The sequence below is a fragment of the Rattus norvegicus genome, chromosome 2, assembly GCF_036323735.1.
Source record: "Rattus norvegicus strain BN/NHsdMcwi chromosome 2, GRCr8, whole genome shotgun sequence".
Lineage (NCBI taxonomy): Eukaryota > Metazoa > Chordata > Mammalia > Rodentia > Muridae > Rattus > Rattus norvegicus.
In genome coordinates, this window is record NC_086020.1 from 203,780,693 (window position 1) to 203,852,781 (window position 72,089).

A 72,089-nucleotide genomic window follows, 5' to 3' on the forward strand; every position below is an offset into this window, starting at 1 on the left:
TTTATGTTGGGAGTCTTCACTCTCTTCTATACCTATTATCCTTAGCTTTGATCTTTGCATTGTGTCCTAGATTTCCTGTATGTTTTGGGCTAGGAACTTTCTGCATTTTCTATCATCTTTGATAATTATGTTAATGTTTTCTATGGTATCTTCTGCCCCTGAGATTCTCTCTTCTATCTCTTTTATTCTGTTGATGATGATTGCATCTATGAGTCCTTATCTCTTCCCTAGGTTTTCTATTTCCAGGGTTGTCTACCTTTGTGCTTTTTTAATTTTTTCTGTTTACATTTTTAAATCCTAGAAAGTTTTGTTCAATACCTTCACCTGTTTGGTTGCGTTTTCTTGTAATTCTCTCAGGAATTTTTGTGTTTCCTCTTTAATGGCTTCTATTTCTTTACTTGTGTTGTCTTGTATTTCCTTAAGGGAGTTATTTATGACCTTCTTTAAGTCCTCCATCATCATCATAAAATGTGATTTTATATCTAAATCTTACTTTTCCAGTGTGTTTGGATATCCAGTATTTGCTTTTGTCAGAGAGCTGGGCTCTGATGATGCCAAATAGTCTTGGTTTCTGTTGCTTAGGTTCCTGTGCTTGACTCTTGCCATCAGTTTGTCTCTGGTGTTAGCTTGTCTTGCTGTTTCTGACAATGGCTTGTCCTTCCTGTAAGCCTGTATATCAGCATTCCTGTAGACCTGTTTTCTTTTAGCCAGATCTGGGAACAGAGAGCTCTGTTTTGAGGTATGTAGAGCTGGCGACTAGTTTTTAGCTCTAGGCTCAGGCAGGGACTGGAAGAGTCTTGCCCCTGACTGTTCCTAGTTACTTGTGCCAAGAGTCACAGATGGCACTAGGTGATTTCCTCTTTGGTCAGGAATGTGGGCAGATAGTAGTCTTCTCTGAATTTTCAGGAGTGTGCACACTTCTGAGGGTCCAGCTCTCTCCCCCATGAGATATGGTTACAGAAAGCTATGTGACCAGTTCAGTTCAGATCAGTTCAGGGTGCAGACCAGACCATGAAGGTTTCTGCTGCCGACTGTGCCTATATTCCTGTATCCAGAGGCACTATGCAGTTTCCTGTTGGGTTAGGAATGCGCAAGAGGTTGGCAGAAGCAGCAGATTGTCCTGCAATCTCAGAATTGTCTGAACTTCTGGTTGTTCACCTCTCTCCCCGACAGGATTTGGGTGCAAGAAGCTGTGTGACTGGTTCAGATCAATCCTAGGCACAACCAGAAACCAGAAGTGCCCTGTCCCAGAGGACTTCTGCCTTTGTTTTTCCTGATTCCATCAGGCAGGTGGCTTGGAGCAGAAAAGTGGTCTTACCTCTGCTCTGAGGTATGTAGGTGCTCCTGGCAACTGGCTTTCAACTCTTGTTTTGGGTCTATCCATTTTTGTGACCTGTGCTTCTAAAGAAAACTTTTCTAATGATGATTAAATAAGACATTTATCTATAAGTACATCAATATGTCATTTGGAGCCATTTTATTGATACTCCTTTTTAGAGCAGTAGTTTTTTGTTTTACCCTATGTCTCTGGGTTATGTAGTCTCTGGCGCTTTGTCACTTAAGCTCTTTCAGGTATAGGATCAGTCTTGTGGAGTGGGCCTTACATCGATTGGCTACTCCCATGAGTTTTGTACCACCACTTTACTAGCATATCTTGGGGGCAGAACATACCCTAGGTCAAAGGTTTTGAGGCTGCTTTGGTGTTTATATTTCTCTTGCTATAGTATTCAGAGTTCCTTCCTGCATCAAAGACACTAGAACTTAGCAGTGAGTGTTCCATGTAGCCACCAGCATGACTTCTCCACAATGAATGAGTTGCGTGGATGCTGTCCTCGACAATGGGGTTCTGATGTAGTTTTCAGAGACCAATTCATTTCCTTAGCAACAGACTGCATTGTTTGACATGAGTTCAAAAGAAATGGGTTGCAATTAAATGTGAACATTATACATTGCCTTTGAATAAAACAAAAGGATTTAAATGGGGTTTCTATGTAGAAAGAGACAAATTATGAAACAGATGGCATAGATCTAAGGATGCTGGGTTATATGTTTGACTCTGGGAGTTCCAGCAGACTGGAATTTGTCACCCACTTCTGTAAAGTCTAGCTGATAAAAAAGAGCAAAATTGTGAGAAATCTAGAGAGTATTAGGCTTAGGAGGTTATTGGAACACGACCCTTGCATTATCACAAAACAAGAGCTTATATTCCAAGAACAAAAACTTCTAAGCTCTAATTACTAGTCATAGGTCTGGGACCTGAGCTATGTATCTGAACCTACAAGGATACACGATATTCTGGACTGCCTAAAAGGATATTGCAAACTATCTTAATCCATGACCAGGAGTTTTAAGGCTTATAAGAGTATTACCTAATAGAAGACCCTCTGATAAATAAAAAAGACCTATCATTACCCCTGCCCCAAGAGTCAATCAAATGGGACTGTCAATCACATGGAAATTTAAAACCTTCTCTTAATAACTGCATATTCCTAAAATAATATAAAACCCAAATAAGTGCTGATTAAAACACTGTTCTCTTTTCCAATCAGTCCTCTTACCCCTACTGAGTGTGCTTGATGATAGTGGCTGTTTCCATTACTGAACACTCTCACTCATAGGCTTGTGTTTCACTATACATTAAGCCACCTATTTTTCCAATATACGTTATGGGTTTCATCTGGTTCTTTCAATGGTGTTTACAAGGAGGAGAGAAGATTTAGAAAGTCTTACTGCCAAAACGCAGTGGTGATGAAGTGAGAAAGTTATTTAACGAAAAGCTGATTAAAACTCTGAAAATTCCTTTGCTAATAACTGGACTTGCAGAATTTAAGACATGCTTGTATTCTATGGGAGAACAACTCTCCTCCCCCCAAAAAATGTAGTTAAAATACCTAAGGAAACAAATATATACAAGGTAATGAATGGTTCCACTTCTATCTAGATCGTTATTGGTTGGGAAACTGCAGGGGAGTTCTCTGTAAGAATTAGATCTCCATTATTTGCTTACAAGCTTGGGACAGGGCAGAAAATGGAAGGAGTTGGAAAGGGGTTGAAATTATTCTCCTCTCTTTTTTTGTCCCATAGTTGGCTATGGCTAGGGTTAACCAGTAAGCATTGAGTTAAAGAATGGAAGGTAATCGGAGATTAATGCGCATTTTTCTGGGAGACAGTGACTGGCACCTACTTCAGCAAAACATGAAAGACTTAGAGAACTGCTATTTTATTTCTAGAAACAAAATTTCCAAAGTTAAGAGAATTGCCACAATTCATTCAGATTAGAAGAACTTTATAAAATGCTGTATCTGTGGTTAACACATAGCAGGTTTCAAGCCCAGTTGTGAGTTTAAAAAGGGAATTATCTTTAGCTCAAAAGACAGTTATACCAACATGGCAAATTTTTAAGAGGACTTCTTTAGTGTATGCTGATGTTGATCCTGATGATCTTTAATGTTAATATATATAGTTATAAAATTTATTAATATGCATTAATATTTTGTATTCCATTTTGTATCTTAATGTACTTCAGAGACAATATTATTGCTAGAATCTTTTTTTAGAGATTTTGGGAGTTTTTGTTTCATTTTATAATATGAATGAAGTGTCCCTCAACTGACAGCTAAATCAATGGCTAATTTTGTCATCGTCATCTCCATTATTATAAAAATAATAAGTGAGATGGAAGATATTACTGAAAATTAATTTTTTAACACAGGCAAACAGAAGCCTAAAATAAGAACTGTCAATTAACTGTGCACATGTGAAGACGTTCAAAGATTGGGAGAATTTTAAGTTTGAGGATTTTAATGGAATTTAGATTTGTTAAACTTACAAAGTGTGGGGTGAGGGAGGATGAAATTAAACTATGAAGATTTCATACATTAACATTAGATAAAACATCCTGTAACAATATTAATACAGAGATTTATAGTAAGTGATTCCTAGGATGTCTCCATGGTAATAGATGTTTTTTCTTGCTTGGTTGTAGATATCCTGGAAATCTAGATATAGCATTGAACATAACAAGCCTAATAAGATCTTGATCGGAAGTAACTTTTCTTTCCTGTCTTTTCTAGAAATGTCCTGGATCCACATCAAGAATATCCATAAAACACATTTTATCCTAGCATTGGAAAGGAAAGGCAAAAGATTTCTGGGAGTTCAAGGCATCCTGGTATAATAGTGAGTCCCAAGACAACCAGGAACTTGTAGTGAGACTCTACCTCAGAAAAACAAAAACAAACAAGCAAATAGAACTTCCCTTTCCATAAACCTTTCTCGAATCACTGTAGTATATGGATTACCCGGAAAAATATATATATGAAATGAGAAAATGGTTCAGAATTGCTGCAAGTTTGTGTGTGTATGTCATATTGGTTGGTGTGAACTTTCATTGCATATTCACTCAGTCTTTACTTGTTGTGCCCTGTTACACATCAGATACCTGATGACAGTGTACAAAGCCAGGTCTCAGTTCTGAGAGTCAGTCTTAACAGTGTTATATTGGAAGCACTGACATCAAGGCAGATGTTTTATTTCCACTTATTAAGAAATACTAAACCTCTTGGGGTGTGAGTTGATTCAAGTGTTCCTAGCTGAATGGATTCAGGTAGTCACTATGATATAGCAAAAAGGCTAAGGAAAGTACTATTAAAGCAGGAGATTAACTGGTCTTGATGCCATCGTGCTAGAAAAGAAAAATATCCTGTTGTCTAATATCTCCAGTTGAGGAACTGACAGGATTTCCAGAATTACAGAGGGGGAAGAACAAGAAGTAGGAGACACAGACAGAGCAAAATGGATAAAACAGTCAAGAAGTTTTGATATACCTAATCTACTGGTGTTCAGGGAGAGATTGCCTACAAGGATTACTATACCAGCAATTAGTGATAAACTGGAAAGGAGAAATGATAGTAACATAACGGATAGAATAAGGAGTCATATGGTATTAGCACAATGGTAGATAAACAGAGTTAGTTAGGACAGTTAGTCTTATTTCAGGCTTAAGGCAATAAATATCCACCAATTTCTAAGGGCTGATCTGAAGGTCTGCAGCAGATGTTGTAAAAGTTGGTGGTTGTCTCTATATATCTTGAAACTCTTTTTTGTTCTTATTTTGGTATCTTAGGCCTTGACAGCTTTCTTGTTGCTGTTAATTTTTAGCTTGAGAAAGTTTAAAATTACCCATGAGAACAAAGCTCAGGGCATGTCTGTGAGGAATTTCCTTGGATGGTTTATTTGATATGTGAAGTCCCCAAATTAATGTGGATGATACCACTTGATGTGCTGAAGTCCAAACTGAACAAACAGGAGATAGTTAACCATTAGCACTCTTCTCTGTATCTCTCTGCTTCTTGATTGGTGATGGGCTATCATCATCTACCCCACACTCTTATCATCATGCCTTCTCACAATGATGGACAGTGAAGCCAAGATAACTTCTTTCCTTAAATTGCCTTTGCCATTTCTTTTGTCACTGCCATGAGAAGAGCAGACAACACAATGTTGTATATGTTCCTTTTCTTTTCTATTTTTATATGTTCCTTTTCTTTTTACTGTAACTACCTACTTAACAAGAAGCTAATTGGGCTCCTAGAACATTACAATCAACCATGGTTGGAAACATGTGTGGAAGAAAGCTGTATATAAATTGTTCTGTATACTGGGTACTACTAATGTCCTCATATCTATTTACTGTATGCAGCAGAATTGATCTGAAACAGGGAGGAATTATAAAAACTGAAGGCCTACTCCTACCGACCTATATCCTATAACTGTATTCTTATATCCTAAATGGGTTACAACATTCCAAATCAGCACTAACATTCAGAAACCAATATTAAGACACATGAGCTTATGGGGGACATACCATATTCAAACCTTTACAAAAGGATAGATAAAAGGCTAAGTAATTTTAAAGGCATCAGTGTTATATTGCAGTTTCAGATAGATACTCAGTATATCTTTTATTTTATTTTATTTTATTTTTTTAACTTGAGTATTTCTTATTTACATTTCGAGTGTTATTCCCTTTCCCGGTTTACGGGCCAACATCCCCCTAATCCCTCCCCCTCTCCTTCTTTATGGGTGTTCCCCTCCCCATCCTCCCCCCATTGCCACCCTCCCCCCAACAATCACATTCAGTCTTAGCAGGACCCAAGGCTTCCCCTTACACTTATGATCTTACTAGGATATTCAATGCTACCTATGAGGTCAGAGTCCAGGGTCAGTCCATGTATAGTCTTTAGGTAGTGGCTTAGTCCCTGGAAGCTCTGGTTGCTTGGCATTGTTGTTCACATCTTTAACATTCAGATTTGAGTTGTACTCCTACCTAAAATTTCAGATGGCAGAGAAGATAGATAATTTAATGTTACTTACAATCTTGGAAGGTTTTGTCATGCATTGACGATTTAATTTCTAGATGATTCTTAAATGGAACTTTCAATGGAAAGTTTGGTGGGATAGAGACAGGCCAATACAATAAGTCACCATCAGCAGCCTCAGGCGTTCTTTGCAGTGATGTTCACACTGACAAATGTGAGATTTGTGGATCTGAAGAAAAGAATTTAAGGGTAAGTCAATATAATATACAACTGAATTTTATTAAAACAAAATAAATGACACTGAATAAAAGATGAAAGCATGCCTGAGAATATAGTTATGGATTTCTAATGGCAGACACAAATTAATAATTGTACACTGATGGGATAGCTCTCAAGTTCTAACTCTAAAAATTGATAAACTTCATCATCCTTTTATATAACATTGAAATATTTTTCTTTTGTAAGCAAATTTGTACAATGGACTTAGAAGAGGTATTGTTTAGCTTTAGTAATGGGAAGAAAATGCTTGAAACTCAAGGTTATACATTATTTTTCCACACGAAATCAGTTTCCCATTGATAACATGTCTTTTCAAAAACATTATTTTCATGAGCAACCTTGACTTTCTTTGCGGTATCGAATTTTTTTTGCATTCGTCACCAGAAAAGAAATACAACATACTAAGATGAAAAACTTATTTTTTCTTCCCATGTGCTATAATTCTTTTTTCTTTCTAGTCTATCTCAGATATTCATGTGCAATAGTAAATACTGATTATAGTATTGAGGTGGGTTTGAAAAAATAGTGAGATGATAATCTCTCACATTTCGTTATTATACATACAGAAATAAAAGAAAAAGGAAACTCAATTTCTTTTTTCTATTTTATTGGAGATTTTCTTTATTTACATTTCAAATGTTATCCTCCTTCCTTGTTTTCCCTCCAGAAACCTCCCATCTCAATCCCCAACTCCTGCCTCCATGAGGGTGCTCCCCAACATACCCACCCATTCCCTCCCACGCTCCCCACCTGGCATTCCACTACACCGGGGCATCCGGCCTTCACAGGACAAAGGGCCACCCTGCCACTGATGCCCAGAAAGGCCCAACCCTCTGCTCTTTATGCAGCTGGAGCCATGGATCCCTCCACGTGTACACTTTGGTTGGTAGTTTAGTCCCTGGGAGCACTGATGTGTCTGATTGGTTGACATTGTAGTTCTTCCAATGGGGTTAACAACTCCCTCAGTGACCTCACTCATCTCTCTAACTCATCCATTGGGGACCTCATTCTCAGTTCAATGGCTGAATATGAGAATCCACCTCTGTATTTGGCAGGCTCTGGCAGAGCCTCTCAGGACAGAACTATGTTAGCCTGCACGTCTTAGCATCCCCAATAGTGACTGGATTTTGTGACTGCATGAGGGATAGTTTTCCAGGTGGGGCAGTCTCTGGATGGCCTTTCATTCAGTCTGCTCCACACTTTCCTACTATGTGTTTTTCTCCATATTTCCTCCTATGAGTATTTTTGTTCTTCCTTCTATGAAGGACTGAAGCATACAAACTTTGATCTTCCTTCTTGAGCTTCATGTGGTCTCTGAATTGTATTTTTGGGTATTCTCAGATTTGGGGCTAATATCCACTTATCACTAAGCGCATACCATGTGTGTGCTTTTGTTATTGGGTTATCTCACTCAGGATGATATTTTCTGATTCCATGCATTTGTCTAAGAATTTCACGAAGTCATTGTTTTTAATAGCTGAATACTACTCTATTGTGTAAATGTACCACATTTTCCATATCCATTCTTCTGTTAAATGACATCTGGGTTCTTTCTAGTTTCTGACTATAATAAATAAGGCTGCTATGAACATAGTGGAGCATGTGTCCTTGTTATATGTTAGAGCATCTTTTGGGTATAAGCCCAGGAGTGATATAACTGTGTCCTCAGGTAGTACTATTTCCAATTTTCTGAGGAACCTCCTGACTGATTTCCAGAGTGGTTGTACCAGATTGCAATCCCACCAAGAATGGAGGAGTGTTCCTCTTTCTCTATATCCTCGTCAGCATATGCTGTTACCTGAGTTTTTGGTCTTAGCCATACTGAGAGGTTTGAGGTGGAACTTCAGGGTTGTTTTGATTTGCATTTCAGTGATGACTAAGGATATTGAACATTTCTTTAAGTGCTTCTTGACTATTCAATATTCCTCTGTTGAGATGTCTTCATTTAGCTCTGTATTCCATTTTTAATAGGGTTATTTGATTCTTTGGAGTATAACTTCTTGAGTTCATTGTACATATTGGTTATTAGCCCTCTATCTGAAGTAGTATTGGTAAAGATCTTTTCCCAATTTGTTGGATACCAATTTGTCCTATTGACAGTGTTCTTTGCCTTACAGAAGTTTTCCAATTTTATGAGGTCCCATTTGTCGATTCATAATCTTAGAGCATAAACCATTAGTGTTCTGTTCAGGAAATTTTCCCTTGTGCCCATGTTTTTGAGATACTTTCCCACTTTCTCTTCTGTTAGTTTCATATAGAGGCTTTCTGGTTTGATATAGAGGTCCTTGATCCACTTGGACTTGAACTTTGTACAGGATGATAAGAATGGATCAATTTGTATTCTTCTACATGCTGTTGACCACCAGTTGAACTAATACAATTTGTTGAAAATGCTCTTTTTTCCACTGGATGGTTTTAGCTCCTTTGTCACAGATCAAGTGACCATAGGAGTATGAATTTATTTCTGGGGCTTCCATTCTATTCCACTTATACACCTGCCTATCTCTGTCCCAATACCATGCAGTGTTTTTCACTTATTGCTCTGTAATACTGCTTGAGGTCAGGAAGTTGTCTTATTGTTGAGGATGGTTTTCGCGAACCTGGGTTTTTTGTTATACAAAATGAATTTGAAAATTGCTCTTTTTAACTCTATGATGAATTGAGTTGGAATTCTGATGGGCATCGAATTGAATCTGTAGATTGCTTTTAGCAAGATGGCCATTTTTGCTATATTAATTCTGCCAATCCATTAGCATGGGAGGTCTTTCCATCTTCTGAGATCTTCAATTTCTTTCTTCAGAGAATTGAAATTCTTGTCATACAGATCTTTCACTTGCTTGATTCGGGTCACACCGAGGTATTTTGTGACTATTGTAAAGGATGTCATTTCCCTAATTTCTTTCTCAGCCTGTTTATTTTGAGTAGATCAAGGCTATGATTTGTTTGAGTTAATTTTATATCCAGTCATTTTGCTGAAGCTGTTTATCCGCTGTAGGAGTTCTGTGATGGAAATTTTGGGGACACTTCAGTATACTATTATATCTGCAAATAGTGATATTTTGACTTCTTCCTCTCCAATTTGTATCCCTTTGACCTCCTTTCATTGTTTGATTGTTCTGGCTAGCACTTCTAATACTATATTGAATAAGTAGGAAGAGAGTGGGCAGCCTTGTCTACTCCCTGATTTTAGTGGGATTGCTTCAAATTCCTATACATTTAATTTGATGTTGGCTACTGTTTTTCTCTATGTTTATTTTACTATATTTGGTATGTGCCTTGAATTCCTGATCTTTACAAGACTTTTATCATGAAGGGGTGTTGAATTTTGCCAAGTGCTTACTCAGCATCTAAGAAAATTATCATGTGGAATTTTCTTTAAGTTTGTTTACATAGTGGATTAGGTTGATGGATTTCCAGCTATTGAACCATCCCTGAATCCCTGGCATGAAGTCTACTTGAAGTATGGTTGTTTTGATGTGTTCTTGGATTTGGTTTGGATTATTGTGAAATTGGTAGACATAATTTCAGAATATCAGTCATGTTCTCATTGAATGCTCTCATTGAATCCCATTTCAACACCTATATCTGTTTAATTTTACCCTTAAGCCCAATGTCATAGCTCCTGATAGATGCCATCAGATCAGATGAAAACTGTCTTAGTTAGGGTTTTACTGCTGTTCACAGATACCATGACCAAGCATCTCTTATATAGACAACATTTAATTGGTATTTGCTTGCATCAAGGAAGGAGCATGGAGGCATTCAGGCAAGCATGATGAAGGCAGAGCTGAGAGTTCTACACCTTCATTTGAAGCCTGCTAGTAGAAGACTGACTTCCAGGAATCTAGGATAAGGGTCTTAAGGCCCAACCCAAAGTACTATACCTACTCTAATAAGGCCATATCTAATGCAATAGGGCCTTAACTTCTAATATTGTCACTTCCTGGGCTCAGTATATACAAGCTATCACAATAACCTTGACAGTTTTTACTTTGTTTTTTGAAACTTTTTTATGGAATGAATGTCATAAACTGAGATTCAACCAATGAATATCATTTGATTTTGAATAATGAAGCTGTGACATTACAGTTTACTGTAACTGCCTTCCCTTATAATTTCAATCAATAAAACTAGATATCTCAGATGTACATTTTGAATACTTATTCTAAATAAACAGCTTCCATATTTTTGGTATAAATTTCTTCATTTTGGTTGTATTAAAATTGCTCTGACCATTAATTTATACCTCCTGCCCAATATGAAAACTTGAATTTAGTATCTCATATGTGCTATGTGAATATTCTTATACTGAGTTGTTCTATCTTTAGCCTTCTTTTTATATTTGATTTAGAGACATGGTCTCTCTAAGTTGCTCTGGTTGGCCTTGACCTTATACTAAAATCCAAACTGTACCAAGCAATATTAAAATAATAATTTCGCTTTTGTCAATGTCTCAGATACTCTGCCTTATATGTTCAAATTCAGTGTAACTCACAATTTAAGATAAAAATTATGTTTTGTAGTTTTAATTTTACTTGTGAATGAATTCTTATTAAAGAAGAATAACTTGGAAGACAAATTCCTGTGAGCAGGAAAACACCAAATTGTTCACTAGCAAGAACTACATTTGTAAATATGTATCAAAAAATGGAACTGGTACAAATTTATTGCAAATGACATAGTATTTTAAAGCTTGAAATAATAAGAAAACTGACTTTAAATTTATTGCATCAAGTTTGGCTCATTTTTACAAATCAGCTATAAAAATAATTTATTTATTTATTAAGGACATAACTCACTGAGAATCAACTACTATTGTGATTTGAAATTCCTGAAAATATGATGGGTTGATACTGTGATTTTCCCAGCCTTTGATGACATAAAAACTTAGACCTACTCATTTCATAATCTACTGAGAAAAGAAGAAAAAAACATGATGGAAGATTATAAACACCACATCTAAAACCACATATCCACTGTGTGTGTGTTTGTGTGTTTGTGTGTGTGTGTGTGTGTGTGTGTGTGTGTGTGTGTGTGTACGTATTGCCATGTAAAAGATTTTAATTATGTTTCTTTCTTTTCTCTAGTGTTCTCAAAGAGTTGATAAGGTCAATTCCCCTCACCTTGCCTGTAAAAGGTCCTTGAATGAGAGAGAAAAGAAACCAGTATTATTAACACAAAACATTTAAGAGGAGAGAATTACAAAGAAAGAAACCAGCACTTATTAAAGAACAAATAGAAAGATTACAAGGCTGGGGATCATGAGTCTTTAGCTTTTGTCCACTGCTGTGTTCCACCTCAGCCCCTTAGTTCCCCAGCCAGAGCAGGCCTCCAGCATCTTTCCTTTTTTTCCTTGCCAACCATGAGAGTTAAAAGAGTTTGAGTTTTTCACTGGCTACCTGGAGTACTAGTCCAGTGAATCAAGCTTTGTTGTCTTAGCAAAAAGTTGGCTGAGTAATTTCTATAATCAATGACTGCCAGAGGCAGCAGATCGTCTTAGCAATGGCCCTGTCAGCTGCTTTCAGCACTGACCCCAATAGCTGATGCCATCCTTCGCTGCATGCCTTGGATTAACTTTTGGATATCAAAGATGGTCTTTGACAGCATTTTATGCAACTATAAAAGAAAAGTAAATTTTGAGAAATTATCGTTGTGATTGATGAAATTAGAAAGTATCATACTTCATTACACAGCCCAGCAAAGAAAGGCAAATGTTGCATGTGATCTCTCATATGAGGATGCTGGTTTCAAAATTTTGGATTTGTATGTTTAACTTGGAGTGTGTAGAAAGTTCAAAGAGCTAGATCAAGGCCATTAAAAAGACATTGAGAATAGTTTATACGGTAGCATTGTTAGAATACATGTGTTATGAAGGTAAGAGAAATAAATCACTAGAGAAAAAGTTTGTGGGGATGAAGATTAAAAATATAAGGAAGAAAATGAGAATGATGGAGAATTTACCAAATCTTTGTGAAAAAAATTAAAATCTACTCGCTCAAAATAAATAAATAAATAAATAAATAAATAACTCCACTATCAAACACTGTGCATAGCTCTCTGTACTCAGTTACCACCAGGAAAGAGCTGGTCTCCAAGAAGTGCCAACACACAGGCTTACAGGAGGGTTAAGTCACTGTCAGAGACAGCAAGACCAGCTAAAAAGATGGCGAGAGGAAGGTACAAGAATCTAAGCCATAGAAACTAAGGCTACTTGGCATCATCAGAGCCCAATTTTCCTACAACAACAAGTCCTGGACACCACGACAAACCAGAAAAGCAAGATTCTGACTTAAAATTGCATAATGATGATGCTAGAGGACTTTAGGAAGGACATAAATAACTCCCTTAAAGAAATACAGGACAACCCAGATAAACAGGTAGAAGACCTTAAAGAGAAACACAAAAATCCCTTAAAGAGTTGCAGGAAATCATAATCGAATAGATGAAGGAATTGAACAAAACCATCCATGATCTAACAATGGAAATAGAAACAGCAAAGAAATCACAACCAGAGACAGCTGTGGAGATAGAAAATCTACAAAAAAAAAAAGTGAGGAGTCATAGATAAAAGCATAAAAATAATGGAATACAAGAGATAGAAAAGCAAAACCCATGTGCAGAAGATACCATAGAAAACATTATCAAAATAGTCAAAGAAAATACAAAATGCAAAAAGCTCCTAACCCAAAACATCCAGAAAATCCAGGGCACAATGAGAAGATCAAACCTAAGGATAATAGGTAGGGAAGAGAGCAATGATTGCCAACTTAAAGGGCCAGTCAATATCTTCAGCAAAATTATAGAAGAAAACTTTCTTAACCTAAAGAAAGAGATGCCCATAAACCTACAAGAAATCTACAGAACTCTAAATAGATTGGACCAGAAAAGGAATCTATCTAAGCCCCTAGCCGCTGACATTCCGGACGCCCCAGACTGCACGTACTCTTTTGCTATGTTGTAACCTCATTTGAATATGTCGATATAGCCAATTGGGTGTAACCATACATCTGTGCCTCATTTGAATCCACCAATCAAGTACCTGTAACTATGTATCTGCTTCTGTATGCCTGCTTCTACTCCCCAGAACCCTATAAAAACCCGTCCCTGGTTCTACTGGGCGCGCCAGTCCTTCCGAGCTGACTGAGACGCCCGCATGTACCTGTGTAGACGTCCGCAGGTACCTGTGTATCCTGACAATAAACCCTTGCTGATTGCAAAAAAAAAAAAAGAAAAAAAGAAAAAAAAGGAAAAGAAAAGGAATCCATCATGTCACATAATAGTCAAAACACCAAATGCACAAAACAAAGAAAGAATATTAAAAGCAGTAAGGGGGGAAAGGTCAAGTAACATATAAAGGTAGACCTATCAGAATTAGACCAGACTTCTCACCAGAAACTATGAAAGCCAGAAGATCCTTGGCAGATGTCATATAGACATTAGGAGAACACAAATGCCAATCCAGGCTACTATATCTAGCAAAACTCACAATTAACATAGATGGAACCAAAATATTCCATGACAAATCCAAATTTACACAATATCTTTCAACAAATCCAGCCTTCCAAAGGATAATAGATGGAAAACTCCAACAAAAGGAGGGAAACTACACCCTAGAAACAGCAAGGAAATAATCTTCTTTCACCGAACCCAAAAGAAGAAAGCCATACAAACATAATTCAACCTCTAAAGACAAAAATAATAGGAAATAACAATCATTGGTGCCTATATTCTCTCAACATCAATGGACTCAGTTCCCCAATAAAGAGACATATACTAACAGAGTTGAAATATAAACACTATCCAGCATTTTGCTGCATAAACACACCTCAGTGGCAAAGACAGACACTTCCTCAGAGTAAAAAGCTGGAAAAAAGTTTTCCAAGCAAATGATCCAAAAAAACAAGATGGAGTAGTCATTTTAATATTGAATGAAATCAAATTTCAACCAAAAATTATCAGAAAGGACAAGGAGAGATACTTCATGCTCATCAAAGGAAAAAATTCACCAAGATGAACTCTCAATTCTGATTTTTTATGTTCCAAATACAAGGGCAACCGCATTCATAAAAGAAAGTTTACTAAATCTCAAAGGACACATTGCACTTCACACAATAATAGTGGGAGATTTCAACACTTCATTCTCATCCATGAACAAATAATGAAAACAAAAACTAAACAGAGACACAGTGACACTAACAGAAGTTACGAATCAAATTGATTTATCAGGTATCTATAGAACATTTCATCCTAAAACAAAAAAATATGCCTTCTTCTCAGCACCTCATGCTACCTTCTCCAAAATTGACCATGTATTTGGTCATAAAACAGGTCTCCGGCTGGAGAGATGGCTCAGTGGTTAAGAGCACTGACTGCTCTTCCAGAGGTCCTGAATTCAATTCCCAGCAACCACATGGTGGCTCACAACCATCTTTAACAGGGATCCAATGCCCTTTTCTGGTGTGTCTGAAGACAGGTACAGTGTATTCATATGCATAAAATAAATAAAATCTTAAAAAAAAAGTCTCAACAAATACAAGAAGACTGAAATAATATGACACATCTTATCAGATCAACACAAACTAAGCCTGGTCTTCAATAACTACAAAAAAGACAGAAAGCCCACATATACATAGAAGCTGACAAATGTTCTACTCCATGATAACTTGGTCAAGGAAGAAATAAAGAAAGAAAAGAAAAATATTTTAGAATTTAATGAAAGTGAAGGCACATTATACCCAAACTTATGGAACACAATGAAAACAGTGCTAAGAGGAAAAATCATAGCTCTGAGCACCTCCAAAAAGAAACTGGAGAGAGCATACACTAGCTTGACAGAACACCTAAAAGCTTCAGAACGAAAAGAAGCAAACACATCCAAGAGGGTTAGACAGCAGGAAAATATCTAAGTCAGGACTGAAATCAACGAACTAGAAACAAAAAGAACGATGTAGTAATCAACAAAATCAGGACTTGGTTCATTAAGAAAATAAACAAGATAATAAACCCTTAACCAGACTAACCAGAGGGCACAGAGACAGAAGTATCCAAATTAACAAAATCAAAAATGAAAAGGGAGACATAACAACAAAAACTAAGAAAATTCAAAAAATCATCAGCTCCATTACAAAAGCCTATATTCAACAAAACAGGAAAATCTAGAGGAAATGGACAATTTTCTAGACAGATACCAGGTACCAAATTTAAATCAGGATCAGATAATCAATCTAAACAGTCCCATAATAACTTAAGAAATAGACACAGTCTTTTAAAGTCTCTGAATCAAAAACAAAAAACAAAACAAAAACAAAAACAAAAACAAAAACAAAAAACGCCCAGGACCAGATGGCTTTAGTGCAGAATTCTATTGGACCTTCAAAGAAGACCTAATATCAAAACTCTTCAAATTTTTCACAAAATAAAAACAGAATTAAAATTACCCAATTTGTTCTATGAAGCCACAATTATGCTTATACCTAAAGCGCACAAAACCCAACAAAGAAATAGAAATTCAGACCAATTTCTCTTATGAACATTGATTCAAAGAACTCAATAAATTTCTCACAAACCAAATCTAAGAACACATCAAAATGATCATTCTAAAGATCTAGTAGGCTTTGGCCTAGAAATGTAGGAATAGGTTCAATATGTGGAAATCCATCAACATAATACATTATTTAAACAAACTCAAAAAAAATCATGATCATCTCATTATATGCTGAGAAAGCATTTAACAAAATTCGACACCACTTCATGGTAAAAGTCTTGGAAAGATCAGGAATTCAAATCCCATACCTAAACATAGTAAAAAAAAATATAGAGCAAACCAGCAGCCAACATCAAACTAAATGGAGAGAAACTTGAAGCAATCTCACTAAAATCAGGGACTAGACAAAGCTGCCCACACTCTTCTTACCTATTCAATATAGTGCTTGAAATCCTAGCCAGAGTAATTAGACAACAAAAATGGGTCAAAGTGATACAAATTGGAAAGGAAGAAGTGAAAATATCTCTATTTGCAGATGATATGTTAGAACACTTAAGTGACCCAAAAATTCCACCATAGAACTGCTAACCCTGATAAACAACTTCAGCAAAGTGGCTGGATATAAAATTAACTCAAACAATCAGTAGCCTTTCTGGATCAAAAGGATAGAATGGCTGAGAGAGAAATAAGGGAAACAGCACCCTTCACAATAGTCAAAAATAATATAACATGCCTTGGTTTGACTCCAACCAAGCAAGTGAAAAATCTGTATGACAAGAACTTCAAGTTTCTGAAGAAAGAAATTGAAGAATCTCTCAGAAGATGGAAAGACTTCCCATGCTCATGGATTGGCAGGATTAATTTAGTAAAAATAGGTACCTTGCTGAAAGCAATCTATAGATCCAATGCAATCCCCATCAAAATTCCAACTCAATTTTTCATAGGGTACAATTCTTAAACTCACTTGCAATAACAAAAAACCCAGGATAGTGAAAACTATTCTCAACAACAAAAGAAATTCTGGGAGAATCATCATCCCTAACCTTTGGCACTATTACAGAGCAATAGTGATAAAAGCTATATGGCATTGGTACAGAGACAGGCAGGTAGATTAAAGGAATAGAATTGGAGGCCCAGAAATAAACCCACATACCTATGGTCACTTGACCTTTGACAAATTAAAATCATTCAATGGAAAAAAGACAGTATTTTCAACAAATGATGCTGGTCCCACTGGTGGTCAGCATATAGAAGAATGGAAATTGATCAATTCTTTTCACCTTGTACAAAGCTCAAGTCCAAGTAGATTATTGACCTCCATATCAAACCAGATATACTGAACCTAACAGAAGAGAAAGTGGGGAATGGCCTCAAACATGGGTACAGGGGAAATTTTCCTGTACATAACACCACTGGCTTATGCTCTAAGATCAGTAATCAGCAAATGGAACCTCAGAATACTGCAAAACTTCTGTAAGGCAAAGGACACTGTGAATAGGACAAAATGGCAACCAACAGATTGGGAAAAGATCTTTACCAATCTTATATCTGATACAGGGCTAATATCCAATATATACAAAGAATTTGACAAGTTAGACTCCATAGAATCAAATAATCTTATTAAAATGGGGGTACAGAGCTGAACAATGAATTGCCAACTGAAGAATATCATTCTGATAGTCCTCTGGGAATTGCAAATCAAAACAACCCTGAAATTCCACCTCACACCTCTCATAATGGCTAAGATCAAAAACTCAGGTAACAGCAGGTGCTGGCAAGGATGTGGAGAATAAGGAACACTTCTCCATTGTTGGTGGGATTGCAAGCCGGTACAATCTGGAAAGCTGTCTGGTGATTCTTCAGAAAATTGGACATAATACTTCCTGAGGACCCAGCTATACCACTCCTGGGCTTATACCCAGAAGATAATAACATATAACATGGACACATGTCCCATTATGTTCATAGCAGCCTTATTTACTATAGTCAGAAACTAGGAAGAGCTCAGATGTCCTTCAAAAGAGGAATGGATACAGAAAATGTGGTATATCTACACAATGGAGTACTACTCAGCTATTAAAACAATGACTTCATGAAATTCTTAGGCAAATGGATGGAACCAGAAAATATCATCCTGAGTGAGTAACCCAATCAAAAAAGAACACACATATAAGTGGGTATTATTAGCCCAAAAGGTCAGAATACTCAAGATACAATTTAGAAACCACATGAAAGTCAAGAAGAAAGAAGACCAAAGTTTGGATGCTTCAGTCCTTCTTAGAAGGGGGGTTTGGTTGGTTGATATTGTTGTTCTTATTGGGTTGCAAACTCCTTCAGCTTCTTCAGTCCTTTCTCTCAATTGGGGACGATGTTCTCGGTTCAATGCTTGGTTTCAGGCAACTTCCTCTGTATTTTTTCAGGCACTGGCAAAGTCTCTCAGAAGACAACTGTATCATGCTCTTGTCAGCACGCACTTCTTGGCATCTACACTATTGTCTGGGTTGGGTAGCTTTATAGTAAATGGATCCCCAGGTAGAGCAGGCTCTAGATGGCCTTTCATTCAGTCTCTACTCCACATTTTCCTCCAAAGTTTATTTTTCCATTTTTCCTCTTACAAGTATTTTTTTCTTCCTTCTTATTCAAGAAGCATGATGTCAACGATCTTAGAGAAACTATTACCACCAGTTTATTAGAGCAACACAATTTCTTACTGCATCACAAATATTCATTTTTATGCCCCCAGATCAATGAACATTTTAATCTCTTTTGGATGAAATTTCTCTTTACAACAGAAGAAACCATCACAGAAAAGTACACTGGTCTAAATGCAGAAAATAAAGACTGTATGGTGGCCTACACCAATTGATATGTTGACAACATAACTTCTGCCTTCAAGCCAAATACTGTTATGGAAGAGTGGCTTAAATGAGTGTTATTGCTAGAGACCTAAACAATCTGCTGTGAGATTGTACCCTAGAAATTACTGAGAAATTTTACTCGTGATCACTCATAGTTTGGAATCTTAAACAATAATTGAAGAAACACAATAGGAACAGATATTCTAACATGGAAGGGGGACATCTAGGGGATTCAATCCTAAGTAAAAACATTCAGCATTTAAAGAATGTTGAAAGCATAAGAAATAAACATCCCAACAGTTCAGCAAAGTAATTGGTGATCCAGTACCAAGCGGCTAGCCCTGAAATCATGAGCATATAAATAACCTTATATAAACTGAGCAAGATGTATTTATGCATATATGCATATGTGATGATAATGATAAGTAGATAATATTTGTGTATGTATATGTGTTGATATATGTATATTTTTATACAAAAATTTAACAGGCCTTTACTTCAAGAGGAAGTAATAAAGAAAAGGACTAGAGTAAATTGTGTAATTGCATGTTAATTTAAAAAATTATTAATTTAAAATGCAGTCCACAGACGATATGAAGCTCAAGAAGAAGAACAACCAAAGTGCGGATACTTCAGTCCTCTTAAAAGGGGGAACAAAAGTATTCATACGAGGAAATATGGAGACAAGTTTGGAGCAGAGACTGAAGGAAAGGCCATACAGAGACTGCCCCACCTGTGGATCGAGCTCATATATATACAACCACCAAACCCAGACAATATTGCTGATGTCAAGAAGTGCATGCTGACAGGAGACTGATATAGCTATCTCCTGAGCAGCTTAGCCAGAGAGTGACAAATACAGAGGCAAATGCTAGCAGCAAACCATTGAACTGAGAATGTGTCCCCATTGAAGGAGTTAGAGAAAGGATTGAAGCAGCTGAAGGGGTTTGCAAACCCAAAAGAACAACAAAACCAACCAACCAGAGTTCCTAGAAACTAAACCATTACCCAAAGACTATACATGGACAGACCAATGGCTCCTGATACATATATAGCAGAGGATGGTCTTGTTGGGCACATGAGAAGAAGAAGCCCTTGGTCCTACCAAGGCTGAAAACCTCCCAGTGCAAGGTAATGCCAGTGTGGGAAGGGGGAATGGAGAGTGGTAGGGGAGGGGAACACCCTTATTTAAAAAAAGGAGGAGGGGATGGGATAGGAGGTTTATGGACTGGAAACCTGGAAAGGGAATAACATTTGAAATGTAAATAAAAATATCCAATAAAAAATTATAGTGACATGATTATAAAGGAAGTTACTAATACTTTTGTAATTGAATTTTAAAATTATTTTGAGTGAACCTTCAACCATGGCTAAGAAAATTAAAATATATAGGTTACACTGCGCTACTATTGTTTTGTCAATTGCACACAGAATCCATTTGCCTTCTTACTGTTTCTACATGTACTATTTAAGGAAACTTGTCAAATAATACATGCTTGGGAATAAAGTGGTTTTTTTTGTTTTTAAATCAATATTACCCTGGATAAGTCTACAATCCTCCAATGGAAGACCACCTATCCAAAAATATATGGGAAGCACAAAGTTGACTTGTAAGTATCTTTAACTCTATTAGCCTTGGTCAGTGAATCTTGTATTTGTTGTTGGTGACAGTTAATACAGAAAGTCATCTGATAAAACTAATAAAAATAAGTGATTACTGTTTACTCATTCCTATAAGGAACATCTCTAGAAGCCCTTTAATTTATTAGAGAATATAAAGGAATTGATGATATATAGACTGAAAGATCCTGAGAATGGGAAGGAGTACTTTGAAGTCCACTTATCTGGGTCTGTTTCAAACATGCACTCACAACACTAATGTATTAATGTTTGTTTTCAAGAGTCACTAGGAAGATAAAGAGTATGAGTCAAACAGGATCTTCTAAAAGGCCCAATGTCTTCCTGAAGATTTATTAGCTTATTATTATTAGATGTTCATTATTGCTGGTACATTATTCAGGGTTCTGTAGAGATATATAAATATTATGAGTCTATCTGTATAGAACAGGGACTAGAGCAGTTTATTGTCTGTTTTCCAGCTATTCTAATAATGGCTGTCTATGAAGGGCAAGTCTATAAATCCTGTAGTTGTTCAGTTCATGACAGTGTTGTCCCATTCTTTTTTTTTTTTTTTTGAAATAGCAATTTTTTTTTATTAACTTGAGTATTTCTTATATACATTTCGAGTGTTATTCCCTTTCCCGGTTTCCGGGCAAACATCCCCCTCCCCCCTCCCCTTCCTTATGGGTGTTCCCCTCCCAACCCTCCCCCCATTGCCGCCCTCCCCCCATAGACTAGTTCACTGGGGGTTCAGTCTTAGCAGGACCCAGGGCTTCCCCTTCCACTGGTGCTCTTACTAGGATATTCATTGCTACCTATGGGGTCAGAGTCCAGGGTCAGTCCATGTATAGTCTTTAGGTAGTGGCTTAGTCCCTGGAAGCTCTGGTTGCTTGGCATTGTTGTACTTTTGGGGTCTCGAGCCCCTTCAAGCTCTTCCAGTTCTTTCTCTGATTCCTTCAATAGGGGACCTATTCTCAGTTCAGTGGTTTGCTGCTGGCATTCGCCTCTATATTTGCTGTATTCTGGCTGTGTCTCTTAGGAGCGATCTACATCCGGCTCCTGTCGGTCTGCACTTCTTTGCTTCATCCATCTTGTCTAATTGGGTGGCTGTATATGTATGGGCCACATGTGGGGCAGGCTCTGAATGGGTGTTCCTTCAGTCTCTGTTTTAATCTTTGCCTCTCCCTTCCCTGCCAAGGGTATTCTTTTTCCTCATTTAAAGAAGGAGTGAAGCATTCACATTTTGATCATCCGTCTTGAGTTTCGTTTGTTCTAGGGATCTAGGGTAATTCAAGCATTTGGGCTAATAGCCACTTATCAATGAGTGCATACCATGTATGTCTTTCTGTGATTGGGTTAGCTCACTCAGGATGATATTTTCCAGTTCCAACCATTTGCCTACGAATTTCATAAACTCGTTGTTTTTGATAGCTGAGTAATATTCCATTGTGTAGATGTACCACATTTTCTGTATCCATTCCTCTGTTGAAGGGCATCTGGGTTCTTTCCAGCTTCTGGCTATTATAAATAAGGCTGCGATGAACATAGTGGAGCACGTGTCTCTTTTATATGTTGAGGCATCTTTTGGGTATATGCCCAAGAGAGGTAGAGCTGGATCCTCAGGCAGTTCAATGTCCAATTTTCTGAGGAACCTCCAGACTGATTTCCAGAATGGTTTTACCAGTCTGCAATCCCACCAACAATGGAGGAGTGTTCCTCTTTCTCCACATCCTCGCCAGCATCTGCTGTCACCTGAGTTTTTGATCTTAGCCAATCGCACTGGTGTGAGGTGAAATCTCAGGGTTGTTTTGATTTGCATGTCCCATTCTTATGTCTATTTCAGAATTGCTAAGAAGTAGGCTCTACACCCAGTGAAGAATTGATCAGGCAAGCAAGAGATGAACAAACAAGTAAGAAGCAAAAGCACCCTTCTTCCATGACCTTTATATAGCCTGACACCAGAATATATGGCCTAGAGAAAGGTGAATCTTGACACCTCAAAATATGCAGATTAAAGATGCATCTTCCCACTTCAAATAATTTTAACAATAATAAAAACATCCAACACAGGTGTATACAGACTCTTGGGTTTTACTTAATTTCAAATGTCATCAAGTTGACAACCAAAATAGTCATCACACTGGGGAATAGGAAGACATTTTTTAAGACATTTGAACAGTGGTTCCTTGCTCTTCGTCTAATAAAAAAAACTTCCCACCCACTTTCACAGAAGCAATCTACTTAAGTGTCCTGTTTTATAAAAATATTTGAATATATGTATGTGTCTGGAGTGTGAAGGTATTAAGAAAAGGATAGGCAAGATGAAAGGAAGAAGATAAGAGAGAATCAAACGGTTATAATGTATAACTAATGTACATTATCTATGTGCAAACAGGCACATGCATGTTTTATGACATTATGCAACAAAATTTTTAATTAAGCCATGAACTCTAAAATAAAGGAGTACGTGGAGGAAACGATGCTAATAGTAAAACAAAATATTTTCCAGGATGCCATTCAGAATTCTATGAATTTTCAAGCTAATAATAGTTGAAAGGTTTTTCCTTAATACATAGTAAAATTTGAATGTATCTACCTAATAATTGCATGTAAGCTTTATGTGATTTTCCATTTATTCACACTGATTTTATGTATTTTAATAAAAGGAAAGAAATTCTAATAATTAAGGCATATTTGTGCTGACAACACTGGATAGCAGATAAAAGTGCTTCCTGTGTAAGGCTGGTCTAGAAGTAAAAGACTGATTGCAATCAGCTGAGGAATGCCAAATGGCCGAGAAACACCTAAAGAAATGTTCAACATCTTTAGTCATAAGGGAAATGCAAATCAAAACAACCCTGAGATTTCACCTCACACCAGTGAGAATGGCTATGATCAAAAACTCAGGGGACAACAGATGCTGGCGAGGATGTGGAGAAAGAGGAACACTCCTCCATTGTTGGTGGGATTGCAAACTGGTACAACCATTCTGGAAATCAGTCTGGAGGATCCTCAGAAAATTGGACATTGAACTGCCTGAGGATCCAGCTATACCTCTCTTGGGCATATACCCAAAAGATGCCCCAACATATAAAAAAGACACGTGCTCCACTATGTTCATTGCAGCCTTATTTATAATAGCCAGAAGCTGGAAAGAACCCAGATGCCCTTCAACAGAGGAATGGATACAGCAAATGTGGTACATCTACACAATGGAATATTACTCAGCTATCAAAAACGAGTTTATGAAATTCGTAGGCAAATGGTTGGAACTGGAAAACATCATCCTGAGTGAGCTAACCCAATCACAGAAAGACACACATGGTATGCACTCATTGATAAGTGGCTACTAGACCAAATGCTTGAATTACCCTAGATGCCTAGAACAAATGAAATTCAAGACGGATGATCAAAATGTGAATGCTTCACTCCTTCTTTAAAAGGGGAACAAGAATACCCTTGGCAGGGAAGAGAGAGGCAAAGATTAAAACAGAGACTGAAGGAACACCCATTCAGAGCCTGCCCCACATGTGGCCCATACATATACAGCCACCCAATTAGACAAGATGGATGAAGCAAAGAAGTGCAGACCGACAGGAGCCGGATGTAGATCGCTCCTGAGAGACACAGCCAGAATACAGCAAATACAGAGGCGAATGCCAGCAGCAAACCACTGAACTGAGAATAGAGACCCCCGTTGAAGGAATCAGAGAAAGAACTGGAAGAACTTGAAGGGGCTCGAGACCCCATATGTACAACAATGCTAAGCAACCAGAGCTTCCAGGGACTAAGCCACTACCTAAAGACTATACATGGACTGACCCTGGACTCTGACCTCATAGGTAGCAATGAATATCCTAGTAAGAGCACCAGTGGAAGGGGAAGCCCTTGGTCCTGCTAAGACTGAACCCCCAATGAACTAGACTGGTGGGGGGAGGGCGGCAATGGGGGGAGGGTTGGGAGGGGAACACCCATAAGGAAGGGGAGGGGGGAGGGGGATGTTTGCCCGGATACCGGGAAAGGGAATAACACTCGAAATTTATATAAGAAATACTCAAGTTAATAAAAAAAAAATAATCTGAAAGGTAACCTCAAATATAAAAAAAAGAGTGCATGGAAAAACATAGAGAAGAAAGGCAACAACACAGGCTTGTCCTCAAATATCCTATGTACATGCCACAGCTCACACACAAGCATCACACTTATACACCTGATTATAAGGAAATAAAAGAAAATATTAAAGTACATATTAAAATATAAATAAAATAAAAGAAAGAACTGAGGTATATATGATAGACAAACACACTCCATCAATGTTTTCTGTCTATACAATTTTGAATTAGCATAAATTGTGTTAAATGGGTAATCTACAGAGTTACTAATTGAAAAGCGAGCTTTACCATCACTGCCAACATGGACTTTAATTACAGTGTAATTCGCATCAATATTATCTTCTGAAATAGCACAAAAGTGTGTCCCAACAAAAAGACAAGTCTGCAAAGTTATTGGCAAAGGCCTAAAAAAAGTTAATATTTAAAATAAATTGTATCCATTCAAGTAAAAAAAGATCAATTATGAATAGAACAATAAATATGTCAAAAACATACTCCAGAACAATAATTAGCCAGATATTCAGAGAAAAATTCCAAACCAATTCTGGGCCACTGTGGGTGAGAGAATTCTCTATACTAAAGCTATCATTTAAAATGTTAAGTTAACAGTTGGTGCTGATGGTTACCATACAAGGAAAGACAACAAACATAGTGAAGCTCAGTTGCAATGACTTCCTGTGATGACTACAGTTTTTTAACATTTTTCCTCAGCTGGAATTAAACTCTGAAAACTTTGAAAATATCAATAGCATTATTTTTTTGCCATCTTTATTGAATTGGGTATTTCTTATTTACATTTCAGATGTAATTCCCTTTCCTGGTTTCCAGGTCAACATCTCCCTAACCCCTTCCCCTTCCCTTCCATATGTACAACAATGCCAAGCAACCGGAGCTTCCAGGGACTAAGCCACTACCCAAAGACTATACATGGACTGACCCTGGACTCTGACCTCATAGGTAGCAATGAATATCCTAGTAAGAGCACCAGTGGAATGGGAAGCCCTTGGTCCTGCCAAGACTGAACACCTTGTGAACTAGATTGCTGGGGGGAGGGCGGCAATGGGGGGAGGATGGGGAGGGCATTATTTCTTTAAAAGTTCCTGTATTGCATGAGGCCACAAAGAAGCTGGTCTAGAAGTAAACACGCTTTTTAATTTCTATAAAGACACACAGTTCATAATAGAACACCAAGTATTCTAAGTAATTCTGGTTCTTCAAACAACTAGCCTGTGTGGTCTTTCAACAATAGCAATTTTAAAATGGGATGTATTATGTTTCTTGTATATTTTGTTTTCGGCTACTAAAATATGATTCATGCTAAGGTGTCCTCTACTGAATTAGAAGGTGATTTCAGATGCACACAATGCAACTAATGCAGTTATAGCTTTGGGCTACAGATGAGCTCATCTACAGATAAGCTAATGATCAAAAACATCAGAAAGGTGTATAGGAAATGAAAGTTCAATAATGAAAGTTTTAAGAGGCAAATTAAAAGATCTGCATAAAAATCATAGACCAGGTGTAAGTACATAAGCACAATTAAAATGTCGCAAAGAGAAAAATTGAAGACTGCATTTGATTGAATTCGATTAAAACAATAAGTTATATTCAGAGGTAGTAGGGGGAATTCAGTATTTATACTATACATTGTTTAAATTATGTTGAAACTTACCTTGAATATTTGTTTTTTAAAAAAATGCCAAATGAGAATATGGAAAATAATATATCCCAGTGCCAATCTAAGGATGCAGTAAAAATTCTCAGCAGCAAAATTTTTCACAAAGAATGGAAGAATGTGAAAACAAGCACCAGTTTGACTTCTATAATGCCTTCAGCCTTCATTTTGATTCTTAAATCCATGGGGAGAAATATTCTTCATATAAGAAAGTATACATGAACCGGAAAAAAAGAGAATTATTCAAATTACAGTATCAACACCTGATACCTGATACCCACCTACCAATCACCGTTGTTAAAGATAATGAATCCTGTTTCTTCTGCCAAAAGAGATTTGGTTGCTATCATTGTCCCAGCAGTTTGCAGAAGGCAAACCTGTTCCTAAAAACACAATGTCATGTAAAATGCTCGTACTCTTAAATTCAACTGATCAAAATAAAAGGCTAAACAACTTTATTATTAGACAAAATATGCAGGAGAAATTACCACCTCATTTGACGCCATCAATGTTCAGAGACCCAGTCATTGCCACAAGTGGTGTCTGGATTAATGGTCACTTCCTTTGTTGCTCCATTGTTATTAGGTGGTCCATTCAGTCATTCACATCCTTAATTATTGGAAAAAATCAGGTCATTTGAATGCTTGTAGCTGCCTGAATCCTGATACGACAGAAAACCAAAACCATTCCACTATTCCAATTGTATATCTCTGCAGTGTCAAAGTTTTTGTAAGTACCTCAGTGTTTTAATAGGCCTTCACAAAAGTCTCAACCTTAGTTCAAACAGAGGTTTTCTGAAAACATAATAACATCAGAAACAATTTGCAAACATCCTATTTTCTGCTCAGTATGACTAAAAGCTCTTCAATATGACTAAAACAAGAAAATTAAAGAGTCAGGTAAACTAGGATTAAAGAACAGACTATTACTACCTGAGAAATCTACATCTATATATGCCTCACTTATGCATAAGGGAAATAGGTAGTTTTGTACTAATTAAAGAACATATATGAAAATGCTTTGAATATAATACTTTCTTAGTTAATAACAGTTGATTTCTTACTACTCTGCCTGTCAATGTGCTAATAAAGTATTCTGGCTTTAAATGAACATCTTATGATGGCAAAATAATTACATATATTTCTGGGGAAAAAAATCTCATTCTATCCATGAATCCCCTTCAAAAAGAGAATATATTTAAATACAGAAGAGGGGAACTCTTATATTGAAAGGAAATTAAAAATATTTGTCAGATTTTATAGAAAAGTGATATTTGTATTTTATATTTGATATGTCCTATAAGTCTAGTTTCTCCCAAAGAGAAAGGAAACTTCACATAGGTTTTTAGATAACTGATTGTCTAATTGTTTAGATAAACTTCATAATTGTTTAAGGTTATGCACATAGCAATCAAATATTGCATATAACTAAACTCATGCATGGATTTAGTGAACAAATCACTATAGTGTGATTCTCATAAACTCATATCTCTTATAATTTCCTTGATTACCATTAAATATGCTGCTTTCTCATTCCACAGGGAAAATGAAATTCATAAGATGACATTAATATTACTAAGGGCAGAAAGAATATGAAATTCCCTTTAGTATTAACATTCATAATTCAGTATCAACTCTAAGAGTCAGGGCTTTAACAGCCATAACTGATTCACTCGGTATTTTATCACTTCAACTATGTTTTTCACTACCAGGTATTTCTTCAAAGTTCTCACTTTAGAACACTGTAGCGAATGAGCCCTTAATAATGAGCACACATGGTCTAACATCACATGAAATTTAAACAAAACCAATTTTTTTCTATATTAAATATGCTTCAAACAACTCCTAGACTTACTTTTCCATTCTGGAAATTTCTTGCCCATTGGTAACTTGACATTACTCTTGTGAATACATAAGGATGAGCCAACATAAATCCAACTGCCATTTTATACATTCTGAAAATTGAAAAAGAGTATTACACCAAAGTATATAATACTTTACTCTCATGAAATGCAACCCCCACAGCAGCAATGAACGTAGTCCTACCTAGCATCCCATAATGTCAGGATTGATCGTCCTCCAGCACAATGTCCTCGCTGATTGTCATGGTTGTCCACAAACACAAGGGCTCTGTTAGAAGGCACAAGATCCCAACCTTCTCCCCAGTTCCTGCATTAAAAAAATATTATTATTTTGCAATGCTTACCATAACATTACATACGGCATCCTCAATGATGTGAATAAATGGCAATTTCATAAATTTTTCATATATAGATGTGCACATATATAATTTTCTATGATAACATACATGGGAATTTTATCCACATTGAGGTCTTGCTGTATTATCTTTTGTTTAAATTTCTGTAGATTTTCTAATCATTTTTTAATATTATTGATGAGAATTAAGACATTCATATTATATAATATAGAATGAAAATAAATTTATAACTATGGTTTTTAAATTAGAAATTTTGAAATTTTCAACTAATTCTCTAGTGTCACATAAAGAAATTCAATAGTGTAGTGACATTTCTGAGATTATTTCTGAACGCAACTATTCTTGGGATTCTAATAATTTTAATAGGCAATGAGCAAACATTCTTAGAACTTAATGAGAAAAGCTCACTAAGTGATACTTTGGATTTCCCCTGCTATCAGGTGATTGATGTACCTAATAAAAAACATGATTCATTGAGGGTTAGAGAACAATAAGCCAAAAAGATAATCAACATCATGTTTAGAATATTTGAAGATATGTCTTATTGATGCCAAATGACAACAGGCATATGATAGAACAGGTGATGCAGTGGTATATATTTACTTTAAATAAGACATCTTCTCTCCATTCCACTTGCGGATAACTGTGCCAAGTTTTGCACCAAACTTGAATTCTGTCACAAGGCCATTTCCAAAGTACTCACTACCTTTAACTGCCTCACCACCATTATCAATGACCTACAAAAGACATCGGGGCAAGTGTCACTTTAAGTACATCTTTAAATCATATAATTGAAAGATAGTATTATTTAGAATTATTGAAAATATTTGTTATTGAATGTTGCTGATGGCTTTCTGCATACATACATTTTGACTTTATTCATAAACCATATGTCATAATATTGAAAGAAATCAAATTATCAACCAAATTACAAAGGAGTAATTTTTACCCTCTAGGGTGACTGTCAGAAGGGAAAATTCACTAGTTCACAATAAGGTAACACTTGCTATCTTGTTAACATTAGAAGTTATTAACTTTCTAAGGATATCAGATATAAAAAGGTGTCATCCTCAGTACACTTCAAGTGAAAGTGTGCCTTAGCAAAAGCTTCATCTGTTTTCTTTAAACATCTTCATGTCAGAGAGTATGAGACAAAACTCTAAATTGGAAGATTGGCTTTAGACCATGAGTATTATGATTTCTGTGTCTTCTAAAATGATACTTTTGAACAAAAGAGATAAATTAATGAAGTTACAACTGCCTTGAAACATGTTGTGATAAAGACTATATTGGCACTTTCTGATTAACAACACTCATATTTTTAATGGCAGAATGATAAGTCTACACATGACTGAGTTATTAAACTACATTGTTAATTACATGCTTACAGAAATCTGCTATCAATTATGTAGTTTACAAAATGATGATATTTTAAAAAAAATCCCATGGTACTTTAAACCCTGTGAAATGAACTAAAGAAAATTGAGGAAGGCTAAAAACAGGGAATCTTCCCAAGGGAAAAACACAATTGGTTGTCCAGTACCAAGTCAACCTTGAATGCATATGGGGAACAATAGCTGACCTGAATCACTTACATATGAAGCACTATGAATTATACTAGGTATATTTAGGAAATATATATATGTGTGTGGTATGTGTCTGAGTATATATACATGTATGTAATATATATATGTATATATGCACATATACATTTAATTAGAGTAAGTAAATAACAGAGGACTTGAGAGAAAATGTGGAAGGAAACATGGAAGAATTTGGAGGTAGGAACAAGTGAAAAAGGAAAGGTAATTAAAGTGTATTAACAAAAATTCTAAAAATGTTATATATTGTTCTACCTCTTGGAAAATGAAAGGTTTGCTTCCTTGGGAGAACCATTTTGTATTTAGATTATGTAGTTTGTCCAAAACTGCCTTTATGTCGCCAGGCCACATGTGTTTAGAAGCATCAAGTCTGAACCCTGCTACACCAATGTCAATGAGATGGTTCATGTAATCAGCCACCTTGGTACGAACATAATCTTTCTCAAGTGCAAGATCCAGAAGGCCAGACAGATGACAGTCTCTGACCTGTTGGGCAAAATGTGATTGATTTATAAAAAGTCATTTCTGCCTGAGAATACATTTCTTCATTCAGTTGTTCACACATTTATCAATAGTGAAGATAATGGTTTTGATTAGGACATGGAATGTATTGATTTTCTAATATGGACACAGAATCTAAAATTTCTTGTAACTATAGAGAATATCAGAGATTATAATAGGTGAGCATTTTAGTCAGTTCATTCTAATTTCTGATCCTCCTTCCTCTCTGTCTCTTTCTCTAGCTCTGACTCTGTCTTTATCTCTTTCCCTCTCTGTCTACACTTCCTTTTCCATTTCTTTTTTCTTCCCTCCTTTTTCTTTATTTTGCATTGGTCAAAAGTTGAAGCCAAGAAGTTGCTTATTTTAAGTACATTGTTAAAAAATTGAGACTGTAACTCTGTATTTGAAGATTGTTTTGGTATATGATTTGTATTTCTAATATTTTCCATTTATCATATGTATATAATTGATACAACAAAGGTTTTAATTTTTACAAAAAATATGTTCAGGAGAGCACTCCTACCTTAACATTGACATTAGTCTATCCTTACAAAATAATGTAACGGAAATATAGGACATTATTCTTTCTGTTTTGTAGAATTCTGTCTTAGTAACCTTTCCCCCCCAATGGTATCTAAGTGAAATATTCTGTGGCATTTCATAAATATGTGTGCATTTGCAGAACCATAGACAGTTCTTTATTCCCATCACTATTTCTTTCATTACCTCGTGAGCATCTTGGTAGTTATTAACTTCTCTATCACATTTATTATCATTAAAATCCCAAGCAGAGTAGGGAACTTCTGAGAATTCCCTGTTATTAGCATTATAGTAACTTCCACATGTACTGCTTGTTCCTGCACCATTGCCTGCACCACACATGTGATTAATGACAGCATCCACATAAATCCGGACCTAAAAAAGAGAAGTGCATACTTCAGTTGGACTCAAAACTCTATAGTTTCCTTACAATCTCACAGCAAACCTCCAAAACACTTCCTCTGCTGCTTTGTAGATTCGCTTTAGAAAAGTGAGTCAAGTGAGAAAGGAGACTGCTATGAAAAAAGATCAACTATAGTCATACTATGTGGAAAAGAATATAGAGTTCTTAAGCAAAGAGGAGGAGACATTAACAGAACTATAAACAAAAGTTCAATTTTGGGGGATATAAAGAGTCATAGGCAAATGGAGGGAACCGGAAAATATCATCCTGTGTGAGGTAACCCAATCACAGAAAAACACACATGGTATGCACTCATTGATAAGTGGATATTAGCCCAAATCCTCGAATTACCCAAGATGCACAGAACACATGAAACTCAGGAAGGATGACCAAAATGTGGATGCTTCACTCCTTCTTTAAAAGAGGAACAAGAATATCGTTAGAAGGGGATAGGGAGGCAAAGTTTAGAACAGAGACTGAAGGAACTGCCATTCAGAGCCTGCTCCACATGTGGCCCATACATATACAGCCACCAAACTAGATAAGATGGATGAAGCAAAGAAGTGCAGGCTGACAGGAACTCGATGTAGATCTCTCATGAGAGACACAGCCAGTATATGGCAAATACATTGGCGAATGCCAGCAGCAAACCACTGAACTAAGAACGGGACCCCTGTTGAAGAAATCAGAGAAAGGACTGAAAGAGCTTGAAGGGGCTTGAGACCCCATATGAACAACAATGCCAACCAACCAGAGCTTCCAGGGACTAAGCCACTACCAAAAGAGTATACATGGACTGACCCTGGGCTCCAACTGCATAGGTAGCAATGAATAACCTTGCATCTGATATAAGGCTCCCAACACATATACAACAGAGGACTGTCGGGACTGGTTTCAGTCAGAGAAGATGCACCTAACCTGCAGGAAACTACAGGCCCCAGGGAGTGGAAGGGACTGGTGGATTAGGGTGTAGGAGGTGGGGACATTCTGGTGGAGACCCGGTACAGGAGGAAGTACAAGATGTGGAAGAGTTAGAGGGTAAACCTGTAAGGGGATAAAATCTGGAATATTAAAAAAAGAAACCTTAAAAATATTTAAAAAAAGGAAAAAATTGTAATTTCACATGAACATTATTAGTGGTAAGTAAAACTTTGAAAAAATTAAATAGAGGATGAGTTCAACTTTGGGATGTTGCAATAAAAATGTGACAGGCTCTGAATTGAAATGCAAATCAAAACAATCCTGAGATTTCACCTCACACCAGTGAGAATGGCTAAGATCAAAACAGAGACATCCCACTTACCAAATCCTTAAGTCACAGAGCATTCTTTATTTTTTCTAAAACTCAGGTGACAGCAAATGCTGGCGAGGATGTGGAGAAAGAGGAACACTCCTCCATTGTTGGTGGGATTGCAGACTGGTACAACCATTCTGGAAATCAGTCTGGAGGTTCCACAGAAAATTGGACATTGAACTGCCTGAGGATCCAGCTATACCTCTCTTGGGCATATACCCAAAAGATGCCCCAACGTATAAAAAAGACACGTGCTCCACTATGTTCATAGCAGCCTTATTTATAATAGCCAGAGCTGGAAAGAAACCAGATGCCCTTCAACGGAGGAATGAATACAGAAAATGTGGTACATCAACACAATGGAATATTACTCAGCTATCAAAAACAACGACTTTATGAAATTCGTAGGCAAATGGTTGGAACTGGAAAATATCATCCTGAGTGAGGTAACCCAATCACAGAAAAACACACATGGTATGCACTCATTGATAAGTGGCTATTAGCCCAAATGCTTGAATTACCCTAGATCCCTAGAACAAATGAAACTCAAGATGGATGATCAAAATGTGAATGCTTCACTCCTTCTTTAAAAGGGGAACAAGAATACCCTTGGCAGGGAATAGAGAGGAAAAGATTAAAACAGACACAGAAGTAACACCCATTCAGAGCCTGCCCCACATGTGGCCCATACATATACAGCCATCCAATTAGACAAGATGGATGAAGCGAAGAAGTGCAGGCCGACAGGAGCCGGATGTAGATCGCTCCTGAGAGACACAGCCAGAATACAGCAAATACAGAGGCGAATGCCAGCAGCAAACCACTGAACTGAGAACAGGACCCCCGTTGAAGGAATCAGAGAAAGAACTGGAATTGCTTGAAGGGGCTCGAGACCCCATATGTACAACAATGCCAAGCAACCAGAGCTTCCAGGGACTAAGCCACTACCTAAAGACTATACATGAACTGACCCTGGACTCTGGACTCTGACCTCATAGGTAGCAATGAATATTCTAGTAAGATCACCAGTGGAAGGGGAAGCCCTTGGTCCTGCTAAGACTGAACCCCCAGTGAACGTGATTGTTGTGGGGAGGGCGGCAATGGGGGGAGGATGGGGAGGGGAACACCCATAAAGAAGGGGAGGGGTAGGAATTAGGGGGATGCTTGCCCGGAAATCGGGAAAGGGAATAACACTCGAAATGTAAATAAGAAATACTCAAGTTAAAAAAAAAAGAAAAAACAAAACAAAACAAAAAAAGGTAAAAAAAAAATGAAAGTGCACACACACGAATAACACATTCTTGGATTTTTGTCCAAATATTGTGAATGAAACAACAACTTCCCAAAAGAAACACACAATGTCTAGACAAATGAATCGATTGTTATTTAACCTTTCAACATGAAAAAACGTGGATAAAAATAAAGCGTCATATTAATTTTAATCCACATAGTTTATCTCATTCTCCTTTACTGAATATTTGATTTACTATTTCTCTAAACATAATGCTTTGTTCAAGTAGGTCTCTTGTTCTAATAACAGGACTTTGTCAATGAAAATATCTCACTACTTATAAAACCTATCACAACAACAACAACAAAAAAAGAAGAAATCAGAAAATGGATTGATTGGAGAAAACACTATCCAAGCAGATTAAGGATCACAGAAGTGCATAGTGTCACAGAATATAATAGTGATGATACATCAACATCTACAAATGTCAACAGATTGAAATCAGGTGTCAAAACTGGAAAGTGAAATCAGATGAGGTCATCGAGTTAGGCCAGATCGTAGGCTAATGAGGATAGGGAAGAAGAGAAAATGAAGAAGAGGAGGAAGAGAAGAAAAAGAAGAGACTCTGTAGGTAACACCCAAAATTATAATTAAAATGATGTATTTTTCATCAGTAAGTATTTGTGGTAAAATAACTGTAACATGTTTCAACTCTTAGATAAGCTTCTGCTGTGAGCAATGTCCTCATTTTTAATATAAGTAAGCACCGGGAAAAATTGTTTAATACACCCATTTCTATTCCTTTAAAATCTTGTGTGCATAAAAAAACCTATAAACTTGAGGAAGTGACTTAGTCACATAGGTTCAATTATGTGGTACCAGACAACCCCTGATGCTATCTATTTCTAAGTGAAATTACTCTTCTCTTATTGTACCAAACTCTCTTTGAATTCTACTCTTATATCTATAGTATGTAGTGAATAAAGTAAGTATCAATAATAGGAAGATAAAGGAGATAGTTGTGCAAAATAAACTCTAGGTCATGTTTAGCAGAGTTATTTATAGGCAAACACATTGCAGAGACCCAGGCTCATGAGAATTTTAAGAGGGGACCAATGACTCTAAATGGAGATGGAATTGAGGTTACTTGAGGTGTATTTTTTGAACTGTTAATTTTATTACATATATTTCTTTATTTACATTTCAAATGCTATTCCCTTTATCGGCTCCTGTCCATAAACCTCCAAACCTTCCCCTTCCCCCACATGGGTGTTCCACCCGTATTCATCCCCCTTACCGCCCCCAACACCGATATTCCCCTGCACTGGGGGGCCAACTTTAACAGGATCAAGGGATTCCCCTTCCACTGGTGCCCCAAAAAAGCTATTCTCTGCTAAATATGCAGTTGGAGCCCTGGGCCAGTCCATATAGAATGTTTTGGTAGTGGTTTAGTCCGTGGAAGCTCAGGTTGGTTGACATTGTTGTTCTTACGGGGTTGCAAGCCTCTTTAACTCCTTGAATCCTTCCTCTAATTCACCCAAAGTGTGTCAAACCACTCAGAATGACTAAAATAAAAAAGTCAGGTAACATCAGATGCTAGAGAGGATGTGGAGAAAGAGGAATGTTCCTCCATTGTTGGTAGGACTGCAAACTGGTACAACCACTCTGGAAATCAGTCTGGAGGTTCCTCAGAAATTTGGACATTGCACTACCTGAGGACCCAGCTATACCTCTCCTGGGCAGGTACCCAAAAGGTGCTCCAACATACAACAAGGACACATGATCCACTATGTTCATAGCAGCCTTATTTATAATAGCCAGAAGCTGGAAAGAACCCAGATACCTTTCAACAGAGGAATGGATTAAAAAATGTGGTACATCTACACAATGTAGTTCTCAGCTATCAAAAACAATGACGTCATGAAATTCATAGGCAAATGGATAGAACTAGAAAATATATTCCTGAGTGAGGTAACCCAATCACAGAAAAAACACACATGGTATCACTCATTTATAAGTAGATATTAGCCCAAAACCTCAAATTAATCAAGGCACAATCCACAGACCACAGGAAGCTCAAGAAGAAGGATAACCAAAATGCAGATGCTCCCACTCCTTAAAAGAGGGAACAATATAATGATGTTATGATCCAAGTTTATATTATTGGTATATGCAAATCTTTTTTTTTGCTAGAATGACCTTGTTTTTATTTTTTTATTTATTTATTTTTTTTATTAACTTGAGTATTTCTTATATACATTTCGAGTGTTATTCCCTTTCCCAGTTTCCGGGCAAACATCCCCCTCCCCCCCTCCCCTTTCTTATCGGTGTTCCCCTCCCCACCCTCCCCCCATTGTCCCCCTCCCCCCAACAGTCTAGTTCACTGGGGGTTGCAAATCTTAACAAGAAAAAAAGGATTTAACATCACAGCAAACACGCTGAGAATTAAGATATCAAGAAAGTTCTTTTAGGAACCTTAGTTCCTTTAAGATATCCCTCTTAGAAGAATTTGAAACATGACTTACTTTTAATATATGTACTAGCTCATGTTCACATGGTAGAATGACATCTCTCCAGTATGCTAATCTTTCCATAGCATCAATACTGTTGTTCATCCCTCCTCAGAAACTGAATACAGATCACAAAAAAAAAAAAAAATACAATGTCACTTGGGCATGAAAGGGATGTGCTAGAGGCACAAAGCCAGGGTGGCATAAAAAAAGAGGGAACAAAAATATTCATAGGGGGGAATATGGAGGCAAAGTTTAGAGCAGAGACTGAAGAAACAGCCATTTAGAGCCTGCCCCACATGTGGCCCATATACATACAGCCACCAAAACTAGATAAGATTGATTAAGCTAAAAAGTGCATGTTGAAAGGGACCGGATATAGATGTTTCCTGAGAGACACATGCAGAGCATGTCAAATACAGAGGTGAATGCTAGCTGCAAACCACTGAACATCAGGTGTATTCTGCCTAAGAATCTAAATTATTTTTCATGAGAATTTGATAGAAGCTAATTTACAGTGGTTAAAGTTAATGTTAATCTCTGAGAAAACTTGCATGCAGTGCAGGAGTCAGATTCTGAAATGGCTACTTGTTACCTTTCTTATCCCAGTGGACATTGTTAAAAACTAAGCAGAAGGGAAAGACATGAAAAAAAATCCCCTTTGAGGGGAAAATTGGATAAAGACAGTTACAGCTGAAGACAAGTCAATTGATGAGGAACTGACTGTATCTGTTAAAGAGAAACTGCCTGCTCTACATGGATAGTGTGAGAAATTTGGCATGAAGGAAAGACCTTAACCACCAAAGGCTCCAAACCAGTGAGAGGAATGTTTCTGTGAAAGGGAAGAGTCCCAAATCAGAGGGCAACTGAAGCAGATCCCTAGTCCAGAAAAAAAAATATTGTAATGAGGCATTTTCAAGTATCAGCATCCAGAACATGCTCTACTGTCATCTAGGCTCCATCCTTGTGTGATACCACAAGTCGAAAAGTTGATCTATGTATTTGTATTTTGCAGGTAAATAAGGGGAAAGATTGAAGATATCCTTGCAGCTTCCTCCACAACATTAAGGAATTTCTAATGCCTGGCAACTTGGAACAAATTTGGGTCCATGAAAGGATCTTGAGAGCGTCCTGAGAAGGCACTGCAAGACACTGTGTAAATGGAACACAGAGATCTCGAGTATGAAGGAGATGTACAAATCAGGGGTTATCCTCTGAAAAAGCTTCACATACAATATGTGCAGTCAGTTCAGTAGAGTGTGTGTGTGCTCCAGAAGTAGAGCTGGAGGAGTAGGGATCCCTGTGTGCTTTGCATCTCCCATGATTCCATCAGCATCCTTAAAGAGAGACATAGGTTTAGCGTTCACTCTTCTCATTTTAAACCTTATACCATCTCTTCCTGTTCCCTATATAAATAGATTCTTGGACCACTGTATATTTGAAGCATGTCATTTATTTTTTTAAATAAATTATTGACATTCAAAATTCAAAGGTAATGTTGTGCATCAGAAGAGACCTTATATTATGTAGTATATTATGATTGCTAAAACTAATGGGAAAGGGAAATTCGAACGAAGTTAATTTTGGCTCATGAACAGGCCAACAAAAAATGGTGTCATCTGATGGAAAAATTTTACCCAATGAATATTTGTTTAAAATCTCCATTGCCTCCTGGCTGTACTGTTTAAGAGTTGAAGATTATAGGTGGAGCCTCACTAAAAGAAATAAGATCTTGTGGCAGATTTTGCAGCTTCCAACCATCCCTGATTTATGATCGTAATAATTATGGATGTAATATGATCAGATCAATAACTTTCATCTCCTGCTGCCATGAACTTCTCATAGGGCTATATACTATCCACCAAAAGTATAGTGAAAATTAACCTTAAATGTGTTCCATTGCCTCTCTCCAGTTATTCTGACACAGCAGCAAGAAAGGTGCTAACATAGAGAGGAGAAACGGGAAACAGCAAAAAACGGGACAACGTGAAAATGTAGGGTATATGAGGGTTGATAGCAAAATTGGTTGTCATCATGACAAGATCTGAAAATTAGACAATAAATACCCCACAAGGTTAGTATCTATATATACTTGTAAGAGTTCTAATGATTATGCTAATTTGGAATATAACATAAATGCTAAATGTGGAAGCACCTTCCAGAAGTCACAGCCAGATAGAAGAATGTCTGAGAGATAGCTTGCATTTTTTGCCAACTAATATTTATGTCTTTTACGGAGTCCATTTGTTACAGCAAGCCCTATGACTATATTCATTATAGTTTCTGGCATCTTTTCCTACCATCAAACCCTACCTCTTTGGCCATCCTGTGTTCAGTAAAGATTATTCACTGTCCAGGAATACTTCAGTACTTCAGGGAAAAAGGGAGACCACTTAGGCATTTTCCCACCTGGATTGAACAGTTACCAGTTTTCACTTTATTCAACGTGAAGACAGCCATTCCTGCATTTTCCACATTTTACTATGGAAAATGATTTAAATACTTTTACTGTATATCAATTATATCCATGTTAGGTTTCAGATATCAAAACTAATATGAGGGTAGATAGGGGAATCAGAAAGTAAGAGTTAATAATCCTACAGAAAGGGAGGAAAGGACTTTGGAGGACAGAAAGTTATTTCAGAGGAGCTCAGAAAAAGGAAAGAGTAACAGATTTAGTGTAGACTGACATTGGCAATCATAGCTTTTGAACTTCAGAGAAAAGAACACAAAGAAAATTCCAAAAAAATTCAGGTACTTAATGTTTTGAACAGGAGTATGGCATTGTCCATAATGATTTGGGAATATCTAGTAGGAAAGTCTAAAAGGGAAACATGAAGTATTATTACAGTATTTTGAGGCATTGAACTATCACTGCTAAATGTATGGAACTACAAAAACATATTTCCACAGTGGATATGAATAAATATTTATATTCTGCATTGGGAAAGTGATTGAGGTACATGATTATGAATCCTCAGCACCCATGTAATCATTTGCATGGTTAAAATTACCCTTAATCCCAAAACTGAAGTCTAAGACTAGAGTATCCTAAAGCAATCTTATCAACAAGATGAATCAAAATGCAAGCTTTAGGTTCACTGAAAGAATCAGAGATGAACAGAATGGAAAACAATGAAAGAGGCTATGGACTCCCTCCCATCTATGTCCTGTAAATATGCACAAGTGAGCATAGACACTTACAGATACATGTGTGCATAAATATAGGAACACAATCACACACAGGCACAAACAGACACACAGACACACACACAAACACACACACAAACTCAACATATGAAGAAAAAGGCTGGCAGGATAATGTTATTTTAACTAAGTATTGGGAGTTTTAGTTACGGCGTACAAAACATGTTCTATTAATTTATAGGGACCACAGATGTCCACCCTTGACATTTAACAGGTACAGTTCAATGAATATTGACTATACCATCAAGCTTACATAGCAATGTATTGACAACTGAGAAGGTCCCAGAAAGAAGTTTAATGAAAAATGATACATTTGGGAAAATTCTTGGTATGATACAAGTAAGGGCAAAAATTAGTGAATAAATAATACAGAGAAATTATTCACTACTGAAACCTATTTCAAAAGTAAGCAGGAAGCTTGCTTTACAGAAAGTAAGGAGACTAACTGGCAGTGACTATGTATTCAAATCACATGAGAAGTGTGACTAGATAGTGGGTGAAAGAGTTCTTGTTATATAAAAGCTAGAAACAATAATCCAGACAATGAGCTTGATAATAAAAAGTACTACAGTTTATTTAGGTCTCTATTTTAAAATCTTTAAATGAAATTTTTGAATTTAAATTCTAGATTATGACATAAATATAAGATTTCTTCCTTCCCTGACCTCCTCTGTAACCCTTCCACTTACCCCTCTTTTCTCGCAAACCCATAGCATCTTTTTTCACTGATCTTTTTCATTCGCTTACATGTATGTAACTAACAACATGTATGTTCCACGAAGCAGAAGCCTGAGGATCGCCTCTAGGGTTGATTTAACTACACTTTAAAGTCACCTCTCTGAAAGTACCTTATCTATTGATAAGATGCTAGAACAAGGAAATGTAAATTGCATTTCCAAGAGTTATTATCTTGCTTAAACAGGTGACTGCAAACAAAAGCATTTTCTTAGTGCATGGTTTCACTGAATTTCTGTGTATTTCGTTGCCATGATATTATTATAATCACTATACTGTTCTCTTCACTGTTTGGCCAAGTCATGCAGTTATAAACTCATGCTCATTTTCTACTTTCAGTGCAAACATGTGGAAAGTCTGTCATAACCATCTGTGTTCTCCAAGGTCAAATATCTTCTCAATTTCAAAGAAGGTCTATGAATGCAGAGGAGAACAATGTGGATAAAATCTCCTGCTCGCCATTATGCTGCACACATTTTGCAAATATTCCTTCTTTCATTTTTCTGTCTCTCCTTCCCACCTTCTCTTTGCCTCCTGTGCTCCTGTTCTTCTCTATCTCCAAAGCTCCACTCTCTCTCATTATAGGATATCTATTACACTTACAGTGATTTTGATTTAGCAAATATCTGTTAATTTTGACTTTTTCTTCTGAAAAAGCACATCTAATGTTTTCTTTATCAGTGATTATCAGTGGGGAGATAGGAGAGATGCTAAGAGGGTCAAGAAATAAATAGAAATATACATAGTTTTGGTGTGTGGAGTAGAAAGAACCTATAGAAAATCCCATAAACCTGGGATGGAGAAGGCTACCAGGACTCAATGTGGGTTACTTTAGCTGACTTACTGACCAGTGTTGATATGGAAACTGAAGAGACCATCTCTAGGAGTCAGACAGGACTCCCAGTAGAGGAATGGGGAAACAAACCCACCTAAACATTCTCTTGTCTTAAAGAAATGCAGAAAGAAAAATGGAGACTGAAGTGATGAGAGACCAGTAATTGGTCCAACTTAGAATCCATCCCATGTGTCATCCCTTTCACAATACAAATGATATATTGTGCTTGCAGAGAGGAGGCTAGCATGATTGACTTCTGAGAGGCTCTTTCAGATGACATACAGATGCAAATTCAGCCAAGCATTGGACTGAGATCAGGACCCCTATGGAAGAGTTAGAGGAAGGACTGAAGAAACTGAAGGGGATGGCAACCCCATAGGAAGACCAACTAACCTGGACTCTTGGAAATTCCCAGAGACTAAGCGACCAATCCAACAGCATACGTATATTATAGCAGTGGAATGTCTTTTCTGGCCTCCTTGGAAAAGGATGCATGTATTCTTCTAGAGTCTTTTTCCCTGGGAAGGGAGGATACAGTTTGGGCTGCACCCTCACTGAGGCAAATAGAAAGGGGATTGCAGGAAGACCTCTTGGAGGATACACCTGTAGGCTTATCAATAAATAAAGTAATTAATTTTTAAAAAGCTTCTAGAATGATTTAAAGAATGATTAGAATCCAAATATAAATTAAATAAGTAAGAACAATTTTCTCTTTAACATGAAAAATATTATCATTTTTCTCATTTCTTCTCATGATCATCTCATATAAGCATTCTGAGAAATTGTAAACAACATATATAAATCTTTTAAAGAACCAAATAGCTTTTCTTCCTGAGGATAATGTATAAGGAACTTTTTGACTTCTTTAACATGTGGAATGAATTTTGTAATCTCTAATTACAAACAGGCTTCTAAGATCTGACATAAAAATAAAACAAAATAAAATACATTAGCTAATTAAAATTATATATTTTTCTTCATCAAGTAGTAAATGGAATTGTATATGAATGATTAATACTATCCCCGAAGTGAATAATTTTTAATTAATTTTAATCTTACCTTCACAATCTTGTCCCCCTCCCATTTTGTCCCCGGACTTCCTTTTTTGAAGAGACTGTCCACCACCCACACAGATCCCAACAATTTGAAGGACCCCAATACTTGGGGCCTCAAGTCTCTCATGGGTTAGGTGTATCATTTCTCAACGAAGGAAGCCCAGGCCTCAGAGCAGGTAGTGTATGCAGGCTTGTTGGTAAATAAGTGTTTGAGAGACCTGTGAGGACCACGTTTGTTGAGACTGCTGGTCTTCCTATGGCATTGTCTTCCTCATCAACTTCTTCTAGTCCTTCCCTAAGTCACCCATAGAAGTCTACAATTTCCGATATTAGTTACCGGTAAGTATCTTCTGTCTCAGCCAGTTGTTTGTGGGGCATCGTGGAGGGCAGCCATGCTAGCCTCCTGTCTGTAAATATATCACTCAATAATAATGCCAGGCTTTGGAGACTCCCCTTGAGATTGGTCCCAATTAGAACATGTCATGGACTTCTTTCCATGGATCTTTTCCATTTTTAGTTCTGCTGTTTCAGTAGACAAGAACAATTCTAAGACAGAGTTTTTGACTATGAGATGACAACCCCATCCCTCCACCTAATGCCTATCTTTCTACTGAAGGTGGATTCTACAAGTACCCTTGTCCCACTGTTGGGTATTTCATCTAAGGTCCCTCCCTTTGAGTCTTGAGAGTCTCTCACTAACGAGATCTCTGATCAAAACTAGATGGCCCCCCTCCTAGTTCCCATCTCCCACCTCCTACCTCCCAAGTTTTACCTTTTCATTCATTCTGCTGGCCCTTGGTGATTAATTCCTGCCCCTCTCCCCAATAGCTGATCATATTTCCTTTTTCCCCTGCCCCTTCCTCTTTGCTTTTAAATCCAGATTCCTACCACCCTCTGCTCTCTGCTTTCTTCTCCCTCTGAGTAGGGATTCAAGCACATTCACATGGGCCTTTTGACATGTTAACCTTCTTGAGTTCTATAGATTGTATCCTGAGTATTCTCTGCACTTTTTGACTAAAATCTATATATTAGTAATTACATACCATGCATGTCTTTTGGGTCTGAGATACTTCACTCAGGATGATAATCCCTAGTTCCATCAATTTGCCTGGAAAACACGTGATGTACTTGTTTTTAATAGCTGGTTAGTATTTCATTGTATAAATGAACCACATTTTCTCTAGTCATTATTCAGTTGTGGGACATGAAGAAGGTGTCTAGCTTCTGGCTATCACTGGTAAGACCTCTAGAAGCATAGTGGACCACAACAAATTGAGCACAAGAGTGGTTTGCCTGCTTTATTTCCAATTTTCTGAGGCACCTCAAGATTATTTTCAAGAATGATTGTCCCAGCTAACTATCCCACCAGCAATAGAGAAATGTTCCATTTTTTTACACATTCTCTCCAACATGTGATGTCAGCTGAGTTTTTTCCTCCATCTTTATTAACATGGGTATTTCTTTTTTACATTTGAATTGCTATTCCCTTTCCCAGTTTCCAGACAACATCTCCCTAACTCCTCCCCCTTCCCTTCTACATGGGTGTTCACCTCACCATCCTACCCCCATTACCGCCCTCCCCCTATTAATTATGATCATTCACCGGAGATTCAGTTTTAGCAGGACCAAGAGCTTCCCATTCCACTGGTGCACTTACTAGGCTATTCATTGCTACCTATGCAGTTGGAGCCCAGGGTCAGTCCAAATATAGCCTTTGGGTAGTGGCTTAGTCCTTGGAAACTGTGGTTGGTTGGCATTGTTGTTCATATGGGGTCTCAATCGCCTTCAAGCTCTTTCACTCCTTTCTCTGATTCCTTCAATGAAGGTTCCATTCTCAGTTAAGTGGTTTGCTGCTGGCATTCATTCGCCTTTGTATTTGCCATATTCTGGCTGTGTCTCTCAGGAGAGATCTACATCAGATTCCTGTCTGCCTACACTTCTCTGCTTTATCCATCTTATCTAGTTTGGTGGCTGAATATATGTGGGTCACACGTGAGGCAGGCTCTGGACGGGTGTTCTTTCAGTCTCTGTTCTAAACTTTGCCTCCCTATTGCCCCCCAAGAGTATTCTTGTTCCCCTACTAAAGAAGAAGTGAAGAATGTGCATTTTGGTCATTCTTTGTGAGTTTCATGTGGTCTGTGCATCTAGGGTAATTCGAGCATTTGGGCTAATGTCTACTCAACAATGAGTACATACTACATGTGTGTTTCTGTGTTGGGTTACCTCACTCAGGATGATATTTCCCAGTTCCATCCATTCGCCTATGAATTTCATGAAGACTTCATACCAATACTATCCAAACTAATCCATGAATTTGAAACAGATGGAGCACTACCAAATGCCTTGTATGAAGCCAAATTACTCTTATACCTAAACCACACTAAGAACCAACAAAGAAAGAGAATATCAGACCAATTTCCCTTATGAATATCGATGCAAAAATACTCAATAAATTTCTTGCAAACCGAATCCACATCAAAACAGTCATCCATCGCGATCAAGTAGGCTTCATCCCAGGCATGCAGGAATGGTTTAATATACAGAAAACGATCAACAAAATCCACGATATAAACAAACTGAAAGATAAAAACCAAATGATCATTTCATTATATGCTGAGAAAACATTTGACAAAATTCAACACCCCTTCATGATAAAAGTCCTGGAAAGAACAGGAGTTCAAGGCCCATACCTAACCATAGTAAAAACCATATACAGCAAACCAGTAGCTAATATTAAACTAAATGGAGAGAAACATGAAGCAATCTCACTAAAATCCGGGACTAGAATAGGCTGCCCACTCTCTCCCTTCTTATTCAATATAGTTCTTGAAATCCTATCCAAAAGATACAAAGAAATCACGAAGTTAGACTGCAGGGAGACAAGTAACACAATTAAAAATGGGTTTCAGAACTAAGCAAACAATTCATAGTTGAGGAATGCCGAACGGCTGAGAAACACCTAAAGAAATGTTCAACATCTTTAGTCATAAGGGAAATACAAATCAAAACAACCCTGAGATTTCACCTCACACAAGTGAGAATGGCTAAGACCACAAACTCAGGAGACAGCAGATGCTGGTGAAGATGTGGAGAAAAAGGAACACACTCCTCCATTGTTGGTGGAATTTCAGACTGGTACAACCATTCTGGAAATCAGTCTGGAGGTTCCTCAGAAAATTGGACATTGCACTACCTGAGGACCCAGCTATACCACTCCTGGGCAAAACCCAAAAGATGCTCCAACATATAACAAAGACACATGTGCCACTATGTTCATTGCAGCCTTATTTGTAATAGCCAGAAGCTGGAAAGATCACAGATGTCCTTCAACAGAGGAATGGATACAGAAAATGTGGTATATCTACCAAATGGAATACTACTCAGCTATCAAAAACAATGACTTCATGAAATTCATTGTCACCTGAGTTTTTTATCTTAGGTATTCTGATTGGTGTAAGGCAGAATCTTGGGGTTATTTTGATTTGCATTTCACTGACCACGAAGGAGTTGCTCATTTCTTTAAATGCTTCTCAACCATTTGAGATTTCTCTGCTGTGAATTCTCTGTTTAGTTCTATACCCCATATTTTGATTGGGTTGCTTGTTTTTGTGGAGTTTAGCTTCTTGAGTTCTTTATATACTTGGATATTAGCCGTCTATCAGATATAGGGTTCGTGAAGTTTTTTTCCCAATGTGTAGGTTGATGAATTATTCCCTAGACACTGTTCCTTGCTTACAGAAGCTTTCCAGTTTCATAATGTCTCATTTATCAATTCTTGATCTTAGAGAATGAAGCATTTGAATACTGTCTAGTAAAATTCCACCTGTGTCCATGAGTATGGGTCTCTTCCCACTTTCTCTTTTATTAGATTCATTGTATCTCATTTTGTGATGAGGTCTTTTTTCCACTTCAAATTGAGCTTTTTGCAAGGTGACAAATATGAATCTATTTTCATTTTTCTACTAGAGACTGCCAGTTTGAATAACACCATTCATTGAAGATGCTTTCTTTTTTCCATTTTATATTCTTTGCTATTCTGTCAAAGATTAAGTATTAATAAGTATGTGGCTTTATTTCTGGTTCTTCAGTTCTATTCCATTAATCAATCTGTTTGTCTCTGTAACAATACCATACTGTTTTTATGTTATTGCTCTTTAGTATAGCTTGAGGTCAGGGATGGTGATTCCTCAGAAGTTCTTTTATTGTGAAGAACAGTTTTCGTTATTCTGGATGGTGTTTGTTCCAGGTGAATTTGAGAATTATCTCTTTCTATATCTTTGAAAAATTGTTTTGAGATTTGGATAGAAATACTTTTGAATATATAGACTGCTTTTGGTAGTATGGCCAGTATTACTACATTAATCCTACCAATCCATGAGCATAGGAGAGCTCTCTACTTTCTGAGGTCTTCTCTGATTTCTTTTTTAAAAGACTTGAAGTTCTCATCATGCAAATATATCATTTGTTTTGGTTATAGTTACCCAAACATATTTTATATAATTTGTAACTATTGTGAAGGGAGTTTTTTCCCTAATTTCTTTCTCAGGCTGCTTCTCATTAGTATAAAGAAAGGCTACTGATTGTGTGAGTTAATTTAATATCCAATTAATTTGTGGAAGTTGTTTATCAGATGTTGAAGTTCCCTAGTAGAATTTTTGGGTTTATGTATACTATCATATTATCTGCAAATAGTTACACCTTGACTTCTTCTTTGGAAGTTTGTATTCAGTTCATAGTCTATTTGCTCTGGCTAGAACTTTAATTTCTATAATGAATATATATGGAGGGAGTGGAAATTATTGTCTTCTGATTTTAATGGGATTGCTTCAAGTATCTCCTTATTTAATTTAATATTTTAGTTGTTTGTTTTATTTTGATTTTATTATGTTTAGATATGGGCCTTGAATTCCTGATCTGTCTAATACTTTTGACAGGACAGAGTGTTGTGTTTTTTCAAATGGTTTTCAAATGAATTCTTAGTGTCTAACGAAATAATCTTGTGGTTTTTTTTCTTTGAGTTTGTTTATATATTGCATTACTTTAATGGATTTTTATTTATGGATCCAACCTTGCAACCCTTGAATGAGGCCTACTTGATCACAGGGAATGATCATTTAGCTATGTTCTTGGGTTTGTTCTCTTTCTATTTCTTTGTTCATTTTCTGTGTGGTTTAGATATCAGAGTTATTGTGTACCTTAAAATAAATTAGGTAGTGTTCTCTCTATTTCTCCCTTTATAAAATAGTTTGAGGAGTGTTGGTATTAACTGTTCTTTGAAGTTCTGGTAGAATTTGGCACTAAAGTCATCTGGCCCAGGGCTTTCTTTTCTTTGGAGTTCTTCAATGACTTTTTTGTATTTCTTTTATGGGATATGGGCCTGTTTAGGTACTTTGGTACTTATCATCTGTCTATAAAGTCATCCATTTCATATAGAATTTCCACTTTTGTTGAGTATAGGCTTTTGTAGTAGGACCTCATGATTTTTAGTATTTCCTTGTTTTTTTGTTGTTATATCTTCCTTTTCATTTCTGATTTTGTTAATATGAATATGGTCTTTGGACCTTTAATTAGTTTGGTTAGGGGTTTATCAATCTTGCTGTTTTACTCAAAGTACCAACTATTGGTTTTGTTAATTCTTTGTATTGTTCTCTGATTCTATTTGCTTAATTTAAGTCCTGAGTTTGACTGTTTCCTTGGTTGTGTTTGATTCTTTGTTTTAGGGCGTTCGGGTGTGTTGTAAATTTCTAGTATAGGATCTCTCCAATTTCCTTATGAGGGCACTTAGTACTATGAATTTTCCTCTTAGCACTGCTTTCATTGTGTTCCATATGTGGGAAAGAATCTCAATGTCATTGGAACAGTTTGAAATTTCCTAAACTGTGCTACAATGGCTCAGGCTTTAAGATAATGTATTGATGAATGGGATTTGTGAAACAGGAAAGCTTCTGTAACCCAAAGGACATAGTCACTAAGACAAATCAGCAACCCAAAGATGGGGAAACAAATCATCACTAAGTCTACAACTGATAGATATTATTATATATATATTATATTAATTATATTATATAATTGTATTATATTATATATATAATATATTAATATATATTAAGAACTCAGGGGGGTTGGGGATTTGGCTCAGTGGTAGAGCACTTGCCTAGCAAGCGCAAGGCCCTGGGTTCGGTCCCCAGCTCCGAAAAAAAGAAAAAAAAAAAAAGAACTCAGGGAGCAGACTTCCACAAAACCAAACAACCCAATCTAAATGTAGGGTATAAAATTAAACAGAATTCACAACAGAGAAATCCTAAATGGATGAGAAGCACAGGAAGAAATGTTCAAAGTCCTGAGTGATCAGGGAATTCCAAATCAAAACAAACCTGAGATTTCCCCCTATACCAATCAGAATGGCTAAGATCAAAAACTCAGGTAACAGCACCTACTGGGGAGAATGTGGAGAAAGAGGAACAGGCCTCCATTGCTTGTTTGATTGCAAACTCGTACAACCACTCTGGTAATCAATCTTTAGGTTCCTCTGAATATTGGAATTATATCTACCTGAACACCAGGTATATCACTCTTCAACACATAATAAAATATGACCACCACAGGGGCAAGTGTTCCACTATGTTCATAGAGGCCGTATTTATGCATACAGAAGCTGTTAGCAACCCAGATGATCCACAACTGAAAAATATATACAGAAAATGTGGTTCATTTAAACAATGGAATATTACTCACGCATTATAAAAGAGAATCCCACGAGTTTGCAGGCAAATGGGTGGTACTAAAAAGTATCATACTAAGTATGGTAACTTAGATCTAAAAGTACATGTGTGGTTTATACGTATAAATGAGCAGATATTATCCAAAAAGGAACATAATACCCAGGACACAACCCACAAGACTCAAGAACATTAACAAGCCAAAGGCCCCAAGTGAGGATGCCTCAATCCCACTTGGTAGGGTGATAAAAGCAGTCACAGGGGGCAGATAAAGGGAGTACCATGAATGAGAGAGGGGCTAAGGAATATGGGAAGTGGGAAACATGATAGGTACTGGATGTATTGAACTAAAGCCCAGAAGGTCAGTAAAAAGAATTGAAACAGGCAACCCCAGGAAGTAGGAGGCAGGGGTGCGTTGTGAGGGAACCTTCTACAATTTAATGGAGACCAGGAAGGTGAGAGAACTTTATAGTCCACATCCAGTGGAGGGACAGGACTTCAAGAGCCGGGATGGCTTTCCAATCCCACAGTCAAAGGTTCTGAGAGAGAATTGTTCCTGTCTGAAGGAACTGCAAGAACAAAAATGGAGAAGAGCCTGAGAGACAGGAGATACATTGACAGGTCCAAATTGGAATCCAGCTCAAGGGGAGACCCGTGGCTCTGCCACTGTTACTTATGCTACCATGAGTTTGTGTACAGGATTCTGGCTCAGCTGCCCAAAGAGAAGCTGGACAAGCAGTTGAAAGAGTTACATGCAGATACTAGGATCCAACCAATAGACAGAATCTTAGGACACCTGTGGTTGAATTGGGGAAAAGTTGGAAGAAGCTGAGGAGGATGGTGCTCCATGGGAAGAAAAGCATCTCAACTGACCTGGACCCTTGAGATGTCTCAGACCCTGAGCCACCAACCAGACAGCATATACCAGCTGATAGGAAGCTCCCCTTCCCCCTGATACATATACAACAGAAGAATCTCTGGACCGGCCTCAGTGAGAGAAGTTGTGTATAATCTTCTAGAGACTTCAGACTCCAGGGAATGAGGAAGCCTTTTAGGATGGGCTTAAGGGGCCGTGGGCATCCTCTTGGAGATGGGAGTTGAAGTATATGAAGGGGAGCAGTTATGGGGCAGACTACGAGGAAGAAATCTGGAATACTAAAATAGATAAAAGAATATATATGAAAATTAAAAATGCAACTCTATAATTGGATTTAATCAGTACTCAAAGGAGGGAAATCAAACCCTGTATAACAATCCACTCTCAGAATGTGTCATGGGGTCATATATCTTAGAGAAGAATATACTTCCATAAGTTAATTAAACCAACAAAATGTGTTCTAAATATTTACGCCTATTCCCCAAGATAAAAAAAAAAAAAACTTTTTCTTTCATCAAATAAATTTCGCTTTGTGAATAAAAAAGAGAATTCCAGAAATCTGTACTTGTCAAATGACATGGAATATGTGCTTCTGTGGTGCCCATGTACAATTGATATATCTGCAACACAATGCTATCATTTCCTGCAGAGGACATTATTGAAGAGGGAGAGGAAAGCTGGTTAGACAGTGATGTAGAAAGTCTGCTGTGAGGTTTTACCTAGAAGGGAAAAGAAAGTTGAAACAATGATATTTCAACAAAGTACCTGCCTAAACAGTACACAAAATATACAATACTGAAAGACATGTCAACATGAATAGAAATGGTATTCATCTTGTAAAAAAAATCAGGGGAAAATGAAATATGAGAGCCTGTGAAAAAACCTTGCACATGTTCCAGCACTGACTGCAATTGGTGAATTAAAAAAAAAAAACAAATGGTTATTGATAAAATCATACATGTACAAGTAGCCTTATATAAACAGACTGTTTTACTCATAAATTCATAAACACACACACACACACACACACACTCGGAGGTGGAGGATTTAGAGTGTTATTTAATTGTACGAATATATGTGTATTTGTGTCATTGTTCCTGTTTGATTACATATATATATATATATATATATATATATATGTATGTATGTATGAAAAAGAGTTAAGAAAGATATTGCAAACTGGTGAATCCACTATGGAAGAAAGCATGGCAAATATCGTAAGGTAAAAATATGAGCACTATATATATGCTACTGTATGCCCAGGCATACACATTTTGTGCTTTATTTCTATTGAAGATTAATAAAGTCAGCCATGTGCATGACTTCATTGTAGGAAAAATATTCTGTAAATCAAGGAGAACAAAAATGAGTGAGGAGGCTATAGGAAAAATATGAGAAACCTTCACCTTCTATATATAGAAGACAGGAGATTTAAATCCAATGTATTAATGATATATTTCAAAATAACTTTATTTATTTATTTACTGCACTTTATTTTACTTTATTTCATTGAGGCAAGGTCTTCTGTGTATCCATAGATGGTTGTACACTCACAGAGATATATCTGCCTCCCAAATGAAGAAATTTGGCTTGTATGTGTATGATTTCTGGTCTGACCACTTGGTATTAAATGAGGAAAAAGTGATCAATCTATGGAAAATTTTAACTCCCCTATCTGAGCAGCCATTAGTTTCCTCTTGTACTTAAAATAAGTATGGGATTATATAATATTTCTCCTCCCACCTTAGTACATCTATTCATGACATACCTGTTTACATCTTAATTATGCAATGACAATTTTGAGGTATCAAATTTGAACTTCCATGCAATTTCTAGACACAATAATCTTGTACAAGACATTCTAGTACTCTGCCTCTTAAAAAACTTTCTGCTTCTTATTGTGTGATCTTCCTTGAATCTAAGATGCAGGCAGAGTGTTGTAGAAGTATGAATTGTAGTTGAACACCAAACGTTAGTTTTTCTATGTTCTTTGACCAGTTGAGATTTTTTCTATATATATTTCTATTTATTTTCTATATAACAGCATCTTTTTGCTAAAATGAAATCTGCTTTGGGGGAAAAAAAGCTTCTTTAATGGGAAGCGAGATTTGGACATATTTGTGTATAAGAAAAACTAGTTATAATTAATTTTGAAAAACAATGGGTTCTCTATAGTATGTTCTCTATGAATCATAGCCTCAGTGATCCTGTATGCTTGACTAATATTCAAGAAGAAAATGTCATTATTGTCTTTGATTGAAAGTCTTCAATCAGTTAAATAGTGGTAAGCATAAACAACACCCCACGAGCAAACTTGAGTCTCTGGACCACAGGAAAGACCAACTTTTCTGCTCCAAGTGACCTGCCTGGTGAAATCAGGACACAGGCCCACAGGAACAGCTGAAGACTAGTAGACAGGAAAGACTATACACCCGAAAGGAGAACACTCTGTTCCCATAACTGGCTGAAAGAAAAAAAGGAAAACAAGTCTACAAAACTCCTGACACATACGCCTATAGGACGGTCTAGCCACTGTCAGAAATAGCAGAACAAAGTAACACCAGAGACAATCTGATGGCGAGAGGCAAGCACAGGAACCCAAGCAACAGAAACCAAGACTACATGGCATCATCGGAGCCCAATTCTCCCACCAAAGCAAATATTGAATATCTAAACACACCAGAAAAGCAAGATCTAGATTTAAAATTGTATTTGATCATGATGCTGAAGGACTTCAGGAAAGACATGAAGAACTCCCTTAGAGAAACACAGGAAAACATAAATAAACAAGTAGAAGCCTATAGAGAGGAATCACAAAAATCCCTGAAAGAATTCCAGGAAAACACAATCAACAGTTGAAGGAATTAAACATGGAAATAGAAGCAATCAAGAAAGAACACGGGGAAACAACCCTGGACATAGAAAACCAAAGGAAGAGAGAAGGAGCCGTAGATGCAAGCATCACCGACACAATACAAGAGATAGAAGACAGAATATCAGGAGCAGAAGATTCCATAGAAATCATTGACCCAACTGTCAAAGATAATGTAAAGCGGAAAAAGCAACTGGTCCAAAACATACAGGAAATCCAGGACTCAATGAGAAGATCAAACCTAAGGATAATAGGTATAGAAGAGAGTGAAGACTCCCAGCTCAAAGGACCACTAAATATCTTCAACAAAATCATAGAAGAAAACTTCCCTAACCTAAAGAAAGAGATGCCCATAAACATACAAGAAGCCTACAGAACTCCAAATAGATTGGACCAGAAAAGAAACACCTCCCGTCATATAATAGTCAAAACACCAAATGCACAAAATAAAGAAAGAATATTAAAAGCAGTAAGGGAAAAAGGTCAAGTAACATATAAAGGCGGACCTATCAGAATCACACCGGACTTTTCGCCAGAAACTATGAAGGCCAGAAGATCTTGGACAGATGTCATACAGACCCTAAGAGAACACAAATGCCAGCCCAGGTTACTGTACCCTGCAAAACTCTCAATTAACATAGATGGAGAAACCAAGATATTCCATGACAAAACCAAATTTACACAATATCTTTCTACAAATCCAGCACTACAAAGCCCAACATAAGGAGGCAAGCTATACCCTAGAAAAAGCAAGAAACTAATCGTCTTGGCAACAAAACAAAGAGAAGAAAAGCACACAAACATAACCTCACCTCCAAATACAAATAGAACAGGAAGCAACAATCACTATTCCTTCATATCTCTCAACATCAATGGACTGAACTCCCCAATAAAAAGACATAGATTAACATTCTGGATTAGAAATAAGGACCCTGCATTCTGCTGCCTATAGGAAACACACTTCAGAGGCAAAGACAGACACTACCTCAGAGTGAAAGGCTGGAAAACAACTTTCCAAGCAAATGGTCTGAAGAAGCAACTTGGAGTAGCCATTCTAATATCAAATAAAATCGATTTTCAATGAAAAGTCATCAAAAAAGATGAGGAAGGTCACTTCTTTTCATCAAAGGAAAAATCCACCAAGATCAACTCTCAATCCTAAATATCTATGCTCCAAATACAGGGTCACCTACATACATAAAAGAAACCTTATTAAAGCTCAAAGCACACATTGCAACTCACACAATAATGGTAGGAGATTTCAACACCCCACTCTCATCAATGGACAGATCATGGAAACAGAAATTAAACAGAGACATAAACAGACTAAGAGAAGTAATGAAACACATGGACTTAACAGATATTTATAGAACATTCTATCCTAAAACAAAAGGATATACATTCTTTTCACCACCTCATGGTACTTTCTCCAAAACTGACCACATAATTCGTCATAAAACGCACCTCAATAGATAAAGAAATATAGAAATAATCCCATGCGTCCTTTCAAACCACCTTAGGTTAAGCTTGCCTGTGGAAAGCCGCAATAACATTCACTACCACAAGATGGCGCTGGCTTCCACTGCGCCCCACGTGGAAAGCCGGGATAGCATTCACCATTACAAGATGGCGCTGGCTTCCACTGAGCCAGCCCGACTTCCTTTCAGGAAGCTAGCTGTGTGCGCATGTGCAAGAGTGTGTTCATGCCAGGTCTTTGCCCACTCCGGGGCGTGCCTATGAGATCATGGGTAAGTGACCAATCAGGTGTGGATGTGCCGTTCTAGGGTGTATATAGGCCGCACCATGCTGGGGCCCGGGTTCTCCTCTTCAAGATGTAATAAACGCTTTGCTACAGAAGGATCCTGGTGTTTGCGCGTGCGTTCCTGCTGGCGAGATGTTAGTGCGTGACACTTGCCTTCAATAACAATAAGGGAAGAACGCCCAGATATACATGGTAGTTGAACAATGCTCTACTCAATGATAACCCGGTCAAGAAAGAAATAAAGAAAGAAATTAAAGACGTTTTAGAATTTAATGAAAATGAAGGTACAACATACCAAACTTATGGGACACAATGAAAGTTGTGCTAAGATGAAAACTCATAGCTCTGAGTGCCTGCAGAAAGAAACAGGAAAGAGCATATATCAGCAGCTGGACAGCACACCTAAAATCTCTAGAACAAAAAGAAGCAAATACACCCAGGAGGAAAAGAAGACAGGAAATAATCAAACTCAGAGCTGCAATCAACTAAGTAGAAACAAAAAGGACTATACAAAGGATCAACAGAACCAAAAGCTGGTTCTTTGAGAAAATCAACAAGATAGATAAACCCTTAGCCAGACTAACGAGAGGACACAGAGAGTATGTCCAAATTAACAAAATAAGAAGTGAAAAGGAAGACATAACTACAGAATCAGAAAAAAATTCAAAAAATCATCAGATCCTACTAGGAAAGCCTATATTCAACAAAACTTGAAAATCTGTAGGAAATGGACAATTTCCTAGATAGATACCAAAGTTATATCAGGAACAGATCAATCATTTAAACAACTCCATAACTCCTAAAGAAATAGAAGTCACTAAAGGCCTTTCAGCCAGAAAGATCCCAGGTCCAGACGGGTTCAGTGCGGAATTCTATCAGAACTTCATAGAAGACCTCATACCAATAGTATCCAAACTATTCCACAAAATTGAAACAGATGGAGCACTACTGAATTCCTTCTATATTGCTACAATTACTCTTAAAACTAAACCACACAAAGACCCAACATAGAAAGAGAACTTCAGACCAATTTCCTTTATGAGTATTGATGCAAAAATAATAATTTCTTGCAAACAGAATCCAAGAGCATGTCAAAACAATCATCCATCATGATCAAGTAGGCTTCATACCAGGCATGCAGGAATGGTTTAATATATGGAAAACCATCATCGTAATACTCTATATAAACAAACTAAAAGATAAAAACCACATGATGATTTCATTAGATGATCAGAAATAATTTGGCAAAATTTAACAACCCTTCCTTATAAAAGTCCTGGAAAGTATAGGAATTCAAGGCACAAAACTAAACATAGTAAAATCATATATAGTAAACCAGTAGCTAATATTAAACTAAATGGAGAGAAACTTGAAGTAATCCCTCTAAAAGCTGGGAAAAGACTAGGCTGCCCCCTCTCTCCCTACTTATTCAATATAGTTCTTGAAGTTCTAACCAGAGCAATCAGACAACAAAAGGAGATGAAAGAGATACAGATTGGAAAGAAAGAAGTCCAAATATCACTATTTGCAGAAGATATGATAGTATATTTAAGTGATCCCAAAAGTTCCACCAGAGAACTACTAAACCTGATAAACCTTCAGCAAACTGGCTGGGTATAAAATTAACTCAAATAAAGCAGAAGCCTTCCTCTACACAAAAGAGAAACTAGCCGAGAAAAAAATTAGGGAAACAACACCCTTCATAATAGACCCAAATAATATAATATACCTCAGTGTGACTTTAACCAAGCAAGTGAAAGATCCATATGATAAGAACTTCAAGCCTCTGAAGAAAGAAATTGAAGATCTTAGAAGATGGAAAGATCTCCCATGCTCATGGATTGGCAGAATTAATATAGTAAAAGTGGCTATTTTACAAAAATCAATCCACTGATTCAAAGCAATCGCCATCAAAGTACCATTTCAATTCATCAGAGAGATAGACAGAACAATTTACAAATTCATCTGGAATAGCAAAAAACCCAGGATAGCTAAAACTATCATAAACAATAAAAGGACTCCTGGAGGAATCACTATTCCTGAACTCAAGCACTATGATGGTGCAATAGTGATAAAAACTGCATGGTATTGGTACAGAGACAGACAGATAGACCAGTGGAATAGAATTGAAGATACAGAAATGAACCCACACAGGTATGGTCACGTGATTTTTGACGAAGAAACCAAAACAATCCAATGGAAAAAAAAAAAGATAGCATTTTCAGCAAATGGTACTGATTCAACTGGAGGTCAGCATATAGAAGAATGCAGATCGATCCATTCTTATCACACTGTTCACAGATTAAGTCCAAGTGGATCAAGGACCTCCACATCAAACCAGGTATATTCAAACTAATAGAAGAAAAAGTGGGGAAGAATCTCAATCACATGGGTACTGGAGAAAATTTCCTGAACAAGACACCAATGGCTTATGCTCTAAGATCAAGAATCGGCAAATGGAATCTCATAAAACTGCAAGGCTTATGTAAGGCAAAGGATACAGTTGTTAGGACAAAACAACAACCAACAGATTGGGAAAAGATCTTTACCAATCCTACAACAAATAGAGAACTTATATCCAAAATATGCAAATAACTCCAGAAGTTAGACCACAGGGAGACAAATAACCCTATTAAAAATGGGGTTCAGAGCTAAACAAAGAATTCACAACTGAGGAATGCCAAATGGCTTAGAAACACCTAAAGAAATGTTCAACATCTTTAGTCATAAAGGAAATGCAAATCAAAACAACCCTGAGATTGCACCTCACACCACTGAGAATGGCTAAGATCAAAAACTCAGGTGACAAAAATTGCTGGTAAGGATGTGGAGAAAGAGGAACACTCCTCCATTGTTGGTTGGATTGCAGAGTGGTACAACCATTCTGGAAATTAGTCTGGAGGTTCCTCAGAAAATTGGACATTGAACTGCCTGAGGACCCAGCTATACCTCTCGTGGGCATATACCCAAAAGATGCCCCAACATATAACAAAGACACATGCTCCACTATGTTCATAGCAGCCTTATTTATAATAGCCAGAAGCTGGAAAGAACCCAGATGCCCTTCAACAGAGGAATGGATACAGAAAATGTGGTACATCTACACAATGGAGTACTACTCAGCTATCAAAAACAATGACTTTATGAAATTCCTAGTCAAATGGATGGAACTGGAAAATATCATCCTGAGTGAGGTAAACCAATCACAGAAAAACAGACATGGTATGCACTCATTGATAAGTGGCTATTAGCCCAAATGCTTGAATTACCATAGATGCACAGAACACATGAAAGTCAAGAAGGATGACCAAAATGTGAATGCTTCACTCCTTCTTTAAAAGGGGAACAAGAATACCCTTGGCAGGGAATAGGGAGGCAAAGTTTAAAACAGACACAGAAGGAACACCCATTCAGAGCCTGCCCCACATATGCCCCATACATATACAACCACCAAACTAGAAAAAATGGATGAAGTAAAGAAGTGCAGGCCGACAAGAATCAGATAGAAATCTCTCTTGAGAGACACAGCCAGAATACAGCAAATACAAAGGTGAATGCCAGCAGCAAACCACTGAACTGAGGACGGGACCCCTGTTGAAGGAATCAGAGAAAGGACTGGAAGAGCTTGAAGGGGCTCGAGAGCCTGTATGAACAACAATGCCACCCAACCAGAGCTTCCAGGGACTAAGCCACTACTTAAAGTCTATACATGGACTGACCCTGGGCTCCAAACTTCAAAGGCAGCAATGAATAGCCTAGTAAGAGCAGCAGCAGAAGGGGAATCCCTTGGTCCTGCCAAGAGTGAACACCTAGTGAACGTGATTGTTGGGGGGAGGGTGGTAATGGGTGGAGGATGGGGAGGGTACACCCTTAGAGAAGAGGAGCAGGAAGGGTTAGGGGGAAGGAAACGGGGAAAGCAATAACAATGGAAATGTAAATAAGAAAGACCCAAGCTAATAAAGATAAAAAAAATAAATTCAAACAGCCCATTATAAATTAATTAAATGCCTTGAGAGCTTTACATATCCCATGTTGTTCATCTTCTAACATGATATGTTGAAAATTAAATACGCAATAAATTTATATACTATTTATATGAAAAAAAGAAAGAAAAATACTCATGTATTTTAAACTATGAGTCCAAAAGGAAGCAAGGGGAGAGACGAAGAAGGCCAAAGAAGAATGAGGAAAATTTATGATTTAATTAATAAAGTATGTATTTGCATCCTCCAGTAATGGCTTATTAGCTACATGGATAGCTAATAACTTTGTGAATTGAATTTTAACAAAATTCATAAAAGACTTTTAGTTGTGTTCATGAGTTTATGGTATTTATAATTATAATAACTGGAACACAACATACTCTTGTAATGTCAAAAGCACACAGTGCCCGCTAAGTGTTTCTGAATTAGAAATGGAGGTGAAAAGATCTGACACCAGCACTCCAAAATTATGTGGGAAGCATAAAAAGGACTGGATACGTAGTAACTATAAGGTCTACTTGATATATTTTACTAGACATCGGTCAGTAAAGGTTGTATTTGCAGTAGGAAACAGTGCAAAAATTGTGTATTTTGCTTTGTTTAACTTTCAGATATCTGAGAACATCTAGAAAAACATTTAGACATTCTTTACTCTTACACGGAGTTATGTGATGATTCTGTGAGAGTTTTATGAGTTCAGAGTAATTTATTGATTATTGTTTTTACCCCAAGGAAATAAAATCTAGGGAAAATATGAGCTTGTAATATATGACCCTAAACATATTGATAAAGAAATAAAATAGAAATAAAATATAATATGGATCTCATGAAAAGACACAGACTCAGTAGATGTGCTTTTTCATGTCTTTAATTTGACTCTTACAACTTTGAGTCGGCATGGATTGCAATGAAAGGGTCTTCAGCAGAGTTACTAATACAGAAGTGAGCTTTGCCATCACTGCCAACATTTACTTTAAGTCCAGTGCAATTGCCATTGACTTTATCTCCTGAAATGACATCACAGTATGTGCCAGCAGGAAGACCAGTCTGTAGAGTGCTTGACAAAGCCCTAGGGTAAAACAATTAGTATTTAATTGGAATGCAACCAAGAAACATGCAGGACGATCCATTATGTATTATCCACAGAACGATAAGTGCCCCAACCGTGTGCTAAACAACACTAGAACCCAGAGCTCAGTAAGAGAATCCCAATACCAAGACAGTGTCAGCTGGAGCAAGCAAGTTCTCTATACCAAAGTCATCATTTTAAATGTCTATTTGTTTCATTGCCTGGAGTGACACACACAGAGAAACACAGAGAATGCAGAGAAGCTTAGCAATAAAGTCCTTCTGTGAGGAATCTCATTGTTTCCAGACAGTCCTCTGCTGGTTTAAATTCTGATTAATTTTTTAAAAATTTTTATTATATATTTCTTTACTTACATTTCAAATGTTGTTCCCCTTCCTGGTTTCCTGTTCATAAGCCTCCACCCCCTCACCCACTCCCCTATACCGGTATTCCCCCTATATATTTCCCTTATGACCCTCCCCCATATTCTCCTGAAGTGCTTCCAACGTTGTCATGACCAAGGACTTTTCCTTCCACTGGTGCACCAACAAGTCTATTCTCTCCTACATATGCAATTGGAGCCTTGGGGAGCATTCATTCTTCAAAGATCCTTAAATTACATAATGCTACCTGAGAATTTTTCTAGAATTAAATATAGCTATGTTTAATTAATCTAGCATTTTTAAGGATACATCCAAGTTTGTTTTAGAAAAGAGTTTGTATGAAATAATTCTAGTTCTAAATAGTTCTTCTGAGTGTATTTAGTGAAAAAAATATGCACTTCAATTATTTTTTTATCAATAAACATGATTTACAGAAAAAGATTTTTGATGAAATAGAAAGCTGACTATGGATACTGATCACTGACTCCCAAAGAGATTAGCAGAGCTTGACAGCTTTTTTACGTTTGTTTGTGAGACAGGGTCTCTCTATATATCCAGCCTTGACTGTAATGAAATCACTATGCAGATCAAGATGGCTTCACAGCAATATGGTGCTTCTCCCTTCACAGTAACAAGCACCACTCCTGGTATCTGACTGAAGAGTACTACAGGTGAGGGAGTCATGAAAGAAAGATCAAATAGAAGTACCCCAGGTGAAAGAAAAAGGAGAAAGATTTTAATGCCACAGTAAGCAACTGCTTTAGCAAATTCATACACCAAATGCAAGTACTCAAGTGCTTTTAAAATATATAGAACATGCAGCTAGATAATGGAAGTCTCTGTATGAGTATAATGGATTAATGTCTGAGTTATAATCATAGGTAAAGGGAAAAGAACTCTAGTACTTATATCGCACATTTTAATGATGATAAGATATATATTTACTATCTATATGCTTTGAAATATTTTAGATTAGCTTGTATATATGAATACATGTTACTGTCAGTGTACACTGTGGATAAAGATAACAAAAATCAAAATTGTATTAATAGATGAAAACTATAGGAAAGCAAATGCCATTTTTCTTTTGTATAATGAATATGAATTTTTACTTGTATCTTAAATTTATTGTCAAAAATTATTGCATATGAAATTAAAAAGAACAGGAAAAGAAAAGAATTATCTTGGAGTCTAATATTATACAACCCTTTACTAATCCATATCCACTTACCAGTCATCATTGTTAATGATAATGAATCCTCTGTTTCCTCTGCCAAAAGCCACTTGGTTGCTGCCATTATCCCCGGTTTGAAAAAGGCTGACCATTGACTACATTCCTGAAAGCTACCATGTTCCTAAAAGCACAGAATCAGGTGAAATGCTAGTACCCTTTAATTCAACAGTTTAAAATAAAAGATTAAACAACTTCCTTATTAGATAAGAACTGAAGGGGACATTCCCCCCTTATTTGATGCCATCTATGTTCACAGACCCAGCCATTGCCACAAGTGGTGTCTGGATTAATGGTCACTTCCTTTGTTGCTCCATTGTTATTAGGTGGTCCAATCCAGTCATTCACATCCTTTATTATAGGAAAAATCAGATCATTAAATGCTTGTAGCTGCCTGACTCGTGACACTACAGAAAACCAAATCACTACACTGTGTCTGCAGTGTGTACGTTTTTTAAGTTCTTCAATCTTTGTAACAGGCCTTCAGTGAAGTCTTACCTTCTGTTCAAACTCAGGTTTTTCAAAAACATATTAGCAATATCAAAAACAATTTGTAAACATCCTATGTTCTGCTTAATATCACTATAAGCTCTTCAATGCGACGAAAGCAGGAAAGCTAAAGATTCAGGAAAACTAGGTTTAAAGAACAGACATCAGTTACTACCTGAGGGGGGGCGGAAAAAAATATATATATGCCTCAGTTTATTTGGAGATGATATATGTAGTTCAATTCTAAGTAAAGAACATATATCAAAATGCTTTTTGGTAAAATACTTTCTAAGTTAATAATATTTGATTAATTACATCTCTGCTTTACAATGTGCTAAAACATATTCTGGCCTTTTTAAGTTAGCCAAGGGTAAATAAGAATCTTATGATGACAAAATATTTATATATGTTACTAGGAAAGTATCTCATTCTACTCATGAAACCTATTAAAAATAAACTTAAAAACAGAACAACGGGACTCTTATGTTCAAAGGAAATGAAAAATAATATATAGAGAAATGATGTTTGTATTTTATATTGGATATGTGCTATAACACTAGACTGTCCCACTATAAAAGAAAACTTCACGTAGCCATTTGGATATCTGATTGTCTAATTGTTTAGTTCAATTTTAGAATTATTTAAGCTTACACATATAACAAACAAGCACATATAGCAAATAAAGTCATGCATGGATTCATTCAGCAAAATCACTACTGAGATTCTCATAAGATCATATCTATTATAATTTCCTAGATTACCATTAAAAAGGTGCCTTCTTATTCCACTAGGGAAAAAAATCTACTTTCATATGACAACATTGATCATACCAAGGGTAGAGAAAATTTGAATTTCCCTTTAGTATCTGTAGCCATAATTCCATGTCAACTCTATGAGTCATGACTTAAACAGGCATAACTGTTTCTCTCTGTATTTTGTAACACTTCAAATAATGTTTTTCACTACCAGGTACTTTTTCAATTTCCTCACATTAGAAAAGTGTAGTGAACAAATACTTAATAATAAGCACCATGTACCATAACATCACATGAAGTTGAACCAGAATCACTTTTTTCTAGATTAAAATATGCTTCAGACAATTCCAAGACTTACTTTTCCATTCTGGAAATTTCTTGACCAATGATAACTTGACATTACTCTTGTGAATCCATAAGGATGAGCCAACAAAAATTCAACTGCCATTTTAAAAGTTGAAAAAGAGTATTACAGCCTAAGTATATAATACTTTACTCTCATTAAATGCAACCCCCACAGCAGCAATGAACGTAGTCCTACCTAGCATCCCAGAAAGTCAGGATGGATGCCCCTCCAGCACCATGTCCTCGCTGATTGTCATGGTTGTCCACAAACACAAGGGCTCTGTTAGAAGGCACAAAACCCCAACCTTCTCCCCAGTTCCTGCACTTTAAAAAAAGGATATTTTTCTTTCACAATGATTACCATAACATTACATATGGCAGCCTACTTATATTAATAAACGACTATTTCATAAGAAGTCTTTCACATATAGATAGATGTGTGCACATATATAATTTTTCATGATAAAATACATGGGAATTTTAACCACTTTTAGGTCTTAGTATATAAACTTCGGTTTTTAATTTTTTTAGAATTTTTGATTTTATTATAATATTATGGACTTGAGAATTAAGACATCCATATTATATAACAAAGAATGGAAATGAATTTATAACTGTTTGTAAATTACAAACTTTGAAATTTTCAATTAATTCTCTAGTGTAGTATAAAGAAATTCCATAATGTGGTCACATTATCAATATCACTTTTAAATATAATTATTCTTGGGATACTAACATTTTTAGTAGGCCATGATCAATAATTCATATAATCTGATGGACTTACTGCATCCAGGCAAATACACTAAGTACTACTTCGGAGTTCCCCTGCTATCAGATGATTGATATACCCAATGAAAAACATGATACATTAAGATTTAGAGAACAAGAAGACTAACAGATAATCAACAACTTAAAATAGAATATTTGAAAGAATATCTTATTGATGCCAAATGACAACAGATATATGATAGAACTGATGATGCAATGGCAAATATTTACTTTAAATAAGACATCTTCTGTCCTTCCCACTTGCAGATAACTTTGCCAAGTTTTTCACCAAACTTGAATTCTGTCACTCGACCATTTCTAAAGTACTCACTACCTTTTATTGCCTCACCACCAAGATCAATGACCTACAAGAGATATTGGGGCAAGTGTCATTTTAATTATATCTTTAAATCATATTACTGAAAGATAATATTATTTAGAACTATTGAAAATAATTCTTTATTTAAATTTACTAATGACTTTTAGTATACAGAAATATTCTGATTTTATTCATAAACTATATGTCACAATATTGCAAGAAACCAAATTATGAACCAAATTACAATAGAGTAATTTTTATTCTCTAGGCTGACTGCCAGAAGTTCACTAGTTCACAATAAGTTAACTCTTGCTTTCTTGTTAACATTAGAAGTGCTCATTAACTTTCTAAGAATCTTAGAAATAAAATGGTGTCATCCTCAGTTCACTTCAAGTGAAAAGGTGCCTTACAAAAGGCTTCATCTGTTTGCCTTGAACAGCTACATCTCTGAGAGTATGAGACAAAACTTAAATTAGAAGTTTGGCTTTGGTAATTAAACATTATGACTTCTGTGTCTTCTCAAATGATAACTTTGAATATAAGAGATGAATTAATGAAGTTAGCACTGCCTTGATACATGATGTGACAAATAATTAAATGTGCTCTTTCTGATTAACAAGACTCGTTTTTTTTTAATGGCAGAATCATAAGTCTACATGTGACTAAACTATTAAACTGCATTGTTAATTACATTCGCAGAGAAATCTGGTTTACAAAATGGAGATATTTAAAGAAAATCCAATGGAACTTTTAACCCTATGGAAAAAAAACTATAGGAAACTAAGAAGTCTAAGAACTGGAGTCTTCCCATGGGAAAAACACAATCGGTTGTCCAGAACCAAGTCAACCCTGAAAACATGTGCATATAGGAACAATAATTAAACTGAATCACTTACATATGAAGCACTAAGAACTACATCAGTTATATTTAGGAAACATGTATGTGTTTGTGTTATGTGTTTAAGTACATAGGCAAATATATATATATATATATATGCACATATATATGTACATGCATGTACACAAGAACGTATAATAAGAGTAAATAAAAACAGGACAGGAATGTGACAGATAATATGGAATGATACATGGAAGAATTTGGAGGTAAAAGGACAAAAAAGGAATCATTGAAATTAAAGTATAATATCAAAAAATATTTTAAAACCTATATAGGGTTTTACCTCTTGATAAATGAAAGGTTTGCTTCCTTGGGAGAACCATTTTGTATTGAGATTATGTAGTTTGTCCAAAACTGCCTTTATGTCTCCAGGCCACATGTGCTTAGAAGCATCAAGTCTGAACCCTGCTACACCAATGTCAATGTGACGGTTCATATACTCGGCCACCTTGGTACGAACATAATCTTTTGCCAGTGCAAGATCCAGAAGGCCACACAGACGACAGTTTCTGACCTGTTGGGGCAAAGCGTGATTCATTTATAAAAATCCATTTCTGCCTTAAAATACATTTCCCCGTTCAGTCAATCACATATTAACCAATAGCAAATTTTATATGGATTTTGATGAAGATCTGGAATGTATTGATATTCTATTGTGGACACAGACTCAAAAATTACCTGTCACTATAAAGAATATCAGAGATTAAAATATTTATAAATTTTGTCAGTTCATTCTAATTCCTGATCCTCCTTCCTCTTCTCTCTGTCTCTGTCTCTGTCTCTCCTCTGTCTTCATTTCTGTCTCAAGCTTCCATTCCCATTCCCCCTACTCTTTCCCCCACACACTCTCTCACTCTCTCATTCTCATTCTCTCTCTTTCTCTTTCTCTCTCTCTCTCTTTCTCTCTCTCTTTCCCCCTCTCTTTCTTTTCACATCTTTCTCACCATTTCTTTTATTCTTCCCACCTTTTTCTTTGTTTTACTTTGTCAAAAAATATCAAAGCCAATAACATCCTTATATTAAGTCCACTACAACAAAATTGAGACTGTAACAGTGTTTGAAGACTGTTTCTTTGTATCATTTGTATTTCTAATATTTTCCATTTTGTCATATTTATATTATTGATGAAATCAAGGTTTTAAATTTTACAGACAAATTTCAAGATGGCATTCCTGAGTTTATCATGGACTTTAGTGTATATTTAAAATAATGAAACAAAACTGCAGGACATTTTGCCTTTATGTGTTTTCAGCATTCTCTCTTAGTAAAGGTTTTTCCTATGGAATCTAAATGAAAAGTTCAATGGTATTCATAAATTTCTGTCTATTCAAGCATCAACAGTTATTATTCCCACACCATTTCCTTCATTACCTGATAGGCATAATTGTAGTTTTTAATATCTGCATTACATTTATTATCGTTAAAGTCCCAAGCAGAGTAGGGAACTGATGGGAATTCCCTGTTATTAGCTTGTAGTAACTTCCACATGTACTGCTTGTTCCTGCACCATTGCCTGCACCACACATGTGATTAATGACAGCATCCACATAAATCCGGACCTAAGAAAGAAAAGTACATACTTCAGTTAGATGGAAAACTCTATAGTGTCATTACAATATTCACATCAAAGCTCCAAAACATAACATCTGCTGCACTGTATAATCACTTTATAAATGTGAGTCAAGGGCAAAAGGAAGCTAATGGAAATAAGATCCATTTTAGTCATACTTTGTGAAGAGGAATATTGAGATCTTAAGGAGGGAGAAACAGAAACTATCATGACTAGAAACAAAAGTTCAATTATTGAGGATATAAGATATGGTGTAAATCTGAGAGACTATTGTGCTTGACATTTTACAGGGATACAAGGAGCAAATCTGAGCTTCATCTAAGCATGTATTTATTCATCTATATAGCTAAAGACCAGAGGGAAGGTTCATGTCTCTTCATTATATAACAAAGCATATAATTAACACCCAAAATATCAATGCCCGTGGACACTGTAGGAGGCTCTTAATATTTAATAATTTTAAAATACAACAGTTTTCAATACGTGTGCTATAATGTCTTATAGTCAAATGTACATAGTCAAGAATTTCTAAAACTGCCAATACGATTTTTTAATAAGACTTAAAATGTAAAGTAAAATTTAAATATTTGTAACATGTTTAAGGGCTGGACAGATGGTTCGGTGGTTAAGAGCACTGACTGCTCTTCCAGAGGTCCTGAATTCAAATTCCAGCAACGACATTGTGGCTCACAATCAACAGTAATGTAATGAGGCCCTCTTCTGGTGTGTATCAAGACAGATAGAGTGTACTTACATGTAATAAATACATAAGTCTTTAAAAATAAACTTTTAAACAAAATAACTAGACACGGAAGAGAAATAGATTCATGTATAATACATTGAAAGAAAATGTGTCTTCAATTACACCAACATTGTTGCACCTTGTCACCATGTCTTTGAATTCATTTTCATTTCCAGACCTTGAGCAAATTTTGTAGCTGATGGGTTGATATCTTTCCCACCAAGGCCTTGAGGGGTTATTAATTATAATATTTTCATTGGGTGTAGAGACCTCCAAATAAAACAGTTACAATTACTCCTAGATTATACCCAAATTTCATAGAATGCTATCTATAATCTGACAGTTTTTCTCAAACTACAAATGTTCACTTTGGTTGATTAACAATCACAAGAAATTATAGAAAAAACATTTCAGGTGTCCTCCTGATAAGAATATAGAATACAAAAGTATATAGGTGCCCCAACTATCAACCTTTTCCTATCTCATCAAAGTTTTGTGTGAAATGAAGTTGTGCTCTAATGACACTAGTCCTGATTAGAATAGTATGTGAGCATAGTAAGCTCTGCATTTAGTTTGTAAAGTAATATTACCTGCACCCCTCCAAATCTCTTAGGAGCTAAGTATCGCTCACATTCCTTGGCAATATCAACCCAGTGTCACTCGAACAGATGGACAATAGCAGTCCTCCCATCTGTAGTATGTGGGTCATATTGAACCCAGCATAACCCAAAGAGGGAAAGCAGCAGAACAAACTTCATTTTGCCTTGAAGTTGTCATTGCTCCTTCTTGTGCCTATTTATATTCTGAAAAAGGTACAGCTTATCAAGTCAATATTTATGAATAAATATTTAGAGAATAAGCTCTTTTTTCATATCTAAAATGTTTGTTCTGAGGATGTGAACAGGTGATGTACATTTAGAAACTCTCATGGAAAAAGACCTGAAAGTCCTTTGAGGCCATCATTATTTGACTACTGTAGATCTCACTTCGCATGCCTTGCTCTAATGCAAGGAAATAAAAGTTGGAGGTAAATATGCTTAGGGTCATGTTTAAAATAACCATTCTATTTCTGTTTTAAATAGAAAAAAAGAGATAATCTATCAAGTTAATTTTGTATCTGCTACACAAATTTTAGATAGTTATATTATTTTAAGAACCTTTTAAAAACAGTAGAAACCATTAAAATAGGAAAAAACAGGCAGGGTAAAAGAATGAAGATTTGCAGTGTAAGAAAAAAACCTGAGTTATGAAACAAGCCATGGTATTCAAATAAAGAGCAAAAACATAATGACAGCAACTTTGTATTTGAGCAATATCTTCCCTATAATGGATTCCTAGACTGCATATAAAGATTTTAGCTGTGTCCCCAAGCCAACTATCTTTATCCCTGACACAATTTGAATTAAAAATTAAAAAAACTTTTATCCTGCTAAATATTAGTGAAATATGTATGAAGGAAAATGACAGTAACAATGGAGAGGAAAACTTCCATGTCCATTAGCAGATGTTGAGTAAGTGTCTTCATTTTGTCAAGCACTTAGGACCCTAAATTATATGGATGAACATTGCAGGACATTCACACATACCACTCAGGGAAAGAGCTAGTGCAATTAATGCTATTTATAATAATAAATTTACGTTCTTTTTTTACTTTTTTTCTTTTATTTTTCTTTTAGTGGAAATTTTGTTATTTACATTTAAATGAAACCCTTTCCTGGTTTCACCTCCAGAAACTCACCATCTTATATCTTCCTCTCCGTGCCTGTATAAGGTTGAGCCCCCACCTACTACCCATTCCTCCTGCCTTCCTGCCCTGGCATTCCCCTATATTGGGTCATCATGCCTTCACATTACAAAGGATTTCTCCGGAATTGATGCCTGAAATGTGCACCTTGTGCTATTAATGTGGCTGGAGCCATTGGTTGCTCCATGTGTACTCTTTGGTTGGTGGTTTAGTCCGGGTTGTCTCGTCGGTTGATGCTGTTTTTCTTCCTATGGGGTTGCAAACCACCTCAATAACCTCATCCCTATTCATAATCATCCAATGGGGATTTTGTTTTCAGACCAAAGGTTGGCTGTCAGCATCTGCCTCTGTATTTTTCAGGGTCTGGCAGGGCCTTTCAGGAGACAATTATATCAGGGTTCTGCCAGCATGCACCTCTTGGGATCCACAATAGTGATTGGGTTTAGTAACTGCATGTGTGTTAGATTCCAATGTGTGGCATTCTCTGTATGGCCTTTTCTTCAGTCTCTGCTACAAATTTTCTCTCATTTCCTCCTGTGAGTATTTTGTTATCCTTTCTAAGAAGGTCTTAAGCAACCACAATTTTGTCTTTCTACTTGAACTTCATGTTGTCTACAATTTGTACCTGGGATATTCCAAACTTTTGAGCTAATATCCACTGATCAGTGATCATATGTCATGTATGTTCTTTTGTGATTGCATCACCTCATTCAGGATGATATTTTCTTTTTTTTTATTAACTTGAGTATTTCTTATATACATTTCGAGTGTTATTCCCTTTCCCGGTTTCCGGGCAAACATCCCCTTCCCCCCTCCCCTTCCTTATGGGTGTTCCCCTCCCAACCCTCCCCCCATTGCTGCCCTCCCCCCAATAGTCTAGTTCACGGGGGTTCAGTCTTAGCAGGACCCAGGGCTTCCCCTTCCACTGGTGCTCTTACTAGGATATTAATTGCTATCTATGAGGTCAGAGTCCAGGGTCAGTCCATGTATAGTCTTTAGGTAGTGGCTTAGTCCGTGCAAGCTCTGGTTGCTTGCCATTGTTGTACATATGGGGTCTCGAGCCCCTTCAAGCTCTTCCAGTTCTTTCTCTGATTCCTTCAACGGGGGTCCTATTCTCAGTTCAGTGGTTTGCTGCTGGTATTCGCCTCTGTATTTGCTGTATTCTGGCTGTGTCTCTCAGGAGCAATCTACATCTGGCTCCTGTCGGTCTGCACTTCTTTGCTTCATCCATCTTGTCTAATTGGATGGCTGTATATGTATGGGCCACATGTGGGGCAGACTCTGAATGGGTGTTCCTTCAGTCTCTGTTTTAATCTTTGCCTCTCTCTTCCCTGCCAAGGGTATTCTTGTTCCCCTTTTAAAGAAGGAGTGAACCATTCACATTTTGATCATCTGTCTTGAGTTTCATTTGTTCTAGGCATTTAGGGTAATTCAAGCATTTGGGCTAATAGCCACTTATCAGTGAGTGCATACCATGTATGTCTTTCTGTGTTTGGGTTAGCTCACGCAGGATGAATATTTTCCAGTTCCAGGATGATATTTTCTAGTTACATTCATTTCTCTAAATTTTCATGAAATCATTGTTTTTAATAGCTGAGTAGTGCTCCACCGTGTAAATGTATCACATTTTATGTGTCCATTCCTCTGTTGAAAGATATCTGGGTTCTTTCCAGCTACTGGCTATAATAAACAAGGCTGCTATGACCATAGTGGAACATGTGTAATTTTGTATGTTGGAGTGTCTTTTAGGCATATTCCCAGGAATTTACTTCTATTAGATTTAGTGTATCTGATTTTATGTTGAGGTCCTTGATCCACTTGAACTTGAGCTTTATGCAAATTGATAAATATGTGTCTTTTTCATTTTTCTTCACACAGACTGAGTTAGTCTAGCAGCATTTATTGAAGATTTTTTCATTGTATTTTTTGTCAAATATCCAGTGTCTGTAAGTGTATGGTTTTACTTCTAGGTCTTCAATTCTCTTACTTTGATCAATATGTCTGTTTCTGTACCAACATCATGCAGTTTTTACTGCTTTTGCTCTGTAGTATAGTTTCAGATCAGGGATGGTGATTCCCCATCAATTCTTTGATTGTTAAGAATTGTTCTTTCTATTCTGAGTTGTTTGCCTTTCCAGATGAATTTGAGAATTGCTCTATCCATATCTTTGAAGAATTGTGTTGTGATTTTGAAAGAAATGGCTATTTTTGCTATGTTAATTTACCAATCCATGAGCATGGGAGATCTCTCCATATTCTGAGATCTTCAATTTCTTTCTTGAGAGACTTGAAGTACTTCTCATACAGATTTTTCAATTGTTTATTTGGTGAGAATTACCCCAAGATATTTCATATTATTTGTAGCTATTATGAGGGAAGTTGGTTCCCTAATTTCTTTCTCATTCTGGTTTCCATTTGTATAAAGGAAGGCTACCAATTTATTTGAGTTAAATTAATATCCAGCCACTTTACTCAATGTGTTTACCAGCTGTTGAAGTACTCTGGTAGAATTTTTGGGATCTGTTATATATACTATTATATCATCTGTAAATAGAGATACCTTTATTTGTTGCTTGCAAATGTGTATCCCCTTGATCCCATTTTGTTGTTTCATGGTCTAGCTACCACTTTGAATACTATATCAAATAGGTATTGGGAGAGAGGTCATCCTTGTCTTGTCCCTGATTTTAGTGGAATTGATTCGAGTATCTCTTCCTTTCTTTAATATTGGCTGTTGAAGTAAATTGCTTTTATGATGTTTAGGTCTGAGCCTAGAATTCCTGACCTCTCCAACACTTTTAACATGAAGGGTATTGTATTTTGTCCAAAGCTTTTTTGCTTCCAAGGAGATGATTATATGATTTTTTCCTTTGAATTTGTTTGTGTAATGGATTATGTTCATGGATTTTCATATATTGAACTAATCTTGCATCTAATATGATTTCCCCAACACATATACAGCAGAGGTCTGCCAGGTCTAGATTCAGATGGAGAAGATTCGCCTAACCTCAAGAACCTCGAGGCCCCAAGGAGTGGACAGGACTGGTGGGATGTGGGCTGGGAGTGGAGACATCCTAGTGGAGATG

The 72,089-nt window shown here is 36.7% G+C and overlaps 2 pseudogenes; both read right to left on the reverse strand.

The window, feature by feature from the left end:
- Nucleotides 1-6,497: 6,497 nt before the first annotated feature.
- On the reverse strand, nt 6,498-40,563 carry Amy2a3-ps1 (amylase 2a3, pseudogene1; annotated as a pseudogene).
- Nucleotides 40,564-59,564: 19,001 nt separating this feature from the next.
- Amy2-ps2 (amylase 2, pancreatic, pseudogene 2) lies at nt 59,565-68,017 on the reverse strand (annotated as a pseudogene).
- Between the last annotated feature and the right edge of the window lie 4,072 nt (nt 68,018-72,089).